The 72089-nt window shown below is 49.0% G+C and overlaps 1 protein-coding gene across 1 annotated transcript; it reads left to right on the forward strand.

Moving 5' to 3' along the window:
- Nucleotides 1–16994: 16994 nt before the first annotated feature.
- On the forward strand, nucleotides 16995–48389 carry LOC123111475 (sodium/proton antiporter 2). The gene is made up of 10 exons (XM_044532275.1): nucleotides 16995–17287; nucleotides 27121–27294; nucleotides 27448–27576; nucleotides 28224–28400; nucleotides 36202–36308; nucleotides 37325–37445; nucleotides 38102–38163; nucleotides 38250–38552; nucleotides 46611–46905; nucleotides 47912–48389. Exons 1-10 carry the CDS (start codon nucleotides 17054–17056, stop codon nucleotides 48029–48031), a joined length of 1722 nt encoding a protein of 573 aa, XP_044388210.1. The 5' UTR covers nucleotides 16995–17053; the 3' UTR covers nucleotides 48032–48389.
- The last annotated feature ends 23700 nt before the right edge of the window (nucleotides 48390–72089 follow it).

A 72089-nucleotide genomic window follows, 5' to 3' on the forward strand; every position in this document is an offset into this window, starting at 1 on the left:
TAGCAACGAGAGGGGAGAGTGTTATCCACGTACCCTCGTAGACCGAAAAGCGGAAGCGTTAGAACAACGTGGTTGATGTAGTCGTACGTCTTCATGGCCCGACCGATCAAGCACCGAAACTACGGCACCTCCGAGTTCTAGCACACGTTTAGCTCGATGACGATCCCCGGACTCCGATCCAGCAGAATGTCGGGGAAGAGTTCTGTCAGCATGACGGCATGGTGACGATCTTGATGTTCTACCATCGCAGGGCTTCACCTAAGCACCGCTACAATATTATCGAGGACTATGGTGGAGGGGGGCACCGCACACGGCTAAGAGATCAAGAGATCAATTGTTGTGTCTAGAGGTGCCCCCCTGCCCCCATACATAAAGGAGCCAAGGGGGAGGGGCCGGCCGGCCAAGGAGGGGCGCGCCAAGGGGAGTCCTACTCCCACCGGGAGTAGGACTCCCTTCTTTCCTAGTTGGAATAGGAGAAGGGGGAAGGAGGAGGGAGAGAGGAAGGAAAGGGGGGGCACCCCCTCTCCTTGTCCTATTCGGACTAGGGGGAGGGGCGCGCGGCCCAGCCCTTGCCTCCTCTCCTCCTCTCCACTAGGGCCCATGTAGGCCCATTAAGCCCCCGGGGGGTTCCGGTAACCTCCCAGTACTCCGGTAAAATCCCGATTTCACCCGGAACACTTCCGATATCCAAATATAGACTTCCAATATATCAATCTTCATGTCTAGACCATTTCGAGACTCCTCGTCATGTCCGTAATCTCATATGGGACTCTGAACAAACTTCGGTACATCAAAACTCATAAACTCATAATATAACTGTCATCGAAACCTTAAGCATGTGGACCCTACGGGTTCGAGAACTATGTAGACATGACCTAGAACTGTTTCCGGTCAATAACCAATAGCGGAACCTGGATGCTCATATTGTCTCCTACATATTCTATGAAGATCTTTATCGGTCAAACCGCATAACAACATACGTTGTTCCCTTTGTTATCGGTATGTTACTTGCCCGAGATTCGATCGTCGGTATTTCAATACCTAGTTCAATCTCATTACAGGCAAGTCTCTTTACTCGTTACGTAATGCATCATTTCGTAACTAACTCATTAGCTACATTGCTTGCAAGGCTTATATAGATGTGCATTACCGAGAGGGGCCAGATATACCTCTCCGACAATCGGAGTGACAAAACCTAATCTCGAAATACGCCAACTCAACATGTACCTTTGGAGACACCTGTAGAGCTCCTTTATAATCACCCAGTTACGTTGTGACGTTTGGTAGCACACAAAGTGTTCCTCCGGTAAACAGGAGTTGCATAATCTCATAGTTATAGGAACTTGTATAAATCATGAAGAAAGCAATAGCAACATACTATACGATCAAGTGCTAAGCTAACGGAATGGGTCAAGTCAACCACATCATTCTCCTAATGATGTGATCCCGTTAATCAAATGACAACACATGTCTATGGTTAGGAAACATAACCATCTTTGATTAATGAGCTACTCAAGTAGAGGCATACTAGTGACATTAAGTTTGTCTATGTATTCACACATGTATAATGTTTCCGGTTAATACAATTATAGCATGAATAATAAACATTTATCATGATATGAGGAAATAAATAATAACTCTATTATTGCCTCTAGGGCATATTTCCTTTAGATGGCCCGTCCCAGAGAATCACTTGTGGTTCAAAGCAAGCATTTCCAACGCCGAGGAATGGTTGAGTTGAAGTTCATTTCATTGCTTGTTATTTGTGGTGTGATGAAAACTTTAGTATTTATAATGTATCCTCGTTGTCGATGTGGGTTGATGACCTGTTGTATGTAATAAAATGGTATGCTTGTGATAAACTTACTAAATTTATGAATGGCTTTCGAGTCGCTTCTCTGAGTGAGTGGTGTGACGAGGCAATAAAAAATTCTGAATACATAATTATACGTGCATTGCAACAGGTTATCGAATGAGGCCAATCAACAATAGTAGTACACTATTTATACTAGCTTCACATGCTTCGCGCGTCGGGCGGGTGTTTTTACTATAGCCATACTGTACATAACCAACACCTCGAATCCTCGATATTAGTACTATATAGTAAGTAGTAGGAGTAGTAGGGTGGCATGGGCCAGAACAAGCATTCACGTCCAGGAATACGACACACGCCACCAGCACGACTTCCATCTGACACCATATTTCTTGGAGTCCGTGCTAGAGCAATCTCTTCAACCTCATCGTTTCTCTAACTCAGCCATCGCGTGGCGAGCGAGGTGGGGGTTTACCGATAGTCGGTTTCCTCAACTACGGTCCAACTTGTAAGGCCAACTCCAACGCTCTATCAATATATGGATGTACTCTTCTTCCCAATACCAAAACTTGCATCCATTCTACTCCCTACGTTCCACAATACATGCCTTCTATTTGTCAAAATATAGATGTATCTAGACATGTTTTAGTATATATGTACATCCATTTTTGGACAAATGGAAGTCAAGTGTTTGGGAATGGAGGGAGTACACAATAAAATTTATAAGTTAGCACAACTAGTCTAATCCGAGAGCACAACCGAAGATTTGGTCGGGCTCTTCCTCCTTTTGTCGACACGTGGGACATCCAGCATCCAGGTCGTGTCATGCAAGAAAATAGAGTGGTAGTTGAAGCCACGTGATGTGCATCTTGGGTTAAACTGTAAATAGAATCTTACTACTCTTGAGTAACTCCAAAAGCGGCCACCGAAGATCTTTATTGGATTTGTTTTTCATCACCAGCACGTCGAGGTGAAAGATGTGCAGGTTCAGTGGGTCCTCTTGCGTTTTCCCTGACATGTGGGACCGCATATGAGCAAACAGACGATGGGCTCCGCGCGTCCGCTGGCTGGCTGAGAAGAGAGATAGAGGAGGGCTGAGCACGGACTCCAGGAAATTTGTTCTATGTAATCAGCACCTTGATATTTGCATGTGGTTGTTTCTAGAATAAAAAAAGGAGGTACCCCTACTTATGTTACTCCCACTACGCCTAGCCTAAGGTTAGTAGGTGACCTTGCGCTTGGCTCTTCGCCTCTTCCGGAAGTCGATGGTTCTACAGTAGTGCTTCTGGCAATCTGACACCAAATGAACTGCTGCACGTCCACCGCTTGTAAGCAAAAGTTTCTCCTCATGCTGCGAGCCACCGCGCACGTGTTGGCGAGGGAGAAGGCGTAATCAAGCTTCTCATCATTCTGCGAGTTGACGGGACACATCAAAGTTGTTTACTAGTAGTACGTACTCTCTACAAAAAAGGGCTGACCATGTCATTGCTACCATCCCGTGCTCCGTCGTTGAGTATGTGCACTATTCACATGCCATCGAGGAGAAAAAATATTGCGTAGGTGCCATCAAAGTGCACGACTCACTTACAAAAAAGGGTTTCCCCCTGCTTTTCCCCCCGCACGACTGACTTACGCACTTCTTATTTGATTATCTCCATTTTCTTGCATGACATGTGCACCTTGATGCTAGATGTCTCGCATGTTGGGAAAAGGATGAACAAATCTCACGTAAAAGAAAAGAGTTGAAGAGCATAGATTCCCGATGACCGAGAAGGAGCAAGGAACCTCGCGGTGCAGCGTCTGCAAGGAACCTTGCGCGTTTTCCCCTGTGTTTTGCCGCCTGCCCACCTATAAACAAATAAAAGAACATGAACTTTTCGCTAACCACTAGAAACGGTACACCAGGATGCTAAGTTGAAGATGTTTTATACTCCCTCCGTTCCCAAATATAAGTCTTTTTAGAGATTTCAATAAGGGACTACATACAAAACAAAATGAGTGAATCTACACTCTAAAATATGTTTACATACATCCGTATGTTGTAGTCTATTTGAAATGGCTAGAAAGACTTATATTTAGGAACGGAGGGAGTAGTGTATATTGAATTATTGATAACCACGCAACAAGCCACGCATGTACAGGACGCATGCAGCCACGCATGTACACAAGCCAACGCACTAACTCCATCTGATCCAACTCATGCACATACGCGCACAGCATGGAGCACACAACACACGTACACAACACGTGCATGCACACACGCTCGACCGCGGAATGCACGTGAATAACACATGCATGCGCACACACTCGGCTGCATGGAGGCGTGCGCCATCCGCGGCGACGTCCGCTTCATCGTGCTACGGCAAAGCTTGCACGCAACAGTGCATACACATCTCTTGCAGCACCTCTTTGCCGTCGTTACTCAACTACTAGTCGGAGACGAAGACGACCGCAGCCTCGCCTTAGATCTAGCACCGATGGAAAACACACGCACGCTGCACGCACATGAGCACATACGGAGTGCCCACGGCATGGTGGTGGTGCGTCCCCAGTCGCCTCTACTCCTTCTGCGAATGTTATCTATCAAGGCGGCTACATGCTAATGATGATGTGGGTGAGATCTTCTAGGACTCAGAGGATGACGAGGAAAATTATGAGACACAAGGTGACGTACACCGTCAAGGTCCATGGTCAAGGGGGTGCTAGTAAGTGCTTAGATGTGCTTAGAGCAAGTACAATAGAGTTGAGTCAGTGGGCTATAAGTAATAAACTAGTATTTTTCTACTTAGTTGGAGGAAAGAGAAGAGGAGAGAGAAGGTAAGCGGGCTCTTCGTGAAGAGCCAGCTCTAGCACGTGCTCCTAGGCACTTTGTGAGAATGAAAGGTGGGCCACATAATAAAAAAGTAGTACACTCTTTTGATCTACTATTGTACATGTTGACTATAAGATGGGCTGTAGATGACATGGCACTGGCTTATAGCTAGCAGCTGGCTATACTATTAACCATGCTCTTTAGATGAGGTGCTAAGTGCATTAAATGGCTTAGTAACTCAAGTCTTCAATGCATAGGTGCTTAGTTTATTGGTGCCACATCATATTTTATGCCTATGTGGCAGGCTTAGCAGCTATACATGGTGGAGCACTGGGAGAGGCCAAGGCTGGTCATAGTAGGGAGTAACTTATACTGTAACATATTACTATGTTACTCTAAACATCTCTATAAACCAGAAAGGAGGGAGTAGTAACATAGACTAGTGTCATATGCAGAGTATGGGAGCATATGATATTTCCCCGTCCGAACCGATCCCAAGTTGGCTTCTCACCTTCTTGGCCCAACAAAAACCCCTCCCCCTCCCGCGCGCGCTTCCCGCCCGGCACCAGCTGCGCCCGCCGCTCCACATTGATGGCAAGTCAGGGCGAAGCGACCTCTCATTGCTTCCACCGTTGAAGCGGCGCGCCGACTGAGGGCACCACCCGCTGCACGCCCGACATTTCAAACTACATAGTGGAGAGTAACTTTAGAGCAAGTACTACAATTAGATGACATAAGCAGGCTATAAGGATTTAAATATAGTATTTGTGCTTAGTTGAAGGAGAGAGAAGAGGAGAGACAAGAGAAGCGGATTGTAAACGTGTAGCCGGTTGTACTCCAACATACTTTGTGAGACAAAAGGTGGGGCCATTATTAATGATATAGTATTTATACTAAAGGGACTAATGGACGCCTTAATTACTCCGTTTTTTTAGACAAACCTTGGTGGGGCTATTATTGACTTTTTTTGAGCTATTATTGACTTGGACGTGGGGTTTGGGGGCCAAAGGCCTACTATTATACTCGCACGACCGACCTGACATGCTCTACCCTAGCCGCTGCTGTATCATATGGTTTCACACTGTTCCAGATCTTAGCGCCACCACACAATTCTTCTCTAGTCCGGCGTGCACCACGAGAAGGGACAGCAGGCCTCCGAACCCCGCCTTTCGTGATCCTGTACGGGAGAGGGGCGATCAGGTTTTTGGGGAGCACACTCCTATGACTGTTGCCAGCGACGACTTCCTCAACGACAGTCTTCTTCCCCGACCTCGGTGACCTCTTCATCAACGACATGAGTGACAACATCAACCACATCGGTTCTGCTCCCGCTGTACAGTATGTGATTATGTCCTCATGGTTTAGTCTGCATCATTACTTTGATGTCTGCAATTGTTGTCATGATCTATTTATTGCTGATTCAGATTAAATCTCATACTAAATTGCTCATATATTCAACAATCCAATCCAAAAACCTGATTACAGGCAATTTACTCTAAGTGGTTTTGCTGCACTTTTGAAGTCGCCTACTTTTAAGGGGGTGCAATATTAAAGGTGGCGCACAAGAGCAGTATATTGGTTTCAGATCATGTACTGCTATGACGCCACTAAGGGTAAGCCTGAGGGCGATCTTAATCCTACACAACAGGGAGATTTTCAGAACATGGATACCCTCTTCAAAGCCGCCATGCTGAGTGTTCTTGACGATTCCATTGTGGATTCATGTATGTCGTTTGACAGCGGCAAAGACATGTGGGCTGCGCTCGAGGCCACATTTGGGCCCTCGAGCGCTGGCAACGAGTTGTACGTCATGGAGCAATCCTGTGACTACAAGATGACTGATGAGCGCTCTGTTGTTCAGCAGACTCATGAGATATAGTCACTCTCTAAGGAACTTGAGTACTTTAAGTGTGTGTTGTCGGACAAATTTGTTGCTGGGACCATCATTGCCAAGCTTCCACCTTCGTGGAATGATTTTGCAACTTCTCTGAAAAACAAGAGACATGAGTTTTCTGTTTTGGATCTCATTAGCACTCTTGATTTTGAGGAGAAGGCGAGAGCAAAAAACACACGTGCTCGGGTCGCTGAGGGAGCTTCTAGTGCCCACATGGTACACGAGAAGAACTTCCAGCCCAACCAGCCCCAAAACAACAAGAACAAATCTCAGGGGAAAGGCAAGTTTGATGCAAAGAACGAGCCGTCACATTCTACCAACTTCAAGAAGAATTCTCATAACCGGAAGGGGTACAAACCTCAATTTTGGTAGCACCGCACAAAATTTATATGGCTGCATCTACCTGCTGTCAGCTAACCTCATGGTGCTCCAGGTATTCCTACATTCGTAACTAGGTACAATGACCACCACAAGATGAAATTAGCTTATTCGTACGTTGACTTGCTGAATGCAGTGCGGAACGATCCTATCATGTGTGGAGGAGCAAACAAGCAGTGCAGCCGAAGGTGGAAATCAACCAAGGACTTATGAAATTATATATAATCTTCCTCAGGCAGGTCAGTATCCCCTTCGTCCAGATGATCATGTTTTGTCATGCCGAGCTATTGATATGTGCTACTGTTTTGCAACACTGTTTAAGTATAGCTATTGTTTTCCTATCTTTTCAGATTCAGGACAATGAATATGATTTCAGGGGAACAACACAATATGGACCCATGTTGAGTCATCTCTATTGCCTCATGTGTTTGCTGCAAATGTGTCAGCATCAATTGCAAGATGAGGCAGCTAGCTAGCTGTGGAGTTGCCAACATGCTCAAAGTGCTCGCAACTTTGAGAAGAAACAAGCATGCCCAGGAAATTAATGCGTGCGCAGGGAGGCCCTTTGCTCAGAGAAGCATCGACCGATTTTCTTTATTTCCACACCTTCTCACAGCTTTGTATTGGTTATAGTATGGTGAATCATTGAGATGCATAGACATGCTGAACTTTTGTTCTTCTGAATGTTAGTTTAATGTGAGTGTCTGCATCCAGTACCGCATCCTCTAATTTGGTGGATGCACACAGAGAAAATAAATCTCCTTAATTTACTCCATAACCACCCTATTAAATAGGCCTAGTAACAAACCAGACGCGTGCAGTGGCCGACGGGCACATGCATCCTGCATGCATGGCCAGTCAGCCAAGTCCATGCGCCAACTCCAATGCAGCAATGCAAAAGAAGAGAGCGGTTCTTGGGAAAAAGCGAGTAGTTAGTGCAGCGGGCCTTGTAAACACGAACAACTCGCTCTCCCGCTTCCGTCCCCCCCCCCCCAATTCCCCCCGCTCTCCAATCTTCCTCACTCATCTAGAAAACCCCGCTCACCTTCTTCCTCACTCATACAGAAAACACCTGCTCCTCTTCTTCCACTCCTACAGAAATCCCCAGCCCTCCTTCTTCCCCACTCGCATTGCCACTAGGCTCGTCTTTGGCTACTCTGCTCAAACCCGTGAGCTCGGCACGATGCCCACAAGGAAAATGGAGTCGACTGGCCCTAGCGCCAATAAGATGAGGCTCCCGCCAGCGGCGACGCCGGTTGTAGATCCCGCACCCGGTAGCGCGGGGAGAAGTGGCGATCCCCCCCCCCCACCCGGATCTGAGGAACCGATAGAATCTCCGGTGGACCGCATCAGCGATCTCCCGGGTGTCATCCTTGAGGAGATCATCTCGCTTCTCCCCACCAAGGATTGCTGCCGCACACAAGTCCTCTCAACTTGAGGGTGGGCTGCAGGCGGCGGTGGGCTGCAGGCGGCAGTGGGCTGCGGGGCAGGGAGGGCTTGGACGGAACGGGCGATGGAAACGAGGCCTAGCGTACCGCAAAATGGAGGAAACGACCTTGTGTTCGACCAGCCACATTCGAAACAGGATCCTGTTCATCGGGAGGGGTGTGGCGTACCGCAAAACGGAGGAAACGGACCTCCTACGGTCGAAACGGGGGTCTTGTTGATCGGGAGGAGTGTAGCGTACCGCAAAACGGATGAAATAGACTTGTGTTGGAGCACTACGGTCGAAACGGGGGTCCTGTTGATCGGGAGGGGTGTGGCATACCGCAAAACGGACGAAACGGACTTGTGTTGGAGTGCTACGGTCGAAAAGGGGGTCTTGTTCATCGGGAGGGGTGTGGCGTACCACATAACGGGACTCCACGGGATACTCTTCATCTCCACCGTCGACCTCCTCCAGCCTCCACGGGCTCCTGTTGATCCAGCCTCCACCGCGCACTACTCCACCGCCTACTATTCAACCACCCCTCCATGGGCACCCCTCCACCATCTACTATTCATCCAGCCCTCCATGGGGTCGTCATGTTCATCCAACCCTCCACACCACGGGGTCCTGTTCATCCAGAGGCAAGGCCACCGCTCACTGTTCATCCAACCCCCCCCCCCCCCACACAACGCTCACTGTTCATCCAGAGAGGCAGCATCGATCGGCTTCAGTTAGCAGCAGTAGCGAAGGAATCGCTCGATCGAGTTCAGTTAATAGCCATCGATCGATCGCTCGGGTTTAGTAACGTGTAGCCTGCAGTGCAATCGCTCGGGTTCAGTTAGAGCCCAATGCCTCGCTCGGGTTCAGTTAGAGCCAACACCTCGCACACACGCGTGTACATGTACGAGAGAAACGCACATCGCTCGGCCCCCGACCGCCCACCGTAATCGAGAACTCCCCAAAATTTTCCTCGCCCTCGCTTCTACCACGGTTTTTACGTCATGGACGGCCCAAAGAATGTCATGCAACTGCGTCTCCGGCCCACCCAGGACAAAAAGCCCATTTTCTGTCATGATTTTTTGTCACAGAAGTAGGAGCCCACCACATCTATGATGATACCGGGTTTTGTCACAATTATCGTCATAGAAGTGTCATATGTATGACAGAAAAAAGTTTCGTTCGGCCCAAAATGTCAGGGATGTGTCTTTTTTTGTAGTGTAGCCCGTACCTTGTGGTAAAAGCTGTCTTGGGTATATCCTGCTCTCGAACCTTCAACTGGTGGTATCCTGATCGCACACCAATCTTGGAAAATACTTTAGCTCCTTGCAACTAGTCAAACAAATCGTTGATCATCGGTATTGGGTACTTGTTCTTGATTGTCACTTCATTCAACCCTCGATAATCAACAACCATCCTCAATGATCCATCCTTCTTCTCTACGAGAAGCACTGGCGATCCCCAAGGTGACGAACTTGGGCGAATATAGCTTTTATCCAGTAATTCCTTAATTTGCTTCTTAATTTCCTCCAAATCTTTTGCGGGCATCCTGTATGGTCTCTTAGATATCGGCCCTGTTCCTGGCAAAAGCTCAATCAAAAACTCAATGTCTCTATCTAGTGGCATGCCTGGCAACTCTTCTGGAAATACATCAGGAAAATCCTTCACCACTGGTACTTCCTCCTGATAAGGAATTCACTTGAGTCCTCTTCGGCTCATGCCATGATACATACTTGATCCTTCTTCCTTCTGGGGTGGTGAGCAAAATTGTCTTACTGGCGCAATCGATGTTTCCTCCATACATCGATAGCCAATCCATACCCAGAATCACATCCAAACCTTGCGACTCCAAAATTATTAGATCCGAGGGGAAAACATGCCTACCTATGGTCAATGGCATCTGAAAACATCCTTGACTTGCCATATACTCCGCTCCTGGTGAGCTTACTAACATGGGTGTTCTAAGAACTTTGGTGGGCAGTTTATACTTATCCACAAATCCCCTTGATATGTATGAACGCGATGCACCAGTGTCAAAAAGAACGATTGCAGTAAATGACTTAACCAAAAACTTACCTATTACTGCATCTGGCTGGGCTTCAACCTCCTCCACGTTAATGTGGTTCACCTGTCCCCTGTTGAAAGGGTTTGACTTCTTCCCAGAGCTTCCATTGCCATTTCCATTCTTTGCTTCGGGACATCCATTGGCATAATGTCCAGTCTTCTGGCACTTGTAGCAAGTGACGTGGCTCAGATCCTTCTTGGCTGGGGTTGATCCTTCTTGGCTAGGGTTGATGGGTTGGTACGGTTCTGGCCGTTGCTTCCTCCATTACCATTCCCACTCCTGGGGCCACTATGGTTGTGCAAACTCCCTCCATTATGATTGTGGCCTCCATGGGTATGCTGAAAAGGTCCTCCCGAGTTCGGGGTAAAACGAGGCTTCTGCTGAGCTCCAGAATTGTACTCCCCTTGTCCATACTTCCTCTTGCGGCTGTTAATCTGCTGCTGCTTCCCTTCAATCATGAGAGCTCTATCTACCAACTCCTGGTAGTTGTTGAAGGTCGCCACCATCAACTGCATGCTCATCTCATCATTCACTCCTTCCAAAAACTTCTCCTGCTTAGCTGCATCCATAGCAACGTCATCTGGGGCATAACGTGCTAACTTACTAAAATCATCCACATACTAGCCAACAGTGCGTCCTCCTTGGCGCAAGTTGTGAAACTCACGCTTCTTCATGGCCATAGCTCCTGCTGAAACATGGGCAGTATGGAAAGCCTGCTGAAACTGGTCCCATGTGACAGTGTCAATGGGGTAAGTGGCTGTGAAATTCTTCCACCATGATGCTACGGGTCCATCAAGCTGGTGTGCGGCAAAATGCACTCTCTCCGCATCTGTGCATCCTGCAGTGGTCAACTCCCTCCCAATCTTGCAGAGCCAATCATCTGCAACTATCGGCTCAGTGCTACTGGAGAACACCGGTGGATTAAGCCTCAAGAAATGGGCTAAGTGATCAACAGGTGGTGGTGGTGGGTTGTTGTTGTTGTTGTTGTTGTTGTTCCCCTGATTCTGATTCTGGACTAGTATCTGCATCAATGCATTCTACTGCTGGATCAACTAAGTGAGCTCCGGTGGGAAAGCAAATCCATTGTCACGTCTCGGAGGCATCTGAGGGTTTAGAAAGAATACAAAATAGATATAGATCTAGAGGGAAAACACTACCCATATGCACATGAGACAAACACAATCAATATCACTTCAATCAATTCAAACAAGGGCATACAACAGTCTAACTATCGTTACAAAAAGTGCTCGGACTATGCTATATACATGGGGGAATACTACTACTGATATGGTGGTCGACTAGAAAAATTGATCGGTCGATGATATCTGATCGAGCTTCAACAACATAGTCATCATCACTATCGTCGGGGTCCGAGTCGGTGTCGTCGATGATGATGTAGTTCTCCGGGCAAGTGGAATCGTCTTCTTCTCCTCCTGGCGTGGGGTATCCCATGAATACTTTTAGCTTCTTCTTCAGGTCATCATTCTTATCCACGAGTGTCGTCATTTCCTCCTCATATCCATCGCGTGTAGTCTTGAGTTCTTCTTCCAGCTCCGTGATCCTGGTCATAGCCTTCTTCAGATCTATCATGCCTGCGCACATCTGGTTCTCCTGGCGTCGAATGTGCTGGTTTAACTCCTGGATGAATTCTGCAATGGATCTATTCTTCCTGGTGCTGATCATCTCCCATTACTCATCTCGGCGCCCAAAAATCTGGTAGATAGTATCCTTGAGATCCTTATGGTAGACTTCTCCAATGCATCCCATGGTGATGTGGGCTACCATGCTCTTTCCTAGACTCCAGGTTGGTGCATCAAAGGAAAACTCTATGGGCTCAGTGATTGGCATGAACTTCCTTCTTGGAACTTGAACTTGAATCATCCAACGCTCCTCTTCTGGTAAAGTGGCGATGTAGGTCCCGGTGAAACTTGGTACTCTGATGTTCAGGTATCTAGTGACTTCCTTCAAGTGGCGTCCAAAAGGGGTATCTTCATCCGGTTGGGTAAACTTGTTCCTTGCATCCGCCATCCTAAAGAGTAGAAAAGGGAGAGGAGTCAGAAATGAGAAGAGAGTAGTGATCTATGGCTTTATCTTAGTGGTCGTGTCCTACAGTCAGCGTGTGCTCTGATACCATCTTGTAGCGACCAGACCTCAAACAGTCTGATCCCTGTGCATCAGTGTCATCCCTGGATTGGTAATGCTGACATGCACAGTACTTGAAGGATTTATAACAGAGTAGCAATCACACACTTATTACATCTAATGTCTCAAAAGAGAACTTATTACAATAAATATGGCTTAAGGCCATTTAATAATGATAACAGCGGAAGGCTTGGAAGATAAAGTGAGTCCATCAACTCCAATGGCATCACTGAGTGAAGGATCACGACCTAAGACACCTTACTCGTCGTTTGAAAAGTCTGCAACATGAACGCTGCAGCCCGAAACGGGTCAGCACATGGAATATGCTGGCAATGTAACACATAGAGAGTAATGAACAGAATAATTCTATCACTACATGCATATATGGCTGGTGAAAAGCTCTATGGTTACAGTTTTGCATAAAGCCAATTTTTACCTACAACAAAGGAATAAATTTTATTTAACTATTATGGTGGTTGTTAAACATTGAGAAGGTTCACCCAACTGAATCCCAATTAAGCATCATCATTAAACCCAATCAAAATTAAATTAAGTAACATGATGAGATTCACATGTTAATCCAAGAACTAGATACTCAAAACGTCCATAACCGGGGACACGTCTAACCATGATTAGTTTATACACTCTGCAGAGGTTTGCGCACTTTTCCCCACAAGACTCGATCTCCTCCGTTGGATTTCTCGCACTACATGGTGTTCGAGAAATGGATGACCGAGACACAGTCTTTCAGAAGCGTTAGCACCTTACGATGGGTAGACAGTTACACCTACTTTCCCCTACATCTGCTAGTCTACCACTGTAAGAGTTCACACGACTTAATCAACTATGCTAGAGCCCATAATAGCTTATGGCTGCACACGGAAGTTTCTAGCATGAAAAATGTCTTGATCCCTTTGAGCCTGGGTGGCGGTCCATAGGAGAATCACACGGTACCCCGGGATTTCCAAAAATACAGGCAACACTGGGTTCCCCAGGTGCCTCAATCCACCCAGATGTGTATTAAAGTTGCCACCTTAAGTTGAACCATTAATTAACAATACTCACATCTGTCATGGATACACTCACCCAATCCACGTCTACAAGCATAGCATAGCAATATAAGCAAACGTAGAAGTAACTCCCAAAGGTTTGATAATAAACAGGACAATAGGTACTACCTCATCTACTTCCAAAACCCACATATTAATCAGATCCTAACCATGCAATTATTTGAGGATTGATCTAATGCAACAAAGATGGATAGTAAAGAGGTATGATTAAAGTGTTACTTGCCTTGCTGATGATCCGTGAAACCTAGAGACTCGTAGTAGCAGGCTGCGCACTCCGGGTACTCTATCGCAAACAAACAAGCATACAATAAGCACGCATCTAATGCACATATAAAACTCAAATAAGAGATCTAACCAGAAAGTTCAACTTAAGAACTCCGGTTTGCAAAAAGAATCAAATCAAACGAAGCAACTAAACTCAAACGGCGAAAGAAACAAGCTTCATTTACTAATCTGGACCTAAGTCAAATTTTATAGTAGAAAAAACTTGTTTGAGTTGGTTAAACGGATAGAGAGTTTCGAGACAAAACTCTGGGCACTTGAATCGCCTGATTTCGATAAACGAGCAAAAAGTTATACTAAAACGAAAATCGGATCAGAAATCGCGATCGAAAATAATCGCGAAAAACCCGAGAAAAAGAAAAACTGACGAACATGCTAACGAACGAACGTTCGCTATCTGCGGCTAAACGATGAAAACCGTTCGTTAAAACGAACGTACGGACGAACGTCCGCAAAATAAATAAACCGTCGGAAAAACCGATCTAACAAACATAAACCGGAATTAAAAAACCCGGATCTAGATCTAGGGTTTACAGAAATAAACCGAAAAAACGGCGGCGGCGGCGGCCAATTCCGGCGGCGACGGCGGCTAGGGTTTGGGGGCGCGGGTGGGCTGCAGGCGGCGGTGGGCTGCGGGGCAGGCGGCGGTGGGCTGCGGAGTCGGTTTCCTCTTTTTTTTAAATAATTCTGACCTGCAGAAAAAGAAAGAAAAAAAATACTAAACAGACTCCAAAAATCCCAAAATAAATTTTTCCCGTCCTCTAAAAATATGTTGGACAAGATGAACATTTATTTGGGCCTAAAATGCAATTTTGAAAAACACGCATTTTTCCTATGCAAATAAAATAGCAATAAAATCCCAAAATAAAATCTTATTTGATTTTTAATATTTAATCCCCAATATTTCTTTATTTTGGGAAAGTCATTTTATTCTCTCTCTTTTATTTTTATAACAGAAATATACGAAGAGAAAATAATTAAAATCAAATGATCCTCTTTTCAAAATTTGAGAAAACTCAAATATGAAAATAACGAAATCCCCAACTCTCTCCATGGTCCTTGAGTTGCGTAGAACTTCTAGGATCTAGCCAAAATGCATTAAAATATGATATGCAATGATGATCTAATGTATAACATTCCAAATTAAAAATTTGGGATGTTACACGGATGAGATCACAGACATGACGAGAAGTCTCAAAATGGTCGAGAGGTAAAGACTGATATATAGGACGATGTTATTCGGACAGCGGAAGTGTTTCGGAGGGTACCGGGTACTTATCAGGTCACCGGAAAGGAGTTTCGAGCACCCCCGGCAAAGATATGGGCCTTATGGGCCAAGAGAGGGAACCCACCTGCCACAAGGGGCGGGTGCACCCCACATAGCAGGCCGGCCTAGGAGGAGAAGGAAAGAGGGGAAGGGAAAGGAAAGTGTGGAGTAGGACTCCCCCTTCCTTCCCTCCCCCCTCTTTCCTTCTCCCTCAGTTATATATGGCACATGGGGGGGGGGCTTGGGAAGGACTCCAAGTAGGATTCCTCCTACTTGGGCGCCTCCTACGGCTGCTCCTTCCTCCCTCCCACCTATATATATGTGGGAGGGGGGCCTAGCACACCCCAGAACAATTGTTAGCTATGTGCGGTGTCTCCCTCCATCGTTTACGCCTCCAGTCATATTTTTGTATTGCTTAGGCGAAGCCCTGCGAAGATCACTTCACCATCACCGTCACCACGCCGTCATGCTGACGGAACTCATCTACTACCTCGACGTCTTGCTGGATCAAGAAGGCGAGGGACGTCACCGAGCTGAACGTGTGCAGAACGCGGAGGTGTCATGCGTTCGGTACTTAATCGGTTGAAGCGCGAAGAAGTTCGACTACATCAACCGCGTTGTGAAACACTTCCGCTTACGGTCTACGAGGGTACGTAGACACATTCTCCCCCTCGTTGCTATGCATCTCCATGGATAGATCATTGTATGTGCGTAGAATTTTTTCCATGCAACGATTCCTGACAATATGAATAAGAGCTTCACTTATATGTGCTTGCAATATTTTCATGCCTTCTACTTTTTGTGATAATATTTTGACTTTATATTTTATGAACTATGAAAGTTACTCATATATACATGTGTCATATGTGCAAAAACCAAGGGAAGTAAAAATGGATGACATATACATATATAACATGTACACATTCTCTCTTTTGTTAGCCACATTTCAGATTAAGCAATGACGAGGACGGCTTTGCAAGAAGGGGAGAATGATGAGGACATGTTACCTTACATATGATCACAAATATTACATACACGTATTTATTTGAGGTGATTTCTGATAAAAGTTATGTAATAATTTATTTATATGCTATGCGGAACAAAAATACTTCGCCTCTTTTTGTTTCATGCCTAATTGCAGAACTACCAGACACTTGTATAATCCACATACGAATATAAGGGAAAGAGAGACGTTTATGTGATGTTCAAGAAGTCCCCTCACGCACTTTTAGCACACGAGAAGATAGAGTCTAAGTCTCTCACATTCTGATCTCAAATTCGGATTGCACAGACATACCTGACTCAAAACGCCAATATCTTTTTTATCTGGACTCCGAATTGAGTGATTCTTTTTTGTTGGAAAGTAGATTCGTGCACTTTCCATTCCAATTGGATTCACTTTCAAATTCGTTCGGAGCGTGGAGATATTGACAAAACAATCTGACGCTGCAGCAGAATTCGAATCAAACTACAAGTCTAAATGTGTTGCATCACCTTCACTTGGGCCCATGAGCCTTGTACGAGCTAGGATTAGTTTTAGGCTGAGACTCCACGCGCCCTTCCACGATGCTAGATGCATGCATCATCGAGATGAGGGCTAGACGGGAAGAAACTTATTCCATTTTCAGAGAGGCACCACGGTCTTTCATTTCTACTAAGAACACAAACCCTATTAAAACTGAAAAAAGCATGTAAAAATTCACCAGCCAAGCTGGCTCATTATCTTAACAAACTCCAACAAATCGAGCCGGGACCGGCCAAAGGACGTACGTATCAGTTTGTCTTGTCCGTACACAGATTCCTTCAATCCGTTTGCCGTCTGAACTGCCGGGCCCACACGCACTGGTTTCTCATCCATCCATTCGATTCGATTCGACGGCCACTCCGCAAAACCCCCACTGGCAATGGCGCTCTCCTCCTACTTGCTCGCCGGCAGCCGAGCAGCCTCCCCTTCCCTCCCCTCCTTCCCCTCACTCCGCCGCCGCAGCTACCACCGTCCGCCGCCCCTTGCCACAACCCCGCTCCCGCTCCCTTCCACCCAGCGATGGCGCCGCTCGCTCCGCTTCTGCGCCTCCTCCCCCTCCTCGTCGCCCCCGCCGCCCGTGCCGCCCGAGGACGAGGAGCCCATGGACTACGAGGTAGTTTGATATGGTATCGACTTACATTTTAACAGATTATTTCCCATGCTAGTGCGGTTCCAAGTTCTCTCACAGAATGTGCAAACTGCCCGCATCAAGAGTAAAGCATTCGATTCACATATGCTTTATTTGAATAAATTGGTATGCCATGTAGGGTTATTCATTATTGCCTCCTCGTGAAAAGAATATAGGATTACTGCCAAAATGAATAGGGCAACAAAAGACCGAAGAACCTGCCTTTTACCGAAAAAGGCTTTCGCCCCGCTTTATATATAAAGCAAACTGGCCAAGCCAACATCTAACAAAGTTCCACACACGCACACACACACAAAGGTCTCACAAGCACAAATGAGTACACAATAGGGTTAATGCTGAGGGCACAACACAACAAGCCCTGAAATCAAAACACACACTCAGCCCAGCAACCCGAGTAGCATCTAGTCGGGCTCCGGGGGAGGGGGTGGCAGCGGGGGCGCTACCCGGAAGGCCATCAAGCGAAGGTCGGCGAGGAGGGTGTTGATGGCGTCCCGATCCTGGGGGCGGCTAAGCGGCCGCCAAAGTTGCAAGTAGCCACACATTTTGAAGATTGCGTCAGTCGCACGACGGAGAGGCACTTTCTAAATAACAAGCTTGTTGCGGATGGTCCAAAGCGACCAGGCGAGGTGCCCAACGCAAAGCCATCTAATATGGCGGTTGCGAGGAGGGGAGGCGTGGATCTCAGCAACAAGGTCAGGGAAGTTGGTGTTGCACCACTGTCCACCGACCGTCTCGCAGAAGCAGGCCCACAGGAACTGGGCAGTGGAGCAAGAGAAGAAGATGTGATTAGCATCCTCCACCGTGCCACACAAGGGGCATAGCCCATCCCCTGGGCCATTACACTTGAGGACCTCAATCCCAGAGGGGAGGCGTCCGCGGATCCACTGCCACAGGAAGATCCTAATCTTCAGAGGCAAGCGAATGTCCCAGATCAGGCTAAAGGGTTCCGGCGTAGTCGAGGGCGCGATGGCTGCATAGAGGGACTTAGTGGAGAAGCGGCCAGAGGACTCTAGCCGCCAGGAGACGGAGTCAGAGACACCCTCGACGTCCATCGGGAGAAGGGCGATGTCCTGAAGGAGGGAGTCCCAAGCGGCAACCTCAAGGGGGCCGAAGGGGCGCCGGAAAGCGAGACGCCCTAAGTCAATAAGGGCCGTCTCGACAAAGACCCGAGGGTCAACCGCAATAGTGAATAGGTCCGGGAATCGAGCAGCCAGGGGGGAATCCCCTAACCAACGGTCGAACCAGAACAGGGTCGATGACCCAGAGCCTACCGAGATGGACGTGTCGATGCGGAGGATGGGCAGGAGCTGGATCACAGCCTGCCAGAACTGGGAGCCACCAGAGCTCTGGCAGAAGGCTAGAGGTTGGCCCCTGAGGTATTTATTACGGATGATGGTGAGCCATAGGCCTCCCTCCTCATTGGCGATACGCCAGAGCCATCGGGTCAGGAGAGCGATGTTCATGCGCCGAGATGACAGAATCCCAAGACCACCCTGGTCCTTGGGTTTGCAGATGTCTGGCCAACTCACCATGTGGTATTTCTGCTTGTCGCCCTCGCCGGCCCAGAAAAACCTAGACTGGTATTTGGCGATCTCCTGATGGAGAGTCTCATGGAGGCGGTAGAAGCTCATGAGAAACCAGAGGAGGCTAGCAAGCAAGGAGTTGATGAGGATTACCCGGGCCGCTTTCGAGAGCCACCTCCCTCGCCAGGGCTCAACCCTGTGCTGCATCTGGGTCACAGTCGGGCGGAGGTCAGCGACAGTAAGCCGAGAGTCACTAATGGGTATCCCCAAGTAGGTTGTGGGGAAGGTATCCAGGCGGCAGTTCAGCCGGTCAGCGATGTCCTGGGCCTCCTCCGGAGGAAAGCCAAGGATCATCACTTCGCTCTTATCGAAGTTGATAGTGAGTCCAGACATCTGCTGGAAGTAGAGGAGGAGGAACTTCAAGTTAGCTATGTCGGAAGCGGATCCCTCCACCATTATTATGGTGTCATCAGCATATTGTAGGAGGAAGACCCCTCCCGCTCCTACCAGATGGGGGACTAAGCCTTGGATATGGCCAACGGCTTTGGCCTTGTCCAAGATGACAGCAAGGGCATCTACCACCATGTTGGACAGAAACGGGGAAAACGGGTCAACCTGACGAACCCCACAAAGGGTGGGGAAGTATGACCCGATCTCCCCGTTAATGTTAACCGCGGTCCGACCGCAGGAGACGAGCTGCATAACGCGGGTCACCCACCGGTTGTCGAAGCCCTTGCGGAGCAAGACTTCCCGTAGGAAGGGCCAGTGAACCGTATCATAGGCTTTATGGAAGTCGAGCTTCAGGAAGACCGCGCGAAGGTGCTTGGCCCGGGCTTCATGAAGGACTTCATGGAAGACCAAGACCCCATCCAAAATAAACCACCCTTGAATGAAGGCGGATTGGTTGGGGTGGGTGATGGAGTCAGCTAAAAGGGTCACCCTATTGGCGTACCCTTTGGCCAAAATCCGAAAAATCACATTAATCACCGTGATAGGACGCAACTGGCGGATGTCCGAAGCGCCCGGAACTTTGGGGATGAGGGTGATTACCCCATAGTTCAGGCGCCCAAGGTCCATGGTCCACGAGAAGAACTCGTCGAAGAGGGCCATGACCTCCGGTTTGATGATGTGCCAGAACGATTTGAAAAAGGTTACCGGCAAACCATCCGGACCCGGGGCCGAGGAGGGGTTCATGCCCATGATCACCGCGAGAACCTCCTCCTCCGAGAACGGTGCCACCAAGGCGGCATTAGTCTCGGCGGATACTAGCTGGCCCACCGACCAGGTATCGGGGGCCAGAGCAGCACCACCCCGAGGGGTGGGGGAGAAAAGGGCTTTATAGAAGCCATCTACATGAGCTCGGATGTCCGAGGGGCGAACGAGCTGGGCATCTCCATCCCAAAGGGAGTGGATGGAGTTCCGTCGTCGCCGCCCATTAGCAATAGCCTGGAAGTAAGCCGTATTAGCATCCCCATGGAGCACCCACCGTTGGGTGCCGCGGAGCCTCCAGTACGCTTCCTCGTCCGTGTAGATGGCCGAGAGCTGATCCTCGAGATCATATCTCAACATCCATTCATCCGGGGAGATCCCGAAAGTGTCAGCGCGGGTGTCCAGGGCTTGGATGGCAGTCAAGAGGGCTTTCTTGCGATCGCGTAAGTCACGGCCAAGGTTCGCGCCCCACCCCTTCATAAATTGGCGGGCGAGCTTGGCGCAAAACTGCCACGAGTCAACCGCGGACATGGAACGGTGGGGAGAGTTGCGCGCAGCGATCCACTTAGTCGCGACAACCTCACGGAACCCCGCCTGATTCAGCCAAAAGAGCTCAGACCGGAACCGCGGAGGAATGGGGGGGGGGCGTTCATCGGCGGTGGAGAGGAGAGGGACGTGATCGGACCCGATCCGGGTGATCGCCCGCAGCGAGGCCAGGGGGCATCTAAGCTCCCAATCCGGAGAAACTAGGACGCGATCCAGCACGGATCGCGTCGGGTCAGTCTGACGGTTAGTCCAGGTAAACCTGGTGCCCGTCCGCTCAAGCTCGCGGAGGCCGAGCTCCGCGATGCAGTCGTTGAACATCTGCATCCGGGGTCAGTTAATCCGGTCGTTGCTTTTCTCGTCCGGGGAGCGGATGAGGTTAAAGTCACCTCCCACAACAACCGGGAGGAAGCGGAGACCTTCTGCTGTAGCTCAGCAAGGAAGGTCGGGGATCAACGGTGGTCTGCCGGTCCATAAACAATGATGATCTCCCACTTGAAGTTGAGAGCTCGCTCAAAGATCTCCATGCTAACGAAGAATTCGCCCCGGTCCATACCACCCACCTCAAAGGTGGCATCCTTCTAGGTGAAGGATGCCACCCGAGTGCCCAGTGGTCCCACTAGAAGGGAGCCAATGCCAGGCAAACATGTGCGGGCTAAGGCTATCAAGCTCGGGGAGACAGAACTCCGTACGCATGGTTTCTTGGATGGCAATGATGTCGATGTGTTCATCACACATGAACTCAATGAGTTGGCGGCGGCGGCCGTCATGGCCGAAGCCGCGGATGTTCCAGAAGAGAACACGCATCTAAACCGCCATTGGGGGGCTGCTTGACCCCAGAACGGTGGAAGCGCTGTGAGCTCTGAGAGCGGCAGTGCGGGAGCGGGTGCGGCCGCGGATTTCCTCGACCAGCGCCCCTGCCGGAGGCTGGGGTGCCGGTGCACGAAGAAGCCGGGCCCAGGTCTCGGCAAGTTTCCCGTCAAGGATCTCGCGGGCCTGAATTGTCGTGATCTAATCTAAGGGAGGGCCAACCTCCCCCCTGAAAACGATGGACGAGTCTAAGAACCCGCCTTTAGGTCAACTGCTGATCTGAGCTCCGATTGCTCAGCCTCTTAATGCATCTCGCACAAAATCATTTACATGCGATAATTCGCTGATAAACAGGTTTGGTCAAAACATGGATGCAGTAAATAGCATGTTACATAAATTCTAGAGTGAATTCCGGGTTTTACCCCCTAATTAACCATTTTCGACATTATTTACCCTATTTAACAAATTTTCATCCAGATTACCCCATTTAGTGACAATCTTGTCTATTTTTACCCCTTTTAATTTTTAAGGCGACATGTTCAACAGTTAGGTGTGGCGGAGATGCGTATGTTGAGATGGATGTGTGGCCACACGAGGAAGGATCGAGTCCGGAATGATGATATACGAGATAGAGTTGGGGTAGCACCAATTGAGGAGAAGCTTGTCCAACATCGTTTGAGATGGTTTGGGCATATTCAGCGCAGGCCTCCAGAAGCTCTAGTGCATAGCGGACGGCTAAAGCGTGCGGAGAATGTCAAGAGAGGGCGGGGTCGACCGATTTTGACATGGGAGGAGTCCGTTAAGAGAGACCTGAAGGATTGGAGTATCGACAAAGAGCTAGCTATGGACAGGGGTGCGTGGAAGCTTGCTATCCATGTGCCAGAGCCATGAGTTGGTTGCGAGATCTTATGGGTTTCACCTCTAGCCTACCCCAACTTGTTTGGGACTAAAGGCTTTGTTGTTGTTGTTGTTGTTGTTGTTGTTGTAATTTTTAAGAGCCTTCTTACAAAGATCGTATTAGTTTTACTCGAGACTAAGTGCCCAAACGTACATTTTATTAAAACAAAATGGTTCTTATTTCACTATTATGTTAATAACTGGTAGTACTAATTTTCAATGGAGACACGTCATTGGAGCCCACTAAAAACACATGTTCGACAATAGCATTGCAGGCCTGTAAAATAGATTGTGATGTTTTTGTTTGATGATCTCCGAAAGCATGAAATAAATGGTTCCTACGATGTTTTGCATCAAGGAAGAGGACTAAAATATCATCGCATTAAACCTATAAGCGATGCTACACCTACGAATTACCTAATCAGACAGCTGGCAATTTGTGATTGAGAGTAAGGGGGATGAGGAGCCCACCCCCTTGAAATTCAGGGGGGGTGGGGTGGGGGGGGGGAGAATAGTTGAGGGAATGTTACGTAAAACTTGTTGTAGCTCTTAGTAGGTGTAGGATTATCGTTAAACCAACGAAGCACAACCCACAATGCAAAGTTGAATGTACTTGACCGCTGAAGATAACTGTTCCTCTTTCCCTCGATGTGGTGTGCACGTACGTGACAGCCATGAGAAAAAAAACGGGTGCGGTAAAACCAAGTGAGCGGTTCGAGCATTGGAAAAAATGCCAAGAAGTCTAATGACAGGGAGTCAGCTCGCAGATACAAACAGCAACAAAGCCTTTAGTCCCAAACAAGTTGGGGTAGGCTAGAGGTGAAACCCATAAGATCTCGCGACCAACTCATGGCTCTGGCACATGTATAGCAAGCTTCCACGCACCCCTGTCCATAGCTAGTTCTCTGGTGATACTCCAATCCTTTAGGTCTCTCTTAACGGACTCCTCCCATGTCAAATTTGGTCTACCCCGGCCTCTCTTGACATTCTCCGCACGCTTTAGCCGCCCGCTATGCGCTGGAGCTTTTGGAGGTCTGCGCTGAATATGCCCAAACCATCTCAAGCGATGTTGGACAAGCTTCTCTTCAATTGGTGCTACCCCAACTCTATCTCGTATATCATCATTCCGGACTCTATCCTTCCTCGTGTGGCCACACATCGATCTCAACATACGCATCTCTGCCACACCTAATTGTTGAACATGTCGCCTTTTAGTCGGCCAACACTCAGCGCCATACAACATTGCAGGTCGAACAGTCGTCCTGTAAAACTTGCCTTTTAGCTTTTGTGGCACTCTCTTGTCACAGAGAATGCCAGAAGCTTGGCGCCACTTCATCCATTCGACTTTGATTCGATTGTTCACATCCATCCTCCTGTAGCATTGACCCCAAATATCGAAAGGTGTCCTTCTGAGGTACCACCTGCCCCTCAAGGCTAACCTCCTCCTCACACCTAGTAGTACTGAAACCGCACATCATGTACTCGGTTTTAGTTCTACTAAGCCTAAACCCTTTCGATTCCAAGGTTTGTCTCCATAACTCTAACTTCTTTACCCCCTTCCGACTATCGTCAACTAGCACCACATCATCCGCAAAGAGCATACACCATGAGATATCTCCTTGTATATCCCTTGTGACTTCATCCATCACCAAGGCAAAAAGATAAGGGCTCAAAGCTGACCCCTGATGTAGTCCTATCTTAATCGGGAAGTCATCAGTGTCGACATCACTTGTTCGAACACTTGTCACAACATTATCGTACATGTCCTTGATGAGGGTAATGTACTTTGCTGGGACTTTGTGTTTCTCCAAGGCCCACCACATGACATTCCTCGGTATCTTATCATAGGCCTTCTCCAAGTCAATGAACACCATATGCAAGTCCTTCTTTTGCTCCCTGTATCTCTCCATAAGTTGTCGTACCAAGAAAATGGCTTCCATGGTTGACCTCCCAGGCATGAAACCAGACTGATTTTTGGTCACGCTTGTCATTCTTCTTAAGCGGTGCTCAATGACTCTCTCCCATAGCTTCATTGTATGGCTCATCAGCTTAATTCCACGGTAATTAGTACAACTCTGAACATCCCCCTTGTTCTTGAAGATTGGTACTAATATACTACGTCTCCATTCTTCTGCCTTCTTGTTTGCCCGAAAAATGAGGTTGAAAAGCCTGGTTAGCCATACTATCGCTGTGTCCCCAAGTCCTTTCCACACCTCAATGGGGACACTATCAGGGCCCATCGCCTTGCCTCCTTTCATCCTTTTTAAAGCCTCCTTGACCTCAGACTCCTGGATTCGCCGCACAAAACGCATGCTGGTCTCATCAAAGGAGTCGTCCAGTTCAATGGTAGAACTCTCATTCTCCCCATTGAACAACTTGTCGAAGTATTCCCGCCATCTATGCTTAATCTCCTCGTCCTTCACCAAGAGTTGGTTTGCCCCGTCCTTGATGCATTTGACTTGACCAATATCCCTCGTCTTCCTCTCTCGGATCTTGGCCATCTTATAGATGTCCCTTTCGCCTTCCTTCGTGCCTAACCGTTGGTAGAGGTCCTCATATGCCCGACCCCTTGCTTCACTGACAACTCGCTTTGCAGCCTTCTTCGCCATCTTGTACTTCTCTATGTTGTCTACACTCCTGTCCAGGTATAGGCGTCTGAAGCAATCTTTTTTCTCTTTAATCGCCTTCTGGACATCATCATTCCACCACCAGGTATCCTTATCTTCGCTTCTCCTTCCCCTGGACACTCCAAACTCATCCGAGGCCACCTTACGAATGCAAGTCGCCATCTTCATCCACACATTGTCCGCATCCCCTCCTTCCTCCCAAGGGCCCTCCTTAATGACCCTCTCCTTGAACGCCTGAGCTACCTCCCCTTGAGCTTCCACCACTTCGTTCTAGCGACTTTGGCACGCTTATCCCGCTGGACATGAATCCGAAAGCGGAAGTCAGCAACCACCAGCTTATGCTGAGGCACAACACTCTCTCCAGGTATCACCTTACAGTCTAGGCACGCACGCCTATCTTTTCTTCTCGAGAGGATGAAATCAATCTGGCTAGAGTGTTGGCCACTACTAAAAGTCACCAGATGTGATTCTCTCTTTCTAAAGAGGGTGTTAGCTACAATCATGTCGTAGGCTAGAGCAGAGCTTAAGACATCTTCTCCTTCTTGATTCCTGATGCCATAGCCAAAGCCCCCATGCGCCCCTCCAAAACCTGTGTTAGATGTACCTACATGGCCATTGAGGTCTCCTCCTATGAAGAACTTCTCGCCAATCGGTACACTCCTAACCATGTCTTCTAGGCCTTCCCAGAACTCCCTCTTGGTGTTCTCATTGTGTCCTACTTGCGGGGCATACGCGCTGATAACATTGAGAACTAAGTCCCCAACTACCAGCTTGACCAGGATAATCCGGTCCCCACGTTTCTTCACGTCTACCACTCCATACTTGAGGCTCTTGTTGATCAAGATGCCTACGCCATTTCTGTTTGCAGCCGTCCCCGTGTACCACAACTTGAAGCCGGTATCCTCCACCTCCTTCGCCTTTTGTCCCCTCCATTTGGTTTCTTGGACGCAAAGGATATCAACACCTCTCCTCACCGCTGCATCAACTAGCTCCCGAAGCTTCCCTGTCAGAGACCCTACGTTCCAGCTACCTAAGCGAATCCTCCTAGGCTCGCAGATGTCTCTTAAAAAAATTATTGGGGTAAAAACTGGCAAGACTTTTGCTAAATGGGATAATCGGGATGAAAAAATGTTAAATGAGGTAATTAGTGTAAAAAATGTGAAAGTAAAGGGTAAAAACTGGAATTCACTCTAAATTCTACATGTTGCTGCTAAGTGCACTGTAATATGTAGTTCGGAAAAATGAAAACGAATTTAGAAGCATATTTCTTTTTCACTTTGTTGCTATTTCCTGTCATCTCCAAGTTTATGAAATGGTAGCTTGACAGTAGTCATTTTACTCTGGTTCCACAGCAACTACTAGCAAGTTTGGAGTACTATACTTTTTCTGAGGGAGGAGTATCAGATGGTTTTGCAAATCTTCCTTTATTCTCAAATCGACTCCTAATGCAGAATAAGAATAGATCCATATCACCACTAGTCCACTAGAATTATAGCCATTAGATCAAACTTAACTAAAATAGTAACACTTTGGTCTAAAATCCAAGTTTCTTCGGTTAGGTACCTTTAAGTTTAAGTCATGGAAGTCTATAAGATCATCCGTAATGTTCCTCTTATGGAAACTCCCATTTGTATGCCACCTTTCTGGGACTATAGAAATAGTTTGGGAATGGTTTCTTCAGTGTTATTACTGAAAGTAATCCCCGTCTGGAAAATCCACACCAAAGCTCGGATTATAATACTGGTATGCTACAATTTGATTTGCATATTATGTTCAATTATCGATGCAAGTTTTAGAGAACATGTTCATGGACAGCAAAAGGATGTTTATTTTTTACCTCAATTTATCTGTGGAAGTTTCATATGTTTTTATTAAACAATGCAACTATCAGACATCACGTGCATGGTGCATAGTGTTATTTCTAATTTAATTTTAGGGAGAGAATAATGATATAGTGACGGAATATTTGCAATTTCATATAATGCTCCTCACACAGAAAAGTAAGATTTGCAGATCCATATGAAACTCAAGAACTCCTGTGACATTGCTGATTTTTTGTATGCTATAGGAGTTCTTGAGCACTGATATAGCGACTGTACCTGTATGTGTGCACTGGTGTTTTGTTGTTTCTACTGCCTACAATATTCTATGCAGTTTCTAAGATGTTCGTGTTTCACCAAAATTTCAGCTATCGGAGACGACTGGAAATTGTGACCCTTTATGCTCTGTTGATGAAGTTAGCTCACAGTATTTTGAAGCTAACTACAAGCCAAAGAATGATCTTGTTAAAGCTCTAGCTATCCTTGCAACGGCTTTGGCTGGGGCAGCTGCAATAAACCATTCCTGGGTTGCTGCTAACCAGGTTCATACACTCCTAGTTTTTGACCAAATTAGAATTACCAGTTTAACTATGTAGTGTATTTATCCTAGCATGCATATTACATATGTCCTTATGTCAGTAGTTGTGGATGTCGGGGTGATGATTCTTGGGAACTTGGTTACATTCCTTTTGCAGGACATTGCAATGGTGCTAGTATTTGCTCTTGGGTATGCAGGTATCATTTTTGAGGAATCACTGGCATTTAACAAAAGTGGAGTTGGATTACTGATGGCTGTTTGTCTATGGGTTATCAGAAGTATTGGGGTAAGCTGAAATCTGTGAATTCATCTTTGAACTTCCAACATCTCTTTTGAGAATTCAAGTAATCAGTCGTCTCCCTTGAACATCAATTTCAGATTTGATTCAGTTGGGCACTTGGGCTATCTTGATGATGGTTGATATATGCATACATCCAATTTAAACATGGGCAACTTATTCAATGCCATTATTTTCACTTTTCGTTTATCTTGTTAATAAAAAATCAAAAACTTTCCTAATAATTCTGCATTTTGTTGTAACTGTAATCACTGTCAAGGACTTTTGTGATATTCTTCATTTATATGCTAGTTTCATCGTTGAAGTTGGATTATGGTGCTTAGTTGTTACTTACAACTTACAAACAATGTTTAGTTGCTGTTTAGATGTATCAACTTGTTTAAAATATATACTCTGGAAGTCATGCCTGTGTGTTTGCATCCTCAGATGCAAAGTTGGACTTTGCCATACAGATGAATAAGATCTGTCTTTGCTAGTGACTATCTAGTTTGGAAGCAGCATAATTTTACTACAAGGATGCTTACATTTTTATTGCAATTTTATAATCCTCATGTCATGAATATGTTTAAGCATCAATTAGATGATATTCATTAGTTGATCTTTAACATTCCTTTTCTGTTCTTCATATGATTAAGGCTCCCTCGACCGATGTAGCTATTCAAGAGCTAAGTCAGAGTACTGCTGAAGTTAGTGAAATAGTGTTTTTCTTGCTTGGTGCAATGACCATTGTGGAGATTGTTGATTCACATCAAGGTTTTAAGTTGGTGACTGACAATATATCTACTAGAAATCCTAAAACACTTCTCTGGGTGGTGAGCCTTTCTTACTTCTATATTTTGCTTACTGAACGTCATATTATGTCAGGTACTCCCTCCGCCCGAAAAAGTTTGTCCCTCAAATGGATGTATCTAGCACCAAGTTAGTGCTAGATACATCCATTTGATGGACAAGCTTTTTGGGACGGAGTAGGTCTTTTACTTTGTAATTCTCAATGTTGTACCATCACAAACCAACAAGCAAAAATTTGTTGCCAGTGATAAACCATTGAGGATAGTACCAAGTGGTCTAGGGCCGCATATTTTGATTCATAATACCAGATAGATGTTTTGAACTTGTCTGATCAAATTATATTTATGACTTACATTGATAGAGAAAAGGCACCCTTCACAGTGTATTGAAGGATGAATAAAACTGTTGCTTATTGATTGATTTGGTGCCGCATACAAGAGTATATAAGAGGGTACAAACCGACTTGGGGTAGGGTTAGAAAACTGACTTGGACTACAAGTCGTATACCATAATGACTACTCTAACATCCCCCCGCAGTATCAACGGCAGGCTCGAAGACGTTGAGACTGAAACAGATATCTTGAAACGGCTTAGTAGGCAGTGCCTTGGTGAAAATGTCAGCAAACTGAGCCATAGAGGGAACATGAAGCACCCGAACCTGACCAAGAGCGACCTTTTCACGAACAAAATGAATATCAATCTCAATATGCTTTGTGCGTCGGTGTTAAACTGGATTGCCGGTCATGTAGACTGCTGATATGTTGTCAGTTGTCACAGAAGACAATAGTGGCCTGCTCAATAGGCTGTGTAGCTCGGAGAGTAACTGCCGAATCCAGATTGTATCTGCAACGGCATGTGCCACGACGCGATACTCAACCTCGGCCGACGAACATGAGACCGTAACCTGTCTTTTCGAGGACCAAGAAATTAAATTATTACCAAGAAAAACACAAAAACCGGAAGTGGACCTTCGAGTGTCAGGACAACCAGCCCAGTCTGCATCAGAGTATGCGGTAAGAGAGTTTGGAGAAGAATTATTTAGGTGGAGACCATGACTGAGAGTTCCTTTTAAATACCGAAGAATGCGTTTAACATGATTATAGTGAGGAACCCGGGGATCATGCATATAGAGACATGCTTGTTGAACAGCAAAAGAGATTTCAGGACGAGTAATGGTGAGATATTGGAGAGCACCTGTTAGGCTACGATAGAGAGTAGGATCTGAAAAGGGTTCACCGGCAGCCGAAAGTTTAAAACTAGTATCGACAGGAGTGCGAGATGATTGACAGTCAAGCATATCAGCATGATTAAGTAGATCAAGAATATACTGGCGTTGGGAAAGAAAAAGGCTGGAGGAATCTCGAACAACAGTAATGCCTAAGAAATGATGGAGGAGTCCTAGGTCAGTCATAGAAAATTCAGATCTAAGAAGAGAGACAATATGATCTAAGAACGTTTGAGAGGATGTGCTGAGAATGATATCATCAACATAGAGAAGTAAATAGGCAGTATCAGAATTTTGATGATACACAAAAAGAGAGGTGTCGGAGAGAGATGGAGTGAAGCCTATTGTTTGGATGAAGGAGGAGAAGCGTTGAAACCAAGCTCGTGGGGCCTGTTTAAGACCGAAGAGAGATTTCTGAAGAAGACAGACATGAGTTGGAAAGGATGGATTTTCAAAACCCAGAGGTTGCTGACAGTAGACAATTTCTTGAAGGGAACCATGGAGGAAAGCATTTTTAACATCAAGTTGGTGAATAGGCCAGGAAGAGGAGACAACAACACTAAGAACGGTACGAATGGTGCTAGGTTTAACAACAGGAGAAGAGGTTTCGTCGTAATCAATTCCTTGTTGAGAAAAGCCACGACAAACCCACCTGGCTTTATATCATGAGAGGCTCCCATCGGAGTGAAACTTTTGGCGAAAAATCCATTTGCCAGAAACAATATTTGTATTGGGAGGACGAGGAACAAGCTGCCATGTGTTATTTTGAAGTAAAGCATTATATTTTTCTTGCATGGCAGCGGCCCAATTGGGATCAAGTAGAGCAGTTTTGTAATTCTTTGGGAGGGAAGTGAGAGATACGGTGATATGAAGGTTTAGGCGGTCTTGGGGTTGATGAAATCCTGATTTAGCCCTAGTATGCATGCGATGATCATTAATCGGGGCTGCTGTAGGAATAGCACGAGGGGGTATGGTGGGTACGGGTGAGTCCGGCGCAGCGGAAGAGTCAGACGAAGGAGCAGGGCTGGGTGGTGGAGTGGGAGTAGGGGCCGGGGGTGTTGGGGAGGGAGCAGGGGTCGAGGGTGTTGGGGAGGGAGGAGGGGTCGGGGGTGTTGGGGACGTCTCGGGTGGGGTGAGGGTAGGGTTGGTATCGGCTATGGCGGGTGTTAATGTTGGTGGTGGTATGTTGTGTTCAACATGAGGGGGTGTAGGTAGGGGAGTATATAGTTGGAAAGGACGGGGAGAGGGGGTGTTTGCCGAGCTAGGGGTGTTGGATGGTGTAGTAATGCGTTGTGAGAAAGGAAAAATGTGCTCAACAAACGTGACATGATGAGAGACATGAACGTGTCTGGTGTGAAGGTCGAGACAGCGATAGCCTTTGTGCTCGTCAGAGAAGCCGAGAAAAGCACATGGGATAGATTGTGGTGACAATTTATTTGCAGAAGTGGCGTAGGCATTTGGAAAACAGAGACAGCAGAAAACACGAACCGCGGAGTAGTCGGGGTGGGAAAGAAAGAGGGAATAATAGGGAGTAGTATTGGGTTTAGTTTTAGAAGGTCGAATATTTAGAAGGAAGGTGGCCATGTGTAGGGCTTCAGCCCAAAACTTGGGAGGCATAGATGATTGAATGAGAAGAGTGCGAACTATATCATTGAGGGTGCGAAGAGAACGTTTGGCTTTACCATTTTGAGGGGAGGTGTAAGGACATGAGAATCTAAGCAGGATGCCATGTTGTAAGAAGAAAGTATGATTTTTAATGTTATCAAACTCGCGACCATTGTCACATTGGATAAAGCGAATTGGGAGGAAGAAGTGGACAGACACATAGCGTTGAAAATTAAGAAAGAGAGAATGGACCTCGGATTTGTTGCGTAGAGGAAAAGTCCAGACAAAGTGGGTGAAATCATCTAGGATAACAAGGTAGTATTTAAAACCCGAAACACTTGCAATGGGAGAGGTCCATAAATCACAATGTATTAATTCAAAGGGATAAGTGCTACAAGAGCTAGAGGAACTAAAGGGAAGACGCACATGTTTGCCTAATTGACATGACTGGCAAAATACAGAATTATGAGAATCCCTATTACATGGTATGGTAAATTCACTAAGAATAGAAGCTAAGACAGCAGGGTTGGGATGGCCCAAGCGACGATGCCAGAGATCGACGGAGGCCAGCATGGATGTTGGAGGGGTGGCGGCAGGAACTCCATTAAGAGAGTAAAGATCACCGGAGATATTGAAGCGAGCGATCTCGGCCTTGGTCAGGTAATCCTTCACAGATAAACCAAAAGGGTCAAATTCAGCCGAAACTAGATTGTCGCAAGTAAATTGGCGAACAAAAATAAGATTTTTAATGAGGGCGGGTGCAACTAGAACATCGCAAAGTAAAAGAGGTTTAATGGAAGAGGGAAATTGAGCCTGACCAACACAATATATAGGAATAGATGATCCATCTCCGAGGGTAATGGAAGGGAACGGAGATTTAGTGCAAGATGATAACCAATTACTAGATGCAGACATATGACTAGAGGCCCCTGAATCAAAGATCCAATCCGTACCTGAGTTTCCTTGTGCAGCAAAGTTATTCATGGCCTAGAGAAAAGCAGCTTGATCCCAGCTCGGCGTCGCAGGTGAGGGTGGCGTCGGGAGCAATGCCGGCGGATATGATGGTGAAGGCAGCAGGGCCGGCTGGGGTGTGTAGTAGGCGCCGTCGTCGGTGGAGTAGTGACCACAAGGAGCATACGTCGGGGCGGCGGGAGAGGCATTGGCCGGCTGTGGTGAGGGTGGCGTCGGGAGCAGTGCCAGCTGAGGTGTGTAGTAGGCGCCGCCGTCGGTGGAGTAATGACCAGAAGGAGCATATGTCGGGGCGGCGTGATAGGCATTGGCCGGCTGTCGGGGGTTGAGAACCCCGGGAGCACCAGTAGGCGGCCGAAGGCCGGGTTGCCAGGCACCTGAGTATGCCGACGGAGCGGACCAGGGCATGGGCCACGCCTGAACGAGCCCCGTCCAAGGATCATGAGGAGGCCGCCATGCAACCGCAGATGGAGCACTGGTGAGTGCTGCAGGACTCGGTGCAGTAGGCAGAACCGAACGAGTCGACAACGGCCTGTAGATAGGATTTTTGCCGCGGTAGTTCGGACTAGGGCGCCAGCCTGGGGGCGGTTGAGCGGATGACGACGCGGACGGCCCGGCGGCAGGAGCCGGCATGGGAGGCGGCACTGGTGTAGACGGCGGAGGAGGACGAGCCGCAACATGAAAGCCCTTGGGGCGAGAGTCCTTGCGAGCTTGTGTTTCTGCCGCGAGTTGGAGCAGGGAACGAACTTCAGCGAAGGTAGGAGGAGGCCGTATGATCGGTATGAACGAGGCTTGCTTGTCAAAGTCCTCGCTGAGGCCGACGACGACGATGTTGATTAGCTGTGAGTAGCTAACTGTATCGCCGAGTTCGTGGAGCTCATCACCAATGGTCTTAACGCGCTGGCAGAACAGGTTCACCGGGGCGTCTCCTTGCACCATATTGCGAAGCTCGGTGTGGAGAGTGTTTTTCCAAGCGTCGGTGTTGCTTTGGAAGAGCTGACGGAGGGAGTGCCAGATGTTGGCAGCAGTGGCAGCGGCCTCGGCGGAGCCATACCCTAAACCCTAGGACCGGTATCTGATACCATGAAGGATGAATAAAACTGTTGCTTATTGATTGATTTGGTGCGGCATACAAGAGTATATAAGAGGGTACAAACCGACTTGGGGTAGGGTTACAAAACTGACTTGGACTAGAAGTCGTATACCATAATGACTACTCTAACATACCATGAAGGATGAATAAAACTGTTGCTTATTGATTGATTTGGTGCGGCATACAAGAGTATATATGTTAGAGTACGTAATGGGCCTAATGGGCCCATTAGTCTTAGGGTTAATTAGAGATAAGGGTCGCTTGCTTAGGGGTCAAGTAAGCCTTGCTTGGGAGTCAAGTAAACCTCTCTATATAAAGAGAGGAGATGTATCAATCTAATCAAGCAAGAATTAAGAAGGAAATCCCTTCCCTCTTGCCCGGCCGTGGGCAAAAAGGCCCCCGGCCGGCCCTCTCGCGCCCTCCTTCTAGGAGCGCCATAACAATTTGGTATCAGCTAGCTTTGGTTCGATCATGTCTTCACCGCCGCCAAGCCCGTCTCTTCCGCTGCTGGTCACCTTGTCGCCTCCGGCGACCACCACGCCCGTCACCCCGCTCCTGCCTGCGCCGGGATCCTCTGTCGCGCCCGCCCCCACCGTCCTCACCTGGGAGGAGGTGTCCGGGGTGCTACGGGACCTAACCCAGGCGGTCCAGCAGATCCACCTGTTCTTGGGCAGGTCCTACGGGCCGCACCCGGTTGCGCCGCCCATCGTCGCCCCCGCGCCGCCGTGGCTGCCGTGGCAGCCGCCGTACCAGGCGGCCTTCGCCGCGCTCGCCGGGCCGCTACAGCAGCCGCTGCAGTTGCCATCCATTGCCACCATCGCCCAGCCATGGCTGCAGTGGCAGCCGCCGCTCCCGGCAGCCTCCGCCGCGCCCGGTGCTCCGCGGCAACAACCGTTGCCGCTACCCGGCGCGACAGCGCAGCACCCGCTGCAGCTGCAGCAGCCACCGCTGGTCAGCTCCACCGCCCAGTATGGGATGCCCTATGACGGGAGTGCGACGACCTCGTTCCCATCAGCGCCGCCGCCATCCCATGGCGTCCACATCCAGCAGATCAAGTCCCTACCGTCGCCGTCACCGCTTCCGTCTTGGATCGTTACCCGCCACGTGTCGGCGGCGGTGAGGCTGCAGGCTGCTGCGCGCGGCCTCCTAGCGCGTCGGCGTGTGCGGGAGATGCGTGGTCTGCAGCTGCCGCTCCTCCAAGTTGCCCTTCGCTGTGCAAAGGATCTCGATCTCGTCCGCTGCATCGGGGATCTTGGGCATGCAGTTTCCCCCACGGGCGGCTGGCATGTTGTTTTCCCCGCGGGCAGCGACCTCAAAGTCTGCGACATCGGCGGTTGGGGGGGCGCACCCCTCCTCGTCATTCTCCATCGCAAGCCCTCCACTCTTCGATGTGCGGTGCAGACCAACAGCCATACACATGCACTCCTTTTGTCCAGGTGGTGTCCATGGGATCCAGGTGGCTGTACACGTGCACGTCCAAAATAAAGCGTCCTAGTCTATTTCAGATTGAGAATAATAAAACAAGCCGAGATGTAAAAGGCTTGTTTTTAGGTGTTAGGTTTGTGTTGCGTCAAGTCATGGTTATAAGTTGGTTAGGCTGCAGCTCGAGGACAAGCTGCATGTCCAGGTGGGGTGTAGTGTTAGAGTACGTAATGGGCCTAATGGGCCCATTAGTCTTAGGGTTAATTAGAGATAAGGGTCGCTTGCTTAGGGGTCAAGTAAGCCTTGCTTGGGAGTCAAGTAAACCTCTCTATATAAAGAGAGGAGATGTATCAATCTAATCAAGCAAGAATTAAGAAGGAAATCCCTTCCCTCTTGCCCGCCGGTGGGTAGAAAGGCCCCCGGCCGGCCCTCTCGCGTCCTCCTTCTAGCAGCGCCATAACAATATAAGAGGGTACAAACCGACTTGGGGTAGGGTTACAAAACTGACTTGGACTAGAAGTCGTATACCATAATGACTACTCTAACATGTATGCTATTCCACTTCAAAGGTATCTGTCTTTCACGTTGAACTGAACAATTCTCCGACCCCTAGTAATTCAGTTTAGAGGAAACCTTAGAATTCCCACACACAAAAAATTCACATCTTTTCTGCTACTCTTGCACAATTCTTTCGGAGATTCCTTGGCTCCCCATTCATTTATTGGCCTTACCAATTAAGGTAGCTTTAATTCCAGTGACTTGGCAGATTTGTTGTTGGTATTCTTCTGTCTATGTCACACTGTGCCCACTGCCCAGTCTCTAGGTTGGGCAACTTACTTGCGAAACTCTTCAATCTTCAGTACCGTGAATACAGAGGCCAGCTGTCTCATGACCACCATCTAAGAGGAGGTGCATCCGTTCGTAATGGCTGGCGGTAGGGGTCTTGGGTGGCATTACTGGCATGATGTAATGGCTTGGCGTAACGGGTGTAGCCTTCTCATAGGCATGTAAATAGTTTACCTGCCTATCAATGCGCCGAGATGTAGGCTTAGCGTTTCCTCGAAAAGAACTGCCCCTGCTCTTAGCCTTTTCTCGAGACCACGCAGGAGTGCATGTATATTTATCAAGGTAGAAAACTTTTACAATTTAACTGCGACTTTACCTGTGGTGAAACCAAATAAACACTGTATTAGTTAGGTTATAATATGGTTTGACAAAAAGAATCCTAACTTTAACGTAGCTACTTTTGCACATCAGCATAAAATAAGTTTAGCGTACCACAATTCAGCAACCGCACCTAAGGCGAACAATTATTATTTTGTGAAAGAAGAAATAGTTCTGATTCCTAGATAGTTTCATGTTCGTTCATTTTTTTCCCCTAGACATTAAATACCTTCTTGTATCATAAACTCACCATGGTCCATGTAACCTTAAATTACTAACCTTTTATTTCAGAGCCATAATTACCATTCTTTATATTTTTTTATGTATACGTTGTTTCTTATTTCAGATTGGCTTTGTAACCTTCTTTTTGAGTTCTATCCTTGACAACTTGACTTCGACTATTGTGATGGTGTCATTGCTCCGGAAACTAGTACCTCCATCAGAGTACAGAAAGTATAACCTCTATTATCTCAGCAATTTTCTTTGTACCTAATTTGGTAATTGCTTTGCTTGTATGGTACCATATTTACTGTCAATGATCAAATCTTTGTATTCTCATTATCTTCATTTTTTATTGTTGTATTCTTTGTACATAGTAACAAAAATCTGATTTAAAGTTGTCCTCTTGCTGTATTTCTATCATCTTTCATTAATATGCGTAGGCTCCACTGTCACAGCTTAAGTGAATGTTCGCGAGACCTGTGATCTGATACTCTGATTGTAGTTGGGAGGTTCGTCCAGTGAAACTTGATTTCTCAGGAACTTGCTTGTATCCTTTTTTTTTAAGAAACCGAGGGGGAAGCTCCGATGGTAGAAGTAACCTAAATTCGTGTCTGTGAGAACTTGAACTCAAGTGGTGGGATTGTATGTCGATAAGTGCAACTTGGCAATATTTTGTCTCAATAGTTTGTTTTATACCGACTGTTGCACGTTGCTGTACATAGTACCGAGGGGCTAAATTGGTAGGAAAAGCATGTAGTGCCAACCACCCTTGTGCCGTGAAAGAGCAAGCTGTGCTTGTTTTGGCATCAAATCAACATGAGAAGCTTCCAAGAAATTTATACAGGTTATTCAAAGTAATGTGCAACAATATGAAATTCTAAGGTTGAAATAAAATAATAATTTCTTTTATTATAAATTAAAAGATAAAGGAAAAGGGAAATTTATTAGTTGTACAAACAACATTTTTTTTAATCCTCGAAGGTTGGCACGTGAGTCCATTTGCTGCCTTCACAGTTTGCTTGGGGAATAATTCTTGTGTTAATGTGAGGCCAACTTGGTGCAGCTTCACGCTTTCTCCAAGTGTATTTTTCAAAAACCAGTATCGAGTTAGGGATGGACACAGCATCATAAATTAGATCTCATTTATCTCCGCAGGCTGGTATACATACTTTATGTTCTTCAGTTTATCAATAAATGGTTTGAAGGAGTGTTTGGCATTTTAAGTAAACGTTGTCTTATTGGGATAGGTTGCTAGGTGCTGTTGTTGTAATAGCAGCTAACGCTGGGGGTGCATGGACACCAATTGGTGATGTGACGACCACTATGTTGTGGATTCATGGTCAGATTACGACTTTAAAAATAATACAGGTCAGATTTGCACATTTATTCCTGTATTTGTGGTTTGCTTATGAAGATCCTTCATGTTAGAGCTCTCTAAAATATTCATTATGCAGATATTTCCTTAATGTTAGAGCTCTCTAAACTGTTCATAAAGTTTTTATGCCATGCTATAATTTTCTACCCTATATTTTTACTGAACAGTGTTGATCAAAGCCTCGAACTTAACATGACTTTTTCAGACATCGTATAATGTATGTCTTTAGTGGGGAACCTTCTAAATGTTGATTAACTGAAACTACGTTGAAGGAGAACATCTAAATATGACTATATTTCTACCAATTTTATCATGTCCTCTATGAGAGCTATTTCTTTCCATCCAACAGTATTACAAAATTTTAGTCGATAGTGCAGTTGCTCTTCGGGATAATTTATAGTGCAAAATTAGGTGAATTGCTTAAATCAGTATAAATTGAATGGAAGATGGCTCCAAATCTAATTGTCATCAAGTATTGTGATTTGCCCATCACAAAAACGGAAGCCCTTTTACAAAATGAACCCCATAATCTAGATTGCGAGCAATCAATCATTTTGTGAAATATTGTGTGTTTATCTTTTTTCTGCATGCTTCAACAAAGTGCTACATATTTTGATTGTGGGATGCTGCTTGGCTTATGATCTGGCAGGGCTTGTTTGTTCCTTCGGTCATTTCGTTGATGGTCCCACTGGCCCTGATGTCCCTCACCAGGTTATTAACAAAGGACTACTTCTAATACATGACATTAAACAAAATTCGTGTGCCTTACAGAATAATTTGCTGTAAATTGCATGCAGTGAAGCAAATGGATCGTCTCAGTCATCTTCAAGTTTGCTGTCATCAGAGCAAATGGCTCCTCGAGGACAACTTGTATTTGCCGTTGGTCTTGGAGCCCTAGTGTTTGTTCCAGTGTTTAAATCTCTCACTGGATTGCCACCTTTCATGGGGATGCTCCTTGGTCTTGGGATTCTCTGGATTCTGACAGATGCGATTCATTATGGAGAATCTGGAAGGCAGAGATTGAAAGTTCCACAAGCACTTTCACGGATTGATACACAAGGAATTCTGTTCTTCTTAGGTATTCTGTTGTCGGTTGGCAGGTAAACCCACCCCCTTCCACTCTGTACAATTATTTGGGGCTTTGCCTTGCGGAGCTCACCTTTAGAAAAGTTGTGGAATCTTAAAGCAATGTAATTACCGAAAAAGGCTTTCGCCCCGCTTTATAGATAAAGCACACCGCCACAAAACACACAACCCCAACAGGTTCAGACACACACACCCAAGTAGCACAACAAAGTCATAAGGTACTGTTGAGGGCACAGCTCAACAAGCCCAAAGAAACAGAAAAGGAAACCGGGCGAGGCCAGGCGAGAGACCCACGCAGGGGACTAGTCAGGCTCCGGCGGAGGGGGCGGCGGCGGCGGCGACAGGCGGACGGCCATCGAGCGGAGGCCGGCGATGAAGGCGGAGATGGCGTCGCGCTCCAGGAGACGGCTAAGCGGCCGCCAAAGCTGCAGGAAACCCGAGAATTTGTAGAGAGCGTCAGTAGCACGACGAAGCGGAGTGCGCTCAATCACAAGCTTATTACGAACAGTCCAAAGAGTCCAGGCTAGGGTCCCGACCTCCAGCCACCTAATGTGGCGGGAGGACGGGGGGGACGCTTGGAGTTCAGCAAAAAGGTCGGGGAAGTTGGTGTGAGTCCAATTTCCGCCGACAAGCTCGCGAAAACAGCTCCAGAGGAACTGGGCAGAGGTGCAAGCGAAGAAGATGTGGTTAGAGTCCTCGGGGACGGCACAGAGGGGGCAGAGACCAGAACCCGGGCCATTACGCTTGCGGACCTCCACACCGGAGGGGATCCGTCCCCGGATCCACTGCCACATGAAGATACGGATCTTCAGAGGGAGGCGGACGGACCAAACCATTGAGAGGGGGGGAGGGGCGGCGGAGGGGGCAATGGCCGCATAGAGCGATTTGGTAGAGAACTGGCCAGACGGCTCCAAATGCCATCGAACACGGTCTTGGACGCCGTCAACCAGCGGCTCATGAAGAGCGACGCACTCAAGAAGCTCACGCCAGGCGGCGGATTCCGCAGGCCCAAATGGCCGACGGAAAGCGAGGCGCCCTAAGTCAAATAGGGCCCTATCAACAGAGATCATGGGGTCGACAGAGATAGCAAAGAGAATGGGGAAGCGAGCCGCAAAGGGGGCGTCACCGGCCCAACGGTCATACCAGAATAACGTCGAACGGCCAGATCCTACCGAGATAGAGGTACCAATGCGGAGCACAGGGAGGAGCTGGACAAGGGACTGCCAGAACTGAGAGCCACCCGACTTCTGGCAGAAGGCAAGGGGTTGGCCGCGCAGGTATTTATTCCGGATAATGTCCAGCCAGAGGCCCCCGTGGCCCTGCGAGATGCGCCACAGCCATCGGGAGAGGAGGGCAATATTCATCCGTTTGGAGCACATGATCCCCAAACCCCCCTGCTCCCTCGGCTTGCAGATGTCAGGCCAGCTGACCATGTGATACTTCTGCTTGCCGTGCTCCCCAGCCCAATAGAAGCGGGACTGGATTTTGGCGATCTCCTTATGAAGAGAATCGTGAAGGCTGTAGAGACTCATAAGAAATAAGAGGAGACTGGAGAGGGAGGAGTTGATAAGAATAGTCCTGGCCGCCTTGGACAGCCACCTCCCCTGCCAAGGCTCGCATCTAGTCTGGAGCTTGGTCACGGAGGGGCGAAGATCGGCGGCCAGGAGGCGCGAGTGACTGATGGGCGTCCCCAGATAGGTAGAAGGAAACGAGCCCAAGCGGCAATTGAGTCTATTGGCAATGGCCACTGACTCCTCGGGAGAGTATCCCATCACCATAACATCGCTCTTATCAAAATTGATCTTGAGGCCCGACATCTGCTGAAAGCAAAGGAGGAGGAATTTGAGATTGGCGATGTCCATCTCCGAGCCTTCGACCATGATGATCGTGTCGTCCGCATACTGGAGGATGGAGATCCCCGCGTCCCCGGAGAGATGGGGGGCGATGCCTCGGAGGTGGCCCGCAGCTTTCGCCTTATCGAGAATGGAAGCCAAAGCGTCCACGACCATGTTGAAGAGGAACGGGGAGAAGGGGTCGCCTTGGCGCACCCCACAAAGGGTAGGGAAGAAGGGACCAATTTCGCCATTAATATTGACCGCCGTGCGACCGCAAGAGACCATTTGCATGACTCTCGTGATCCACCGGTCGTCAAATCCCTTGCGCAGAAGGACTTCCCGAAGGAAGGGCCAGCTAACCGTGTCATAAGCTTTGTGAAAATCGATCTTCAGAAAGACCGCCTTCAGGTGTTTGACCCGGACCTCATGAAGAACCTCGTGCAGGACCAAGACCCCATCAAGGATGAACCGGCCCTGAATGAACGCCGACTGATTAGGGTGAGTGATCCGGTCGGCCAGCAGGGTCACCCTATTGGCGTACCCTTTGGCCAAGATCCGGAAGATCACGTTTATGACCGTAATCGGGCGGAACTGGCGGATGTCAGTCGCCCCAGGGACCTTGGGAATGAGGGAGATGGTCCCAAAGTTGAGGCGGCCAAGGTCGATCGAGCCCACGAAGAATTCCTCGAAAATGGCCATGATCTCGGGTTTGACCACGCTCCAGAAGGTTTGGAAGAAGAGAACCGGGAGGCCGTCCGGGCCCGGCGCCGAGGAGGGATTCATACCCTTGATAGCCTCCCAGACCTCTTGTTCAGAGAAGGGGGCCGTCAAGGTGGCATTGTCTTCGTCAGAGACTAGACGGTCGCCGGTCCAGCAGTCAAAGGCAAGAGAGAGGCCGCTCCGAGGAGCGGGGGAGAAGAGGGAGCGATAGAAGCCATCAACATGGGCGCGGATATCTCGGGGATCCTGAAGGAGAGTGGCTCCCTCCCAAAGGCAGGAGATGGTGTTGCGTCTACGGCGCCCATTTGCGATCGCCTGGAAGTAGGCCGTATTCGCATCCCCCTTCAAGACCCAACGCTGGGCGCCCCGAATGCGCCAATAAGCCTCCTCATCAGAGTAAATCACGGAGAGCTGGTCCTCGAGGTCATAACGGGACATCCACTCGTCAGGAGAGAGACCGATCGCATCAGCCCTGAAGTCGAGGGCCTGGATCGCCGACAGGAGAGCCTTCTTCCGTTCCCTGGAGTCTCTTCCCAGGTTGGCTCCCCACCCCTTCATAAATTGTCGGGCACGCTTCGCACAGAAGTGCCACGCATCTATGGCGGAAGGGGGGCGGGGGTGGGGATGGCCACGAGCCTCGATCCAACGAGCACTGACGGCGTCGGAGAATCCGGCCTGGGAGAGCCAGAAAGCCTCAAAACGGAACCGAGGGGGAATCGGGGGGCGCTCATCCGCGGAGGAGAGAAGCAGGGGAACGTGGTCAGACCCAATCCGGGTGACGGCACGAAGAGAGGCTAAGGGGCACCGGAGGTCCCACTCGGGGGAAACTAGGACCCTGTCCAAGACGGAGAGGGTCGGGGAGGCTTGGCGGTTGGTCCAAGTAAAACGAGCCCCAACCCGATCAAGCTCCCTGAGGGCGAGGTCGGCAATGAAGTCGTTAAACATGTCCATCCGGGCAAAACTAACATTGCCATTGTTCTTGTCTTCCGCACACCGCAACAGGTTGAAGTCCCCCCCCCGACAACTACGGGGAGGGAGGCGGCCGAGATTTTCCGGTGAAGTTCCTCCAGGAAGGAGGCCGACCTACTATGGTCAGCCGGACCATAGACGATGATGATCTCCCATTTGAAATTGAGAGATCTCTCAAAGACCTCCATGCTGACGAAGAATTCGCCCCGGTCCATGCTGCCCACCTCAAAGGTGGCATCCTTCACGCCTAGGAGGATGCCACCCGAGTGGCCTGCACTCCCACTAGAAGGGAGCCAGTGCCACGCAAATAGGTGAGAGCTCAGCCGGTCGAGCTCAGGGAGCGCAAAGTCCCGGCGCATGGTCTCCTGCACGGCCACTAGGTCGATGCGTTCATCTCGCAAGTACTCCACTAACTGGCGGCGTCGGCCATCATGGCCGAAGCCGCGGATGTTCCAGAATAGGGCACGCATCAAGGAGCCATTGGGGGGCTGCTTGACCCCAAGACACGAGACGCGCTGAGAGCGCGGAGGGCCGCCGTGCGGGAGCGGGTGCGACCCCGGATCACCAGCTCGGCCCCCGAAGGGCCGGGGGCCGTCTGCCGCGTCCGAGGAGGGGGGGAGGGGTCTCTAGGGGGCGCCTGGGCCGGGGGAGGGGGAGCCGCAAGGGCCGCTCGGGCCTCTGCCAGTTTCCCATCCAGAAGCTCCCGGGCCCGAATGGCCTCAATCTGGGCGAGGGGGGGACCCACCTCCCCACGGAAGATGATCGCGGAATCGGCGGCCACTTGGGCGAGATGGCCCAAAGGGACAGATTCAAGAGCAGAGAAGGAGCAAGACGAAGCAGAAGTAGAAGGGGGGGCGGAGGGCGTACCTGGCTCCAGGTTGCGGGCGGCAGCGCGAAGCTCAGCCCGCTCGGAGATGGGGAGCGCCGGGCGGCCCTCGGGGTGAGCGGCGTCCAACCGAGCACTCCTGCGTCCGGCGACCACCGGGGAAGAGGCCGACCGGCCGCGGCGGGAGTAGGCGGCAGACCGAGGAGGGGGAGGCTGGGCCGCCAGGGGGGTGATGATCTGGGCCGCCACCTCCCCAGAGGGCGACGAGGGGGGGGCCACCAATCCCGGCCCAGCACAGCCGACGGGACTCACTGTCGAGGGGGTGGGAGCGACCCGAGGGGGGGAGATCGCACCCGAGGCCGTAGAGCAAGGCGGGACCGAGGGGGCGTCAGGTGGCGAGGAGATGATGGAGGCTGGGGGAGGCGAGGCCGGAGGGGGGGGGTGTCCGCAGGAGACGGCGACCCACCCTCAGGAGCCGCCGGCGCGGAGGGGATGGGGCCGCCTGTCGGGTCGACAGGAGCCACCTCCGGAGCCGGGGGAGAGACGGGGGAGCGCGGAGAGGAGGCCGGGCAGACCACCAGGCCGACACTGGAGATGTCGCTCCCCTCGGACGACGACCCGTCAGGGATCGGGGGGTCATCAGCGGAGGGGCCTGGGGCGGCCTGGCGGCCCTTGCCCCCCGGAGCCGGAGGGGGGGGCGAGGGAGGAGGAGAGCGGGAGTCCTCGGACTCCCCCTCCTCGTCAGAGTGGTGGGAGCGCGAGTGGTGACGGCCGTGGTAGTCTCCGCCGGCCCCCCGGAAGTCGTCTGGGGGACCAACGTCGAGGGAGCGGGGGCGCCCAACGTGGTTGGGCGGCTCGGGGGCGATCCTGAGGTCGAAGCCCTGGTCGTTGAAGAAGACCCGGACCGAGGTGTGCAGCCTGGTGGAGTCGAGACACTTGACCTTGACCCTGACCTCCTCCTCCTTGCGCAGTGAGAGCTCATCAACCACCACCACCTTGCCCAAGAGGCGAGACATCTGGCGGATGACAAGCTCTGACCGCGCGATGTCAGGGAGACCGGAGATGAGGATCCAAGCGGTGTCGAGGACGGCCACGGCCTGGGCGTCGAGAACAGGCTCGGAGATCTCAACCACCAGCTGGTTGAGGGCGAGGGTGATCCGGCCACTACGCGTGCCGTAGCCGTAGCTGACGGAGTCGGGGAAGACGACGGAGAAGATGTGGCTGGCGGTGGGGGTAACCACCCAGTCCCACTGACAACGGTAGAGGTGGTTGAGCTCGGCCTCGATCATCTCCGGGGAGGCCACCCCGTCAACGACCGTGACGATCGCCTGAAGAGAGGGCGAAGGCGGAGGGGCATCCGGGACCTCAAGGTGGAAGAAGCCCAACCCCTCGATGCCGTGGCCATACATCATGAGCTCGGACACCACCGGTCTGTCCGGACACAGAATGGCGGGGTGGCCCGGATCCTTGCAGAGGTAGCAGCACTGGGGGTTGACACAGGCAACCTGGGAGTGCCCCCTCACCCCACAGTTGAAGCAAGGGGGGCGAGGAAGACCGGAGACGGGGCCCGGAGCGGAGGGGGCCCCCGGACCCGAGGATGGAGGGATGGTCGGAGTGGGTCGGGCACCCCGACGCTTCTTCTTCTTGGCGGGGCCAGGGCGGCCGCGGGCGGGAGCGCCCCCAGAGGTCGGACCCGGGGCCGAGGACCCCGAGGCAGCGTGAGGCGGGACGTAGCGGCGGGTGTCCGGAGTGGGGAGGATGCCATCACGAACCGGACGGGCGGGGGAGGGGGACCGGTCCCTACGACGGGAGGGCGAGGGGGAGCGCCGGCGACGCCAATTGCCCGACGACGCTCGGGGCGAGCGTGACCGGGCCCGGTCATCCCGACGGGAGGGGGAGCGGCGGCTGTCCCGGAGCTCCCGGAGCTCGCGCCGGAGCTCCTCCTCCCGTCGGAGGGAGTCGGGGGAGGGCCGGGACGAGTCGCGGGAATCACCCCCCGCCTTGCGCTTCGCCCGGGGAGCCAGGTCCGCCTGGTCGCGCGGCATGGCGAGCCGCAACCGGGCGGGAGGGGGCAGGGCGAGGCGGGCTACCGGCGTCAGAGAAGCCGCCGGACGGCCAGACGAGGGGGGAGGCGCGGCGAGAGGTGGATGCGGGGCGAGGGCGGGAGCAGAAGGGGGCGGGGGATCGGGGCGAGACGAGCCCGAAGCAGGGGAGGCGGCGCGCGAGGGATGGGCGAGGGAGAGGCTTCGAGGGAGCCAGAAGGCGCTGGCCGGCACCTCCCTGGGCCTAGGGCATGGAGGTGGCCCAGCCTGGATGGGCCGGCCCGCAGGGAAGGGGGGAGGGGGAGCCGGGGGGGGGCCACATGGGCCCCGAGAGGGATGGGCCGTGGCCCAGGAGCCTCGCAGGCCCAGCCGGGGAGCCAGAGGGGGGGGGAGGGAGCGGCCAGGGGAGGGGAAACCCTACCGGACGGGGAAGAAGGCGCCGCCGCCGGCGGCGCGTCAGCGAGGCGAGCGGCCGGGGGCCAGGCGGCGCGGGAAGTGCGCACGAGGAGCCCCGAGGATCCGAATCGTGCGATGAAGGGGCGGAATGGCGACGACCGCGGCACCGGGGCCGGGAGGGAGGCGGGGAGGGGGAGGGGAAGCAGAGGGGGGAGAGGGGCCGGCGGCCGGACATCCACCGCCGGCCGGCGCCAGGAGGAGCGCGCGAGGCCACAGTCAGCCCGCCCGGCAACACCCCACGCCTGCACGCGGCGGCGGCGGAGGGAGGGGCCGCCCAAGGCCGGGTCTTGGCCGCGCGGGGGCCGGGCGAGGCAGCGGCTCGCCGGAGAGCACGCCGCCTGAGGCCGCCTGCCGGCGTCAAAACCCCTCACGTGGGGGGCTGAGAAGGCCGGCCGGCGGGGCGGAGCGAGCTGCCGGACGGAGAGAGGAGTGGCGGGGCAGACGGAGAGGGGGGAGGGGGGAAGGGGGCGTCGTCCGCGCAATCGGCCCACCGGAAGGAGGCGCCCGGGGCAGCCGGCACGGAGGCGGCCGGCGCGAGGAGCGGCGGCGGAGCCGCGGGCGAGGGGGCCTGCAGGGAGGGAGAAGGGGAGGGCGACAGAGGAGTCTCGGCGGCGGCGGCGCAACCGGCTGCGGGAAAGCAATGTAATTAATATCAAGTGATGCCAGTGGCAATGTAAAAATATTAAGAGGCATTTAAACCTAATTTCAAAAGTTGATGTGGAATGTAATTTTTCAGTTTAAGATTTGATAGACCTAAAGATGATGTGGAATGTAATTTTTCACTAGAATACTATTAGCAGAACTAGAAAACATATTGGTTCAAAAGTTGTCATATGACTTAGCAGTGTGAATATGCCCTGAGGGTCAAAAGCACCACAGACCCTCAGAGAGAAAGCGCCTCCGGTGCCCGAGCTTCAAGTGCTCAGATGGCAGCCACCTTGGCAAACATCCCCCTTTGAGAGGAGCCTCCAGCACTCGATCCTTCTTCCTGAAATGGAGTTGTTCCACGTTCACATACCCATCCTTGTCTCAGTAGGAAAGCCCTTATGCAACTGGGAAATACATAACTAATTTATAGCATCTAACACCTCTAACTCAGATTGTTTGTATGCTTGGACATTTGGTTACCCTGTTATGGCGTGTGCTCTACTTATTACTGTCTATTCCTCCCACTTAGATGGTTGTAATTTTCTGATAGTTGGATTTGTTCTTTCTTTGCACTAGCTTAGAAGCTGCAGGGATTTTGAGGCAGTTGGCGAACTATCTTGATGCCAATATTCCAAACGCTGACCTCATTGCAAGTATCATTGGTGTAGCATCAGCAATTATAGACAATGTTCCACTTGTTGCTGCAACCATGGGGATGTATGACCTGACTTCGTTTCCTCAAGATTCAGATTTCTGGCAGCTTGTTGCATTCTGTGCTGGTACGGGTGGTTCGATGCTTATCATCGGCTCTGCAGCAGGAGTGGCTTTTATGGGAATGGAAAAGGTGGATTTCTTTTGGTACCTTCGCAAGGTAAACTTCTTTCTCATTCCGCTCTTAATAAGGAGATATGGAACAGCATAATAACAATTAACAGCACAATCTGTTACAAAAATGAAACCTCATTATATCATATTAGCAGGTGTATTAAGTGCATTTTCTGACATTCGCTGACAAACTTCTGAATACAACCCATATTTCTGATATTGTTTCTTCCAGTAATTTTTGGTAGAGTTGAGAGCAGAACTTCTATTTTTGACTGCAGCTTAGCTTAGAGCTTTTGCTTTTGTATTGCATTTTAAGAAAAAACATTTCCAGTTCTTGAAGTGTATTGTTGTTAGTTAAACTGAGTAAAATTGTGCTTGTTTTAGTTCCTCAGAGATCTAGGTTTTAAACCAAAGTTCAGTCTGCTTGTTTACAACATACTTCAGCGAACAATGTGTGCCCTTTTCATTGTCCTGGGTGTAGAAGTAGGTCAATTAGTGTAGAAGTACGACTAGAGTCCCCATGTTCCCTCGATGGCTTAGCTTGTTGGTGAATTGGTCGGTTAATGAGAGCATGGTGATCAGAGAGAGGTCACGGCCGGCTGCAGGATATGCCGACGCTAAAGTAGGGAGCATGCAATCCATGTTCTTATCCGGCAAAGAGAGGTGAAAAGCAAGGAATCCATGATTTGTCTCTTACTGTCTTGGGTATGACGATTAGTAAAAAGCAAGAGTTCATGTCTTCTCAGGAAAGGTGAGATTTGGTTGCTGATCGAAGAAGAGTTCTTTTGTCTTAAGGACTCAAATCATGCCTAATCTAGTTACATTTTGGAGGAAGTCTTTCGTAATCGTCATCGAGGAAAACAGACTTCCATTACAGTTGAAAACCCGCTAAACACCCTAACCACCTGATGCAGACAACTAAATACTGCAGGCCTGCAGAACAACGTGCATTCCGTATTGCAAGTGATGTGTGTCCACATTGCAATTGTCTATGCATCCGTCAGTGAGGTAGAATTGGTTGTTGACACGTACGATACTTGTTGTGCTTGCAGGTGAGTGGTTTCGCCCTTGCAGGTTATGTAGCGGGTATCATCACTTACCTAGCTGGTCAGAACATCCCTCTATCTCTTCCCACTTCACTGGCGGAGATCCCATTTATCACGGGTTCGTAAAAGGTTGGCCATGATGGTCCTGTACTGTAAGAAAGAGAGCTTACCGAAGATCGAGAAGAGCATGCGAGCACACCGGCAGCAAAGAAACGGTTTCTACAACTTGGTCACTTGGCTCATAATATATATACGGGTTGAAATAAGCGAGTCGTGAAACCACGCCGTGATCGAGCCCCTTGGCCTCGACATTTTGTGTAGTGGTAGTGAAAGGCTCGGTGTGGTGTTGATGCGGGTCAAATGTGGTAGGCTAGAGCTGAATGGTCATGTAAATTATGCTGGTAGACGTCCCTGTCCACAGGGGACAAAAACATGTACTCTGAATTCGTATGATCAGTTTTGAGCTGTCTGCCTGTTGTACCGATCGGCTTTTTGTGGCAATGTCGTTGGGAAGAAGGAAGCGAAGTGATTTGTATTTGTTTGAAAAATAAAAAATCTATAAAAGAATTGTCCGGAGATCCTGAAATCTTAACACACGGTGCGGCTGCGTGGTACTGCCAGCACTTGCCCAAGCCCAACGACCTTCAGTTTTGTGAATTGGTGATCCCGGTTGAATCCCTGGTCGTACATACGCTGTATGTGTCCGTGGTGTATGACATTATCCCACTAGAAACGAGCATTTGTAAATCCCTTTCATAATTGTTGAAGAGGTAGCTTATATGGTTCTCTACTTCTGTTCTGTTTGAGTCAGGTCAAAATGTTAGGAATCTTGTGCGCGTCTGTGTGTGGGGTGTGGGGGCCATAATACATAATACTGCCAGGAGGCAGAATTAGGATCTGCTGTGTCTGCTGTGGCTATCAAGTGCCCATATGACCAAAATGCAAGCAGAGATGTTAGTTGGGACTTGGGACCGACCATCCTATCATATCATAGTAGTCGTATTCTCTGTTCTGCCATATATCAACAACGTACGTACTCCTATGTATGTATGGATGCATGTACGCAGGCGACAGGCCAAGGAAGGAAATCCAAGTGCCTGCAACATTGGCAGCAGTGTCAACTCACATGCGCAACAGGAATGCATGCAGAGGCAGGCAGGACGAAGACACCGCTAGATACCGCTCAGCTCTCGCATGTGATGCTGGAGCAGAGCATATGCAGCTTTACACTGCCCAGCGGTGGCCGCTCTTCGTTGCATCTTTGCCCTTGCGAGATGTGATTTCCTCTTTTTTTTTTTTAGCATTTGCGAGATGTGATCTCTGTAATGTGCGTAGTATCTTATGGTTTGATGGCTAGAAGAAACGCGTGGAAGTGGAACCACCAAACGGTAACAACAAATTTCGTTCTTTTATCAAGGACAAGGAGGACAAAGCTAAGAACTACTCCCTCCGTTCCTAAATATTTGTCTTTTTAGAGATTTCAAATGGATTACCACATACAGATGTATGCAGACATATTTTAAAGTGTAGATTCACTCATTTTGTTCTGTATGTAGTCACTTGTTGAAATCTCTAGAAAGACAAATATTTAGAAACGGAGGGAGTAGGGCATATACGTACATGGCCACGCATGCATGCATGTGCGCCCGTCCTACGTGCTCCGGGTAGAGCCAAAGAGACAAAGATTCCTGTGGCCCTACGCTATGTGGGGTAGTATGTGCGTTGTACGTGTGCCCTTTCTCTCGGTAACTCGTGACTCACTTGTCCCTTTCACCGCAGACCCCCGTCCCGGGCGACACGGATCATCTCTCTGCACACATTTTATGCACCAACCAAAGGCCTTGGTAATCTAGTAGAGGATTGGCCAACTCCATCGTGTGACCCCAAACGAACGTCCATTTTGTCCGGATTCTATCCGTTTGGGTAGGTCAATGGGGTCGTGTCCGGTCCTGTCCTGGGATACGGTGGCCGTGCGCCCAGCGCGCGGTCGCGGCTGCATTCGTTTGCCCCATCCTATTCGCCATGGCCTAAAATGCCCATATTTTCATATCAAAACAAGTTTGCACGTCAAAATATTAATTGTTTGAAAATAAAAATAGTTTCACAACCCAATCGAAATTGTCTCTAATAAAATAGTTTTACAACCAAATCGAAATTGTCTTGAATGAACATAAAATGAACCAATACATTTATTGGTTGCCAATGTGATCCCACACGTGCTCAACCAAGTCATTTTGAAGATCCAAATGATTGTGTCAATCACGCAGCTCACGATGAAACTGGACAAACTGTTCAAACGTGGTCGGTTCTTGGTGCAGGGGCTCAACATTTTCACCTTGATAATCAAATCCTTGGTCGAAGATACTGTCATCACGCTCGTCCTCGACGATCATGTTGTGCATGATCACACAATCAGTCATTACCTCCCGAAGCTTCCTTTCATCACATGATAGTGCAGGGTTTTGAACGATACCCCATCGGGATTGAAGCACACCAAAAGCACGTTCCACATCCTTTCTAGCACTCTCTTGCATTTGGGCAAATCTCTTTCTCTTCTCACCTTCGGGGTTCGAGATTGTCTTCACAAAAGTTGACCACTGAGGATAGTATCCCTTGTTGTACAGGTGGCCGTCGATCTCAAAGTTGACAGGTGGGGAGTGGCCTTCTGCAAGCCTTGTGAAGACTGGAGAACGCTGCAGCACGTTGATATCATTGTGAGAACCTGCCATGCCAAAGAAAGAATGTCATATCCAAAGATCCTGCGAAGTCACCGCTTCTAATATGACAGTGCACGCTTTGACATGCCCCTTGTACTGGCCCTGCCAAGCAAATGGACAGTTCTTCCACTCCTAGTGCATACAATCTATGCTGCCAAGCATGCCTGGAAAGCCTCTAGCTGCGTTGGTCGCCAACATTCTCTTTGTATCAGCGGCAGTTGGCTGCCTCAAGTACTCAGGGCCAAACACCTCGATCACAGCCTGGCAGAACTTGTACATTGACATCAGACATGTCGTCTCGCTCATACGCACATACTCATCCACCAGATCGCCTGGAATTCCATATGCAAGCATGCAGATGGCCGCGGTGCATTTATGGTAAGAGGAGAATCCAAGCTTGCCAAGGGCATCCGTCTTGCACTCGAAGTATGGGTCATGAGCAACCACTCTCTCTCGGATACGATTGAACACATGCCTTGCCATACGAAAATGGCGACGAAATTTATCCTGCTTGAAGAGCGGGGTGTTCGCAAAGTAATCGACATAGAGTAGGGTGTGGCCTCTCTCCCTGTTACGGTTCAGGTTGGGAGCACGGCCAGGAAGTGACCCCTGTACCGAGGAAGCTGCTGTTGAATGTGGTCGTGAACCACTAGTGCAGCCACCACAAGATCTTCATCATCCGACGACGAATCGTCTGATGAACAAATGAAGTGGTGGAAGAAAAACTCATCACCACTGTCGGTGTCAAAACCGGTGGATCTCGGGTAGGGGGTCCCGAACTGTGCGTCTAGGCGGATGGTAACAGGAGACAAGGGACACGATGTTTTACCCAGGTTCGGGCCCTCTTGATGGAGGTAAAACCCTACGTCCTGCTTGATTAATATTGATGATGTGTGTTACAAGAGTAGATCTACCACGAGATCAAGGAGGCTAAACCCTAGAAGCTAGCCTATGGTATGATTGTTGTCCGTCCTATGGACTAAAGCCATCTGGTTTATATAGACACCGGAGAGGGCTAGGGTTACACAGAGTCGGTTACAATGGTAGGAGATCTACATATCCGTATCGCCAAGCTTGCCTTCCACGCCAAGGAAAGTCCCATTCGGACACGGGACGAAGTCTTCAATCTTGTATCTTCATAGTCTTGGAGTCCGGCCGATCATGATAGTTCGGCTATCCGGACACCCCCTAGTCCGGAACTCCCTCAGTAGCCCCTGAACCAGGCTTCAATGACGACGAGTCCGGCGCGCATGTTGTCTTCGGCATTGCAAGGCGGGTTCTTCCTCTGAATAATTTATAGAAGATTGTGAACACCAGGATAGTGTCCGGCTCTGCAAAAATAAATTCCACGTACCACCGTAGAGAGAATAATATTACACAAGTTCAATCTACTGACGTATTTTGTGGTGTGACGTCACACCATTACCAAGCCTTTACTCGAATTGTTTTTATTGTATCACCTCAGCGCATTTAGCGAGGCGGTTTCCTTGGCACGTCTTGTCGAAGCAGAGATCGTGTTCCCCTTATTCCGGGATTCCCATCAATACGGACGTGGGTAAACCAACCGCGCCCGTTGCCACGCCCCTCCATCGAAGGCGGGTTCCAAACGGTCACGGGGATGGCTCTTGGTATTCTTCCTCTTTATAATGAGACCAAGGCCCGTTCTTTTCCTTCAATCCTCTATCGAATCCGCCCCTCGCCCCGAGTTCCAACACCCAGGGCTCCATATTCGGGTACCTTCGATCTTCGACAATGTCCGGCCCCGACCTACGAGGCCGGTGGATGCCCTCCTCCGTCACGGAAGAGGACGTGCTAAAGCTAAGAGACGCCAGGTACTTAACCTACGAGATTTCGCATAGGCTGCCTGCCCGAGGGCAAGTTATTCCTACTCCCGAGCTTGGCGAGAGCGTCGTGTTCGTGTCTCACCTCCGTCGGGGTTTAGGCTTCCCGACGGATCCCTTCGTGAGGGGGCTCATGTTTTACTATGGGCTGGAGTTCCATGACTTGGCTCCGAAGTCCATCCTCCACATCTCATCATTCATTGTCGTCTGCGAAGCCTTCCTCCGCACTACCCCTCACTTCGTCTTGTGGCTCAAAACCTTCAACGTGGAGCCGAAGATGATTGAGGGGTGTCAGACAGAGTGCGGAGGGGAGGTTATAAATAAGAGGGCCGATGCTCCATGGCCCGAGGGCTCTTTTTAGGAGGAGCTCGGCTTGTGGCAACAGGAGTGGTTCTATATCACCGCTCCCAGGGGCAGCAGGCAGAGGCTGCCGCCCGTCTTCCGCTCGGGCCCTCCACAGCGGCTGACATCATGGGTCAACAAGGGGCGTGACTGGGGGCCGTCCAAGGACGTTCCCCTGTTGCAGGACCGGATTCGAGGCCTCCAAGAAAGGGAGATCAATCTGGCCGTAGTGGTATAGGTTATGTTGATCCGGCGCCTACTGTCCTGCAAACGTCGCCCCCTCCGCCTGTGGGAATTTAATCCGGAGGGGCCACGAGCTCTTCAACACTTCATGGGTTTGACACCCGCGGAGATGTACAAACTATTCTTCAGATCGCAAGAGATGCGTCCAGAATTGACCGAGGATGCTGGCCTAAGCTGCAATCGCCCGGATACTCAAGTAAGTAGCCCTGTGTCCGGACACATCGTCCATTCATTTATCGTGGGTTTGCCTTTTAACCAGCTATCCCTTGGACAGGAGTGGATAGCGCAAGCAAAACTGATACGGTGTCCGGCCCCCCTTCCTGAGACCACGCATGATCCCGTGTTAATCGAAATGTTGGAGGTTGCACCTTCGGAGGAGGGCGAATGGGGGCACAGGGGAACTACCACCTTTGCCAAGGAGGCTTTCAGTAAGGGAGGAATCGAGATTCCCTCCTTCCAGGGGGAGAAGAGGACAGCTTCCGAAGACCCGGAGGCCAAGGCCTCAAAGCGGGGAAAGAAATCTGTACCGGAAGGTCCTGTGCCGGGAAGAGCCCTGGCCGTACTGTCTCCTCGGAGGAATCATCCCTCCAGCGAGCCGTAAGTAAAAAAGGGGGAATTTTGTAATAGTGGACACCCTTGCTTAATTTCTAAGGGTAACCGAAGTTTTCATCTTGTAGTTCGGATCTCAGCCCGTCTCAGCACAGCTCATCTTCGGGAGACCTTCGTCCGGAGATGATGGAGAGCGAAACACCTCCATCTGCCGTCCCATCGTGCGGGACGGACAACCCTGAGGTGTCGTCACGGAGGGTCTCCCCGAGTCCGGCGGGGCCAGAGAGTTCGGCACCCATTGGAGTACGGCCGGTGGAGCTGCAGGATTTGCTTAAGAGGGCGTCCATCTCAGAAGATCACCGCACATTAATGAGTATGGTGATTGAGAGGATCTCATCCGCCGAAAGCGGGTTGTGTGAGGCCGTCGGAAGTTTGCTGACGGGATTTGAGGTACGCAAAAATGACATACCTTTTGACAGTTTTTGCACATGAAGTGCGCCCTGTATAGATAGTAGCCCCTGAGACTTGGTATGCTGTCAAAAACAGCAGCGTGCCGAGGATCATAATCTCAGTTATAGATTGTCGCCTTTCCTATGTAGGTGGCGGGACGTTCGGTGGCCAGCCGGACTGATGGAGTTGCCGAGCTTAAGAGGCAACTCGACGTTGCGGATGCGGACATCTCGCTAATCAATAAACGACTTGATGAGTCACAAGGTATGTGGTTGCTCCGCGGTCGCCTAGTAAGGGAGCTGACGCCCATTCCTTACAATTTGTATGCTTGATGCAGATAGTGCTACTGCTGTGGAATACCTTCGGGCAGAGCTTGCTCGAGCCAAGGAGCAATCCAGGATAAGTGATGCGGCTGCCTTGAAGGCAGCAGAAGAGCTAAAAGCCGAAAAGGCTGCTCACTGCGAAAGCAGGGAAGAGTTGGCCGGAATGGCCTTGAAATTAAAAGATGCTACCGACCGTTGTGAGGTTCTTGAAGGAGAACACCGAGTGGAGCAAGAGGGCCTGAAGAAGGTCGGCGCCGAAGTCAAGGATCCCCGGAGTGAGATGCGGGCTATGAAGGAGGAACTGCGTCAGGCCGGAGACATTGCGGCTGGAAAGCCCTTTCTTCTGCGTAGGAAGTTCACGGATCCGAAGTATGCTCAGCTGGGCCAGTTATGTGGTGCGGAGGATCCTTATCTGGATTTGGCGGCGAGTGCGGCGGACGCAGTCGTGCACTTCCGAAGCTAGAAGGATCATAAAATGGAAGAACTTTACTGGTCTCAATTCCATAGTCCGGAGCGTCCACTTCCGTTGACTGATCGGCTGGCTGAGTGGGCTGAGCTGAATAGGTTGTCTGGACTTGCCACGACGGATGTGGTCACTCATCTGTGGCCGGAAAGGCCCAAGCCGAAGAGTTATTTTGGCTTGTTGCAGCAATTCCTTGGGGCGGTGCCGCATATCAAGGCGATGAAGCGGTCGGCATGCATAGAAGGTGCACGGATGGCTCTTGCCCGTGTGAAGACATACTGGGCGGACATGGATGCCATCGCTGTTGCATCCCGGGGTTCAGACAAGAGCCGATTACCCGCCGAGAACTATTTTGAGGAAGTCCTGCAGGGCGCTCATTTAATAGAATCGCAGTGCTCGAAAGATGTCATGTTCAAATGACGTGTATAATTTGTGAGATCATATTTATAATGCAATAGCTTTTTATACTTGTGCGTTCAAGTATTGAACTATCTCCTGTGCGGCCGTATATGTATGAATAACCTGAAAGTTGCAGTCTTTGGCTTCAGCCCCCACGCACATGGTGCGGGGGTGTTTGCAAAAAGAAAAGCGCTTTTTCACACTTAATCCAACGTCTTGGTCCTTTTAGGGAGGTGATAGCGTAGCAAACTAGGCAACCGGACTATAATGCTTTATCACTTTCACTTAGCCATAGGAGCTCGAATGTGGGGCTACGATATAGCCCCTAGCGGCACCGCTCTTCTCCGAACTTCGGGGCGCGTATGTGCCTGACCGGGAAGCGGTCCTTCGTCAAAGCGGAGGAATTCTAAACATTCCAATGGTCGATCGAGTGGTTGACCAGTCTCTCGCTATATCATGACAGTCAGTTTTCGGCTTTCTCTATTGAGGTGCTCGCCCGGCCGGACCGGGGCACAATCGCAGTAGTTCTCCTGGTGCCGCGTTAGCCAATGATACGGAACGTAAGGCAGCAAAACACAGGAGCCGGGCAAACCCAACATTTGACCAAAGACATGATTCGGAGCTGATGCATATAAGGCCTAACTCGAGACGCCGAACACTCCCTGAGGTGTTCGGTCTTTATGATACCGGGCAGAACAATGCCCTAAGCCCCTAGTGTCCAGGTACAGGCGGGAACTTCTGACGCGGCCGATGCCAAAACGCCAGCCTCCTCCTCGGCTATGGTGGGAAACCGGGGGATGTGTATCAACAAGAGACAGTAAGAAAGGTTTATGCATGGTCTTAATCTGAAAAGAATCCTTGCAACGGGTCCCTGCTGCACGTCTGCGCCTGTGTCTCCGTTGTGCTGTATCCTGGACGGGTGTAGCACGTGCTTCATCTGTAAAAGAGAAGGACTTAGTTTCCAAGAAATATCATGCAGAAGTTGTATTAAAATAGTATAAAAGGAAGAAAGTTGAGCTTTATTGGCTCTCATCATTTATACACGCGGCCCCTTATAAAGGGGATACGCGGCTGGGAAGCCCCTTGTTTAGTTACGCCGGACTCGCCTAACCATGTCCGAGGTCTGAATGACCTGTTTTTAGGGGCTTTGACCCGCAAGGTCTGATTATTGTGTGGCTGTCGAGGCAGTCTCACGTTCTCCGTGGTCGAGGAACACTCGGAGTTACTTTTTAATGAAATTATGCCACGTTGACCGGGCATTTTTAAGCGTAAGAAACGCGTAATGTGGTATTGCATTAGGGCTGGCGAAAGCTGCGCCCCCAGTAGTGCTTAAGGGCTACTGTTTGAATGGGGCGATGGATAGTGAGCTTTTCGTGACGGAGGTTGTCGGATGAACCGAACACAACCTCTAGTGGTACAGAGCCTGTATAATTGGCTTAAAGGCCTTGTGTCACTCCTTTGAAGGAAGTGCTGCTATGGCGAATTTTGGTAGGGTCTATCCCCATTATGCAGGCGGTGTCCTGGTATTGCAGGTGCCACGCTGTCTTTTCGTGTTATCACATGAAGTGAGTTCACTGTTTTGACTTCTATTGGGAAAGTCTTCTGTTTTCCGGAGTGCTGCTTTTGGGTTTTGTCACTTTCGCCAGGTGTGTCGAGCCCCTTGTGTTCGACGTTAAGTCGGCCGGACTGTTTGAAGACCCAACAATCTCTGTGGGTATGGTTTGCAGGCTTCCCGGAGGTACCATGTATTTGACATAGTCTATCCAGAATCTTGTGTAGGTTGGATAGCCCGTCACTGTTGTCCTTGAGGGGCAGTGTTTTGTTGTTCGGCCGAGAGCTTTTGAATCCGGCGTTGACCGCCGTACTATTCGGGCCATTTTCCTTATTCCGGCGCTGATCTTTTCTGCGTCGTGATTTCCCATTTCCATCCCTGACTTCGGATGTACTCGGGTCGCTGGTGCTGCATCTAGCCAGCCAGCTGTCTTCCCCCGCGCAAAAGCAGGTCATGAGGCTTGTTAGTGCGGCCATTGTTCTTGGTTTTTCCTGGCCGAGGTGTCTGGCAAGCCATTCGTCTCGGACGTTGTGTTTAAAGGCTGCTAAGGCTTCAGCGTCCGGACAGTCGACTATTTGGTTCTTTTTAGTGAGGAACCTATTCCAGAATTTGCGTGCTGACTCTCCGGGCTGTTGAGTTATGTGACTTAAATCGTCTGCATCCGAAGGGCGGACATAGGTCCCCTGAAAATTTGCTCGAAATGCATCCTCAAGCTCTTCCCAACTTCCAATGGTATTTTCTGGGAGGCTTTTAAGCCAATACCGAGCTGGCCCTTTGAGCTTGAGGGGTAGGTATTTTATGGCATGGAGATCGTCTCCTCTGGCCATATGTATGTGTAGGATGTAATCCTCAATCCAGACTCCGGGGTTTGTTGTTCCGTCATATGCCTCTATGTTTACGGGTTTGAATCTCGCTGGAAATCCATGATCCAGTACCTCGTCGGTGAAACATAGTGGGTGTGCGGTGCCCCTGTATTTGGGTGTGCCGTTGTCTTCAAATGCTCGGCGGGTTATGTTGCTTCCTGGAGTCTTCTTTTTTGGCCCGTAAATAGATCTGACTGGGTCGTCCTTTTTCCGAGGATCTTTATGCTGATCGTGTGCCGGCTTGTGTGCGGCGCCCCTTGTTGCTCTTGGCCTGTCATCTGGTCGTCTATCCGGCCAGGCGACTTCTTTCTTTTTTGACTGCGGGGGCTCTAAGGCCTCCTCGTCAAATTCGGGCAACAGCTTGCGCTTCGGGTAGCTCTTTGTCTGGTGACTAGCGCCATGTTTATCTGCGCTGTTGAGTACTTTGCTCCATCTCATTCTGAGTGCGTCCTCCGCTGTTTTGAGCTTCCGCTTTTGCTTCTTCAAACTTCTTGCAGTGGCGATGAGCCTTTTATGAAGATTCGTATGCTCTGGTGATGTGAGATCGTCTTCGCCGGGGATGGGTTGCTTGTCCAGTTCATGTCCGGCTGGCTGCTTGGTGACATGTGCGTCGTCCACTGCTTCGCCCTGCTCTAGGGCCGGGTCCGTATGGGTGCCGTTTTTATCGAGGCCGGTCTTCGGGCGGCGCTTGCGTTGCCGTTTTGGTTGTTTGTTGGGGGAGTTGTCCTTCGCCACATCCCGTTTTCCCTCATTATCGCTTCCTTTTGGTGTATCCACCATGTATACGTCGTGATTTGGGGTGGCTTTCCCATGCCCGGTAGGCGCTGGTTCTTGGTCGTTTCCGGCATCGTCGTCCATACTGTCGACGTCTTCGGAGTCATAGTTTAGCATGTCGGTTAAATCGTCGACAGTGGCTACGAACTGGGTGGTGGGTGGGCTTTGAATTTCTTCATCGCCCGCATCCCAACTGTCCTGGCCGCAGTCCGGCCAGGGCTCTCTTGATAACGAGAGACACTTTAGCGCACTCAAGATGTCGCCGAAAGGTGAGTATTGAAAGATGTCCGCTGCGGTGAACTCCATGATCGGCGCCCAATCGGATTCGATCGGAGGGGGCGCGGGAGGTTCGGAGTCCGGCGAGGAGTCCGACACCTTGGAGTCACGAGCTTTATGAGGGACAAGGTTAGTGTTCGGCTCTATCGCCATAGAGGTTGCAGCCCCCGAGGCGGTGTCTAGCCATCCGTCCTCGATCTGCGCAGCCGGCTCCGAATTGAAGATCGGAGCGGGTTCGAGTGCGGCCTCCAGGGTACTGTCCGGCTGCAGAGCTAAATCATGCTCGCCGTGACAGTGCGGCACGCTCGGCTGTGGCTCGAATCCATCGAGGATCAAGTCCCCGCGGATGTCAGCCGTGAAGTTCAAATTTCCAAATCTGACCTGACGGCCAGGGGCGTAGCTTTCGATCTACTCCATACGGCCAAGCGAATTGGCCCGCAGTGCAAAGCCGCTGAATACGAAGATCTATCCGGGGAGAAAGGTCTCACCCTGGACTGCGTCATTGATGATGGTCGAAGAAGCCATCGAGCCTATCGGTGACGACATAGAGGAACTCTCAATGAAAGCACCAATGTCGGTGTCAAAACCGGCGGATCTCGGGTAGGGGGTCCCGAACTGTGCGTCTAGGCGGATGGTAACAGGAGACAAGGGACACGATGTTTTACCCAGGTTCAGGCCCTCTTGATGGAGGTAAAACCCTACGTCCTGCTTGATTAATATTGATGATGTGTGTTACAAGAGTAGATCTACCATGAGATCAAGGAGGCTAAACCCTAGAAGCTAGCCTATGGTATGATTGTTGTCCGTCCTATGGACTAAAGCCATCCGGTTTATATAGACGCCGGAGAGGGCTAGGGTTACACAGAGTCAGTTACAATGGTAGGAGATCTACATATCCGTATCGCCAAGCTTGCCTTCCACGCCAAGGAAAGTCCCATCCGGACACGGGACGAAGTCTTCAATCTTGTATCTTCATAGTCTTGGAGTCTGGCCGATCATGATAGTTCGCTATCCGGACACCCCCTAGTCCGGAACTCCCTCAACCACTGTCCCACCTTTGTGGGCAAAGTGTCGAACACCTTGCAGTTGTGGTGGAAAAGAGGCCGCGATGATCACCTCGATGGAGGGGTGGTTGGCGGTCGGCTACTGGCCGCTCTGGAGCACTCGTCGGAAGCTGCCGTGGCCACCGTGGTACGTCGCCTGCGGTCGTATCCACTCTGCCGCCGGCTACAACAGCGACGGCCAAACCTCCTCCGATCGACGGCCTAAACTACGGCGAAAGCACGGGCGTGGTGGCAGCCATGTCGAGACGTGGTTTGCTATGGACGGCCGGGGGCTGCGCGGTGAGGAGGCGGCCGGAGAATAGCGGCGGCGCCGTCCGCGGGGCGGGGCGGGAGAGGGGGTGGAGGCGTTGGAATCGAATGGGACTACTTGTGTCTCCGACACGTGGGCCACGGGGGGACAAGTGCGTGCGGCGAGCCCGTCCGCGTGATGTCCGTTTCACCTCAAACTCGGCGCAAGTTTGGGCCGGGGATGGGTCGAAAATGGACGGAATCCGGACATTTGTCCGTTTGGGGCCGCGCGTTGGGCCGCGCTATTCGTCTGTTCTACCCCAAATGGACGCACCCGGACAATATGGGGTCGCGCAGTGGAGTTGGCCTAATAGCACCCCAGGTCCCTATACTTGCACTGCATGTGATGGTTTTTTTCTTGTAGTTGCAAAAGCAAATTATTTCATCCCTGAACTTGTCACGGAGGTTCAAGTTTAGTCCTTGGCCAATCACAGCTCGCCAACTGGATGCCAAGTGGACTGGCTGGTGAGCACGCGGTGTTTTGCACTTACCCTCCTGCCTTCTTCCCTTATCAACTTGTAGTGCAACACAATGTGGCACCTGAATAAATGTTGTCTCCCTCGGTCAATCATTAACTCCTGTTCCTCTTGTCTTCGCCTCTCCCCCTCCAACCGCGTGAGCTGCTGCCGCTGGAGCTGGAGCCGCGGGCTCACGTCAGCCATCATGGCGACATTGGCGGAGCTCACCGGCGGTGTGCAGCCGCCTCCTTCTGTGCATCAAGTTAGGCAGCACAGTGTCTTCCCTCCTGATTACGGTGTGTCCTCAAGTTCTGCTCTGTTCGTCCTCCTCCGCTTTGTTTTTCCTTGTTTGTCGCACATAGCGCCGGCGTATCGGTCTGTTTTGTGAGAGATTCTTATACATCTAGTGGTACTTCTGGCCTATTGTTCTTGCAACGGCTTAAAGAACTGATTTTGACCACAGATTTTAGCCTAGGGTTTAGGTATTTCTATTTTAGGTAAAATGTTTAGGGTTCATATGATGCTGTGGATTTAGTACACAAGGAAGCCATTGCAAATTGTTTGGACTACTTAACAGATCATGACTGTAACATAAATAACCAATTAATCTGCAAGATGTAGTTAACTGAAAATTTCAGTTATTAAACTGCAGTTTCAAGATGCAGTAACTTAATTATCGTCAGTTAAATATATTGCTCCACTTAATTTTGATCTTCTGAGGGGTGTATATCTTTGTTGTACTGGATTTGTTTAGTAAATCTAGAAGAGGTAGTTAACTGAACTTTTGCAGTGAACTAACGGCATTTTACAAGATGCAGTTAACTGATTTTGTGCTTATATTCTGCTATATAATTGTAATGTTGATGTTTGTGCTTATATTCTACTCTATGTGGGTGTAGTGTGTGATTCAGCAATGGGACAAAGTGTGGATACTCCTTTCTTTACACTAGAACTTGAGCATGGTGGAATTTTCTGTGTGCCAACAAATAACATGAAGTATTACAATCCATCTGTGGAGGTGATTGATTATGTTGATGCTGGTTCATTCTCATATGCAGTCATTGAAGAGCATCTAAAATGGCTGGGATATTCTGTCAATGAGCACATAATTTACTGGCCAAGACCTGGTAAACCAATTTCAGATGGGATGGGTGAGAACCAAAGGTGATGAGGATGTGCAGAAAATGATCAGAGAAAGTGCTAACCATAAAGTGCTTGTAATCATGGTGGTCCATTCAGATTTCATCAGTAACTTTAGGGGAGATTTGATAGTGACATCATTTCAAAGCCCTGACACAATGGCCATCCTAACATCATCTCATAGCCTCATTTCAGTCAATGTTGAATGTCCCCTTTCAGAGGTTGCAACAGATTTGTAGTCTGAAGAAAATTTGCTTAGTTATGGTGCACAGTCTGAAGATACAGTGCTGTCAGATTCAGATTTCAGTGACAGTGATTATGACATAGATGATGGTGATGATGATCTTTATGAAGAGAATATTGACTTTGATGTTAATGAACAAGATCGGCTAGAGAAGGAAGAGGTTGAGCCTGACTATCTACTTGAAGATGAAGATCTTGACATCTCCACTAAAGAACAGGAGAAACTTAAGTACAAGTTCAAAGCTTTCACTTCCAAGGTGGACATGAAATCCCTTGTATTAAAAGCAGGCATGGTCTTTGATGATGTGGTTGAGCTGACGAAAGCTCTTACTACATATTCAATAAGGAACAGAGTGCAGATCAAGAAGCTGAAGAATGTTAAGATAAGATTGGAGGCAGTGTGTACTGCAGGCTGCCCTTGTCTGCTTAAGGCTAGCTATGACAACAGGACTGGAGGATTTGTCATAAAGGCTTACAATTTAGGGCATCTTTGCCAGAAGAAGGAAAATAAAAGATTTGATAGCTAAACTCTTGTGCAACTTTTTCATAGATGAGTTCAGAGATGACCAGAAGATGTCACTTGGCACATTTCAAGAAAAATCACTAGTGAATTCAATGTTACCCCTAATAGATGGAAGCTAGCAAGGGCTAGAAAGCAAGCACTTAATCAGATCCATGGTGATGAGGAGGAGCAGTTCAGCAGGTTATGGGATTATGGGCATGAATAAAGGACAAAAAATCCTGGGTCTACATTTCTGGTTACTACTGAACTTGTCAAGGATACCAAGTTTCCATTGGGCGGGAAGTGTTTGAAACATTGTATTGGTCTTATGATGCATGCAAAAGAGGTTGGCTAAAGGGCTGCAGGCCAATTATATTCATTGATGGCTGTCATATGAAAACAAGGTTCAAAGGAGTGCTGCTTAGTGCTGTAGGTATTGATCCTAATGACTGCATTTTCCCAATTGCAATGGGTTGGGTGGAAGTAGAATGCACTGGTTCATGGGAGTGGTTTCTGACCAGTTTGAAAGATGATCTAAACATCACTAACACTTCTCCTTACACAATTATGAGTGACAAGCGAAAGGTTTAATAAATGTTGTGCATAAAGTTTGGCCTGATTCAGAACACATGCTTTGTGTGAGGCACATTTACCAGAACTTCAATGAGAAGCACAAAGGGGAGGTTCTGAAGCAAGACCTATGGACCATTGCAAGATCACCCAACAAAGTCAAGTGGATAGAAAATTGTAAGAAGATGGATGATCACTGCCCAGTTGCATTTCATTGGACTGAAAGGCTGGAGCCAAATACTTGGTGCAAAGCATTTTTCAGTGAATTTCCCAAATGTGATATTCTGCTGAACAATAACTTTGAAGTGTTTAACAGGTGAATTGGTTGTTAAATTTGGTTCTTTAACTCCGTGCTTTCAACATATCAGTAGTACTACTAAGCACATCATACATAACTGAATTCTTCCACTCTTTGTGCAGCTATATTCTTGATGGCAGAGAGATGCCAATGCTTAGTATGCTTGAGTACATTTTCTACAAGATCATGCACAGGCTAGTGAGTAAGCAGAGAGAAGCTATAGAAAAGTGGACTCACCAGAGGATATGACCTAAGATCAAGAAGAAATTGGACAAGAATATTGAGTTTGCTGCAAATTGCCATGTATCAGAAGCTGGCCAGCAGCTATTCAAAGTTCAATCAGGTAATTCTAGCTACACAGTGAACCTGTGCTTGCACACTTGTGATTGCAGGAGATGGCAGTTAGGGGAGTACCCTGTGGGCATGCTATAGCTTGTTGCAGGGAGGAGAGAATTGATCCTGAAACAATGGTGCATGAATGCTATACTGTTCAAACATATCTCAAGGCATATGGGTACACTCTAGTGCCTCTAGGAGACCCGAAGGAGTGGGAGAAACAGAATGGATATAAGGTGCATCCACCTGTCTTCACTAAACAGTTGGGGAGGCCCAAGAAAAATAGGAAGCAGAGACCAGGGGAGAAGATTAAGAATGGTGTCAGTGTTTTGAACAGAAAAGGTCTTACAATGCACTACTCAATTTGTGGTAGAGCTGATCACAACAGAAAAGGTCACTACAAATGGCAGGAAACTATCATTCAGGAGGGTGTAGAAGAGGTTGATGAAAACTATGATGACCCAACTTTTCTCCAGGTAATATAAATGAACTTAACTAAGCTTAACCAAGCTTAATTGAGCTTAACTAAGCTTAACTAAACTTAACTGAATTTAACTAAGCTTAACTGAACTTAACTAAGCTTAACTGAACTTAACTGGACTTAACTGAATTTAAATGAACTTAACTGAGCTTAACTAAATTTAACTAAGTTTTGTGCTTTACAAAACATCTTCCCTAACCAGCCAGATCCTAGGTTGGACCCAACTGAGTCACCAACCAGTATGGTGTTCAACATGACTCAAAGAGAGATTGCAAGAAGATGTACTGCAAGGGTTCATGTGCCACTGCCTGAGCTTTCTTCATTTGTTGCTGCTGCTGGTGCTGCAATACCTCAGCCAAGAGTTACTACAGAAATGCACATAGGGAGGCAAACAAGGGCACGCACACAAGCTAATAACAATGCAGCTACAGCTGGTAGGGGAAGAGGAAGGAAAAGATCAAGAAATGCGGATGCAACTGCAGCTAGAGGAAGAGGAGCAAATACAACTACTGGAAGAGGAAGAGGAGCAAATGCAACTATGGGGAGAGGAAGAGGAGCAGATACAACTTCAGGGAGAGGAAGAGGAGCAAATGAAACTTCAGGGAGAGGAAGAGGAGCAAATGAAACTTCAGGGAGAGGAAGAGGAGCAAATGCAATTTCAGGAAGAGGAAGAGGAGCACATGCAGATGACCAAGTTTCATTTGCTGGTCTAGGAGGAGCACCAAATGCAAATGCATATGCTTGGAGAGGAGGAGCAGTAGATGCAAATGCTTGGACATGAGAAGTTCCATCTGCAGGGAGAGGAAGAGCAAATGTTCCATATGCAGGATGGATATGGCTTCTGTTTGGAGATCAGAGGACAATTCCTGATCTCAATGTCCTGCTCATGATTTCATGGCACCACATCAGTGATTTGGTGGCAGTGATTGCCTGCCGTTCTTTTTTGTTAAGGCCCACAATAATTTATTGACTGGCCTGTTTTTGATAAGCAAACAATGGCTTAAATTGCCTGTTTTTTGATGGCAAACAGTGGCTCACAATGGCATTCATTTCCCTTTTTGTAACTAACTTTCATGGATTTGGTGATTCTGTAGCTCATTTAGAGAACTGGGGTGCTGATGTGGTTGTGTTATTGATTGTAACAAAAATGAGTAACTGGAAATTCAGTTAACGGAAGATTAAGTTAACTAAATCTTCAGTAACACTGGATCTTAGGGTTAACTTTATCTTCAATGCACTAACGCTGTAAAAAAATCAGTTATCTAGTAACACCTTGCAACAACATAACTTGGGCAGTCATACAAATTTAGTTAACTAAAAGCAGTCATACAAATTTAGTGCATTACATAATACTGGCATACAAATTAACCAAGTTCACTAAAGGAGTACAACTAATTAGTAGCTCCAACTTAAGGCAACATTACACCAACAATGAATTACTCAAATTCATCTAAGATCTCCTTCACCCTCCTTATCTTGCTCTTGGTCTCCTCCTTGTGCCTGAACAATCACCAATCATGTACTCTAGTTTATTCTTCTCCTTCTTCAACTCATTCCTCTGTGACACCACTTTCTCCATCTCTTCCTTCATGTTGTCCATTTGTTGCTTCATCACATCCCTCTCTTTCCCTGCCTTAGCCCTCACAACCTGATGAATGCTAGTATTAGATTTACCAGACATCTTCTTCTTCTCCAGCTCTTGCTTTAGGTCAGAGAGAGCTAGCCTTGTGTTGCCCAATTCAGTAATTGCCTGCTCCTTGTCAGCCACCATCTTAGCAAAATCTAGTTAAAAAACCTCAGATCTTTTTCCATCTTTTCCTTCTCTCTTACAACCCTAAAATTTTCTTCAGCATTAACTACATTCTCCCTGAGCCTTAGCTTGTTCTCATCTTCATACATGCCCCAAATCCTAGCTAAACTCATCTTCAGAGTGGTAGGCCATTCAGGGTCAACCCACTCCACATAGTTGCATTTAGGTATTTCCCACAAAATAAGATGAAGATGAATTTTTTTAGATAAATGAAAAATCTTGGAGCACTATTGATCTACTCTTACAGCACTATGGCACAAAAAGGTAATATCAATTCTTAGCATAACCAAAACTTCTGCAGAAAACAAGATGCAGTTAACTAAAAAAATTAGTTATTTAACTGCAGTTTTCTTCAGCTAATTGAATTTTCGTCAATTAACTATTAACTACAGCTTTCTTTAGTTAACTCAACCACAGTTACATGCCACACGCTAAGCTTATACAGATCATAGTAAGATGACACATTCCAAGTTTGGATTTATCTGTAGATCTACTAACCTTTTGTGCACAGGCAAGATACCTCCTTCCACTGCCAACTGATTCAAAAGACACAAACTTCTCATAGACACAATGGTGTTCACATCTAGCTGCAAGATCTAGAGCAAGGCCTCTCCACTCAGAGCAGAAAATGGTGGCAGGAGCAGGAGCCTACAACATATTCTAGTCAGCAAAATTCCCCATTCTTGCCCTAACCCTAGCTGCCAGAGGAGGCATAGTGATGAACCAACCTCACTTGTGACAGAGTAGCCGTTGGACGACGAGCTAGATCCTTCACTCCAAGATACCATGGCGGCGAGCTGGACAGCGGCGGCGAGCTGGAGCAGGGGAAGGAAGCGAGGGAGCAGACATGTGAGTGAAGGGGTGAGCTACCGACAAGATTGGAAAGAATATTCCAAAGAATATACCAACACAACACAGGTGCCACATTGTGTTGCACTACGGGTTGATAAGGGAAGAAGGCAGGGGGGTAAGTGCAAAACGCTGCACGCTGACTAGCCAGTCCACTTGGCAAGCTGTGATTGGCCTAGGACTAAAGTTGCACCTCCATGACAAGTTCAGGGATGAAATAATCTGCTTTTTGCAAGTACAAAGACCAAACCATCACATGGAGTGGAAGTACAGGGACATGGGGTGCTATTACCTCAATCTAGTACTTCCCAGCTGGACTGCCGCTACACTGTCTCAAACTCGGTCCGTTGCAGCCGGAAACCGTCTCGTCGAATACTACTACTCCCTTTACTAAGGCAGCCACAAGTACTATACTTCCTCCGTCCCAAAATAAGTGTATCACCGTATTAACTCTAATATAAATCATATTAATTTTAATATAAATTTGTACTAAGCTCAAGACACTTATTTTGGGACGGAGGGAGTAGATCGGAGGGATTAGCAAACTGTTATTAGCTTGTTGACGAGCTCGAGTGAGCCCAATTAGGGCCCTTTCCGTACAGCCGGCGGTATATATAGACCAAAGCATTGGGGTTTTGAGGAGAAAGAGAGAGACGGAGGTCATTGGAGTATTCCGCTTCTTTTGGGGCATGAAGATCAGAGGGTCGGTGCGGATTATATATACGTAGGTTAGAGGATCCTCGGCCACCCCAAAGCAATAGGCAGCGGCTGCACAAGTAGTAGGGCGGTGCGTAGCAGGTAGGTATTTCTCGTTGGCTCTTGTCGGATGGTTGATACGATTCTTTTACCCATGGGCAACTGAGCTGTAACATGCATGCGCCTGCTTATTCTATCAGCTCCAAAACAACCTATGAGGCCACGCCAAGCCAAGCTCCACCGTTGCCTCGCGTAGTCACATGCGCTGCACCTCCGCTCACCGTCTGCCGTCTGGCGCCCATGTGTATGCCTACAATATTCAGATCGAGCTTGGTGATTTGCCTCCCGGTCGAGCCATTTTAGGGCATCTCATCATCAAAATGCACACATATGTTTACATCATATGGTCCGAACATTTTTGGGCCTCCCAAGTTGTCATCACATTGGGGTAGACCGATCCGAATGCCAAATGTGTGTGGGTGTGTGGGTGTGTGTGTGTGTGTGTGGGGGGGGGGGTGTCGAAACCCTCTCCAACCGTTCGGCTCTAGAACACCCCGCTTATTTTCAACTGTTGTGATCGGCCGCCCGCCTACCCACACTCAAGCCGGCTATGACAGGTTGCACACATTCCCGCCGGGGCGCCTATGACAGGTTGCCCACATTCCCGCCGGGGCGCCGCCTGAGAAGACTATCGGTTACCCGCATTCAAATGTTCGCCATTCTGCCTACCCTGGATATATAAAGCCGAACGGGCACACCCCAAAACCCTACCTTTGATACCCTTCTCCCACGGTCTAACCACAATTCGCATTCATGTCTGTCGTCACAATGGCTGGCTCAGTGGCTTTGTGGTTCAAGCAGTTGTCGTCGAGGTGACACGCCAAAATCGCGGCGGAGATACACGCCACGGACGACCAGTGCCAGACCCAAGGCATGGCAACCTTCAAGCTCTCCGAGGCCGAGCTCGGGGGAGGAGGAGATGGATGAAGAGGAGGTTGACCCAATGGCCATGGCAGAAGTCCAGAGGAGGCAACGCTTGCGACGGCGACAAAGGAGGATGACGACGACCCGATGGTCGTCCACACCACACCGATGTCCGGGTTCAGACTGCCGCAGGCGGAGTAGCAGTACAACCTATTGCTCTTGCAGGAGCACCGGTGTTCAACTGAACATGAAGCATGCATGCACCCGATGTTCACTACAAAAAAGAAACATCTGTGATGATACACCTTTGTCACATCGTGTTTTCTGTCACCCAAGTACATCCATGACATTTTTACGACAAAATCAAGATAGTCATACATGTGATGTCGAGGATGTGTTCCATGACAATAATAAATTTATCACCATGGAAGTGTCCACTTCTGTGATGATAAATGACGCGTCATGGAAGTGTTTTCGTCAAGGGTTACCTACATGTGGCAAGCCATTGTAACGGGTCACCCTTAAGCTATCAGGTGCAGGTTTTGAATCCGATACCTGTTAACAGCTCCAACCAATGATGATTTTCTTACGTGTCGAATTTTGATTAATATGACATTGTTCATAATTAAGACAAAGCAGGTTATGACGTTGTGCAGGTGTGGACAAGTTTGTTAGCCATTGCATTGTTCCACAATATTCTTTTGGTACGCGCATTCTCATATTCATTATTATCATGTTCAATATCTGAGATACATGAAAACATAAGTAGTAGTGAGATTATCTTTGTAATGCTAAGGGTATTCTAATCTAATAGGGGCTCCCTATAAACCCCTATGTGCTATCTCTAGAATTATGATGAGAGATGTCATGTGTGTTGTAATTTGGTGCATACATTAATATAATCAGGCCCTACTACTCAACAAAATATGCTTCCTGTTGAGAGCTTGATAATTAGTGATAGTTGGCAGATGATAGGTTCAAAATATGTTATACAAAGTTCATTGCCAAACCATGATGAACAAAGCACATGGAGAAATAGTATTCCCTCATGCCTCTCTATATGTGGCGCACATGCATTTCGAAACCCAAGTAGGAACATTAGCTGACCAATTGAACGTGTCTATTTTACTAATATCAGTATTGTATCAGATTTGTATTTGACAACTAAGCTTTGGAATTATAAGTGGCATGTTGTTTAGCTTGAAGGGTGGAGTGCTGCTAGTATGATACAAAGCATCTAGGCAGATTGTGTAGATAAAAGGGGACCTAAGAATCATGAGTAAAATCAGGAAAGTGGAACTGGCTGAAAAATATGGGGTTGTATTGCTTCTACTACTCGAAAGGCTTTGGATCCCGACGAGACAACTCTCTTCAACTAAAAGTGCACTACTGTTACTGTCAGTCTAGTCTGTTGAAGCCACAAACTGATGGGGTCATGTACCAGGGGTGGACTACACAAGGGAGCCCGACCTCGTCAGCTATATGGGGCCTGTTAGGCCCAAGACTAGAAGGAAGCCCCATGAGGCGGAGGCGACCTTCTTGTCCTCCAAGACTAGAGGGCGGCGGCGCTATAGATCACATCTATCTCATGTAAACCCTAGACCTCCACTGTGTATATAAAGGGAGCACTACTGGAATCAGGATCTTTGCCATCAGCCAGCTCTTTGCCGTCAGCTAGCTGATGGCAAAGAGGGTCTTTGCCATCAGCTTGCAGAAAACTGACGACAAAGAAGGAGCTGACGACAAAGATAGTGTTTGCCGTTAGCCGCCTCTTTGCCGTCAGCTAGCTGACGGCATAGAATCTTTGTCGTTGGCTAGCGGACGACAAAGAGGGAGGGTGGCCCACTAATGAAAGCCACCTAACGGCCATTTTCTTTGCCGTCTGCTAGCAGATGGCAAAGAAACTTTGCCGTCCGCTAGCAGACGACAAAGAAAGTGGCCAAACTAACGTTCGTTAGCTAGGCATTTTGCCGTCTGCTAGCAGACGGCAAAGAGCTGTGCCCTATCTAACAAAAGGCCCTCACCCTACCTGTCTCTTCCTCCCCTCATCAATACCCGCGCCGCCGGCTGCCCCGCCCCACCGCGCCGCCCAGGCCCGGCCGCTCCGCTCCGCCCCGCCTCGCCGCCCCGGCCACCCCACCCCGCCGCCCCAGCCGCTTGAAGGTGATACATCCCTCTTGTTCTTTTTCTTCTTCTGTTTTTTAGATTTAGTTTAATTAGGTTTAGTATAATTTACTTTAGGTATAGTTTAGGTTTCGTTTCTGTTTTTAGGTTTACGTTTAGATTTAGTTTAGTTTAGGTTTAGTTCAGGTTAAGAAGAAATAAGAAAAAAGAAAGTTTAGGTTTAGGTTAGTTTAGGTTTAGTTTAGGTTAAGTTTCTGGTTTATTTTGAGCATGTCACATTTGTTGTTATTTTCTTAGTTAAAGCATTTATTCACGCATCGACATCGATGATGCCTATCCCGCATCCTCGTCGTCAACTCGGCGGAGGAGGCCTGCTTGATCAGAGGGGCCATGTCCAAGACTGGGCTCCGCCGGGCTGGTACTATGAGGTGCTACCTTCCGGGGGCGCAGCTTGGTGAGGAGCCAGCCCGTCGTTGACCCGAACCTTCTTTGGTGGCGGTTGCGTGGGCCAGTGACGGTGCGGAGGTGGCAAACTTCATGACAGCACACTACAAAGCCAAAAATTGTCATTTGCATAATCTGAAGCCTCGGTACAATGCTGGCGACCCTAAAAAGGGTTGACCCAACCTCAGTCTATTCAAATGGGATCTGGCACCAGCCGGTGCTTCTAATTCCTTAATGTTGGATTTCTAAGAATGGCAGACCATTTCGTTGTATACCTTCAACAACCTAATAGAAGTGCGGCCGTACATCGAGTAAGTTCTCGGTACATTGTTTCGCAACTTCTAATTCCTTTGAACTGCTTATTCCCGGATAAATTTGATATAGTCAATACATCGCCAAATTCTCGTATGGAGCGGTGATCCAAAAGGATTCCGTCGAAGAGTATGAGCTTTTGGCAAAGCATGGAGGCGGCTATCCCGATTTCATCTCTTGGTTCAAACAAATGGTAATTTCCATTAGACCATTTCATTTCTTCGTCTAATTTGTGGCTAATGCAACAATGCCTTTCGTATTAAACTTGTAGGCTAATTCAGAGCTTATCAACGCCGAATTGGGACAAATCGGTAATGGTTTTGACTTTAAGGTCCGTTCGTTTGACAAATACGACATCAACGGGTATCGCTTTCATACCTATGGCAAAGAGCTATCTATGGCCGACCGAAAGTCTACAAATTGTTGTGTCTTTGCTATCAGCGAAGGAGATACCGAGTATTATGGAAGAGTTGAAGCAATTTATGAACTTCAATTCTATGGTGCAAACCCACCAAACGTCGTAGTCTTCAAATGTTATTGGTTCCAGCCGAAGGAGACTAGAAGGACTCATGAACATATAGGGCTAATGGAAATCAAACAAAGCACCCATTTGGATGTTCCCGATGTCTATATTATGGCTCAACAAGCAACCCAAGTTTTCTATCTACCGTGGGCCTGTCAAAGTGATCCTAATCTCAATGGTTGGGATGTCGTTTATGAAGTGCCGCCACATGTTAGACCACCTCCCCCCAATGAAGAGGATTATGAACCTCACATTAACCCAAACACATATGAAGGAGAATTCTTCCAAGAAACACGTCTTTCCAAAAAAAACATTTCAAGAATTGCTCTA

The sequence above is a fragment of the Triticum aestivum genome, chromosome 5B, assembly GCF_018294505.1.
Source record: "Triticum aestivum cultivar Chinese Spring chromosome 5B, IWGSC CS RefSeq v2.1, whole genome shotgun sequence".
NCBI classification, from domain to species: domain Eukaryota; kingdom Viridiplantae; phylum Streptophyta; class Magnoliopsida; order Poales; family Poaceae; genus Triticum; species Triticum aestivum.

Bases quoted from the DNA above. Each gene is read 5' to 3' on its own strand.
- LOC123111475 (XM_044532275.1), top strand. From the start codon at position 17,054: ATGGCGCTCTCCTCCTACTTGCTCGCCGGCAGCCGAGCAGCCTCCCCT. The intron at 17,288-27,120 runs GTAGTTTGATAT...CCAAAATTTCAG, and splicing joins AGGAGCCCATGGACTACGAG to CTATCGGAGACGACTGGAAA. The intron at 46,906-47,911 runs GTAAACTTCTTT...TTGTGCTTGCAG, and splicing joins TCTTTTGGTACCTTCGCAAG to GTGAGTGGTTTCGCCCTTGC.